Consider the following 72089-nt stretch of genomic DNA (forward strand, 5'->3'; position numbering starts at 1 on the left):
TCATTGGTTATTCAAGTGAATCGTAAGTTCAAATTCGATGTGAGAATAATACTATGATATTACTTCTAGTTGAGAAGTTGATTATTATTGGCAAGATAAAGATTTGACGATAAAATATTATTCCAGGATGGATTAAGAAAATTTTTTTATGATGCTTGATTGGAATATTTATCGTAATTGAATTTGGTACGTGGATTATATATAAAGTGGCATATTAGGATGAATGCATATTTGAAGATATTGCAAAGAAATCTATTTCTTATTGATGAAATCGATTATGAGATTATAGAATATTCATCGTAATGGAATCTTTAATCATCATCCTTAGATCTAAATAATGGATCTTATTATGTCTCTTGGAGACTACATGATGTGTATGAAATTTTAATTTAAAGATTTCGTATCTAAGTTGATCAAGAGATTTTCTTATATTATTGTTGAGGTTGTTAATGAAAAATTGATATCTTTAGATTAAGATAAAAGATCTAATTTATATTTATTTCAGATTAAGGGATCCATGTGAATTTATAATTTAAAAATTTTGGATTTAAGAATTGATATGGAGTTTTCCTTGCTTTTGTTAACGAGATCCCTAATTAAATCTACTATTAAATAGAGATTTGATTTTTTTGAAGCTTGTATGATTGTTATGAAAGGATATTTGATAGATATTGAAGATCCTGATGATAAAAATTTTAGAAAAAAAAATAATGATTTGAAATTCTTATATATTCTGATTATGTCCAAATTTGGTGGAGCATCAAAAAATTTTTTTCTTCATTAATTTGACTTATAAGGATTTTTGTTTGAAAATTATCGAATTGAATTGATATGAGAATTAAGATTTGATTCATATTGATTATAGTAAATCTATATGATGGTTTAAATATGATATTGGACTCAAGGGTTAATCAAGATTATTGTACATCAGTAAAGGTATGAATGAGAATCGAAAGTTAATCTTTGATTTCAATTGAAATTTGAAATTTTAGGATAAAAAAATAATTTGATCAAATTTTTTTTGGTGAACCTAAGAAATTTTGATTGTTAGATCATAGTGCGCAGCGGAAGCATGGTAATCTAGACTACTTTGAGTAAGTCAGGAATGTTGACCCTTTGAGTTAAAGAATTATGATAGATGATATGGTTTGATACAAAAAATTTATTGATATTAGAAAGAATAATATTTTAAAATTTTGAATTATTTTTGGATATCCCTAATGTGATTTTCAAAAGTAGAGCTTCCACCTACTATGCTACAAAAATAATTAGCATCCTAATTCTAGGATGAGTGGACCTTTAATTTTTGATTTTAGATTTAGAATATTTAGAGATAAATTTTTTCTATCCTAGAATTAAATTTTATAATTCTCTATTTATTAGAAAGAATTTGAGATTGTTTATCGAATAATGATTTCGATCTTAGATTATTATACTCAAATATTTATCTCCAGGGTATAATAAAATTTGAAGTTTGGACTCTTTTGATTATTATTATTTCTCTGACTAAATAGAAAAGATTGAGGTTATCTATTGATATTGATAATTATTCTACAAAAGATGGATTGGAGTTATTTATAATTTAATTTGATAATGAATCGATTAATTAAGAGTTGTTAATGTTTAGATAAAGAAAATTGATGTACTTACTTAGAATAGAGACATTGATTTTGATTATAAGAAAAATATAGTTTTGATTTAGATCAATTTTTGAGTTATTAATTTTTATTATGGAATGACTTAATGATAAAATTTGCTTCAAGAATTAGAATATTTAAGAGTTTGAGTAAAAAAATTTCGATAACTAAAAATAGTAATATTGATTTAATCAACAATGGTGATATTGATCTTTATGAAATGACTTAATGATGAAGTTGTATCGAGAATAAAATATCAAAAGTTCGAGAATGAGATTGAAATGATAAATCTTCAACCTTTGAAAGTACGGATAAGAGAAAATATTTTTGAATTTTGATTGATTGGGATGTCATCATATGATTCATAGAAGTATATTTTCCTATCTTATGATGGGTTGAAATTAAGAGTGGTTAATATTTTAAAATAAATAAATAAATAAATGAATGATGATGAATGAAGTTCTTATGCAAGAATAGAGACATTGACCTTCTTCTATTTACAAGAGATAGATTTGACTTGAGTCATGAGATATTGAACATTATTTTACAGAAAATGAGATCATAATTTTGAAATCTTAAAATATTGAAAATCTTTGAGATGTTGATCTTGATAAATAAGAAAATGAATGGTTCCGTTTCAGATCGAAATTAATGTATTGACTTTTTCCTTATGAAATAATTTAAGAATGAATTTATATCAAGAATTAGAATATTAAAATATTTATGGATGAGATTCAAGTAAGAAACTATGAAGACTCAAGCAAGAAAATTTTGAGGACGAAATTTCTTTTAGAGGGGAAGAATGTGATGGCCCAACCCGAGTGAGAATCCCAGCCCACGTAACAAAGCCCACAAAAAAAAAAAAAAAAATAGAGGAGAAGACTCCCAAAGGGAGTCTTCTTCCTCCTCTCGTCAGCTCCCAATCGGAGTCGGAGATGAGCTCCCTCCAGCTCTATTTAAGGAGGAGAACCCTCCTCTCTCCTCTCATCGAGAAATCTCGGGGCAAAACGACGGCAATCGTCGAAAATTCCTCACGGAGATCTGTCACTGTGCCATCTAATTTCTCATCGGAAAAGCTTCGCCGGCAACGGAGGTAAGCCTCCTCCCCTTCCTCTCTTCTCCCCCTTCTTTCCCGTGCTGATGTGCATGCTCGTCGACGACCGGAGTCGCCAGATTTTGTTGCGGAAGTAACCTTCATTTTTTGACCGTTTTCCTTTGATTCCGATGCCGGTGGTCACCGTCGACCACCGGTTTGATCTCCTCTTGCCGTCGGATCATCTCTCCTTCGGCCGCCGACCATCCCCGTGCCGGCTGCGCCGTCGGCCGGCCAACCAATGAGGGGATCAAAGATCCCCTGTTTCGACCAAAAACAAGCCCATGGGAAAAGAAAAGAAGAAGAAAGAAGAAGAAGAAGGAAAAGAAAAGAAAAAGAAGGAAAAGAAAAGAAAAAGAAAAAAAATAATATAATAATAATATAATAATAATAAATAGGATTTTTTCTCCTCTCTCTTTCGTGAAAAAAAAAGAGAAAGAAAGAGAGAAAGAAAAGAAGAAAGGAAAAAAAAATTATGAAATTAATTAATAAATAATGATATAAATAATAAAATATGAAAAAGAGAGTTTCTCTCTCTTCAGCCTGAATTAGTATTTTCTCTCTCTAGAATTGGACTTTCTCTCTCTACTTTCTCTCTCTAAAATTCTTCCTCTAGATTATTTCTCTCTCCTAAGATTTCTAAAATTTTGAGAAGAATGATGATGAATTTAAATGATCCTAGTGATGGATTTTTGATCTGTGATCGTCGGACGGTACACCGATATCCACTTTGATCAGATTAGGTATTTTTAAGATTTTAATTTTTATAATTTTATTAAATTATCTACATGATAATCTTAGCATGATTTGATCTGATCGATCGAATTTATTGAATCATATCGTCTGAGGAGTTCAAGATGAGTTTTCTCTCTCTAAAATTTTCTCTCTCTAAAATATTCTCTCTCTTGATTGATTCTCTCTCTAAAAAGATTAGTGAATGAAGAAATTTCTTTTAATAGTCCTGTTCTGATTCTAATGAAGAATCCTGATCCATGATTGTCAGACAGCATACTGGCACCCACCTTAATCAGACCATGAATCTTTAGATTTGATCATCCATAATTCCGATCTAGCCATGACTTGATTTGATCACGTTGATTTCACCAATCGAGATATTGGACCCATCGTAATGTTGGATTGTGTCACCTGATCAATTCGAATTGTACCTCATGAATTCTCTCTCATCTGATTTTCTCTCTCCACTTGATTTTATGAAATCGATGAAGAAACCTTGGTCCTATCACTTCGAATTTGACTTGATCTGATAGTCAAACTTTGGATCGTTTAGGTCCTAATTAGATTTTAATTAGATAAAATTAGATGATCGGACCCAATCTAAACCATTAAAATATAGTATTCGTATTCTTTCTAATTATTGAAATTGATTCTGTATAGGATTGTGGATGTTTGATCATGGGATATCGCGATATGATCTATGAACAAAATTTTTGGAAAAAAATTTATAAAATTATGTGGATTTATTGGAATGCGTTCGAAGTAAGTAATGTTTCATTTTTTTTAGATTTATCAATAAATTATAATATATTTTTCTGACATGATTTGTGAAACGATGCATAAATTGAATGAATGATATTTTGTTATGAAAATATCTTATTTGAAATGTTATGATGAAGCATGATTGAACATATTGATTTTATGATGCATTATATTGATTGATTTCGCTACTACATATTTATATATTTTATTATCGAAATTAGAATATAAATTATGATTTATGAAGAATTATAATATAAGAAACATGATGAATTGACAACCTGACTATGTAAAGGACCCTGCCAATGGGGGCATATACGTTGGCAATTCATTATCCTGAGGGTTTATGTCGCCAGCGAGACCAGCGACATGTCGCCAGAGAGACCAGCGACAAACTGCCAGAGAGACCAATGGTTTCGAAGGACTTTGCTGCCAGATGATTTGCAGCTTACCGCAAGCAGATATGCAGTATTATGACCCTGCCACAAGAAAAATATGGTCATAGCTCATGGTTGACGAAAAGAATTTAAGAACGAAAAGAAATTGAAATCTCGAAAGAAACTTGAATTTTCGAAAAAGAAATAAATTTGATATGAATTATATTGCATAATTGAAAATTGATTTCGAATCGATGAACTCTATATGCTTATTTTCTATAAATGATTATTTACTTAAATACCTGATGAAATCTGTTGAAAAGTGATCATTGCTTACTGGGCTGTCTAGCTCATTACCTCTTATTTTACTATATTTATAGATGTTGAAGAATTAAAATGATACAAGATATGAAAGGAAGAGAGATCAGAAGCAGAATCTTCATACTTTTATTTTAGGTTGAAAGGCTTATTGAATTAGATGTAAAGCCTATGAATCATTGTTGAATTTATTGAGATATTAAAGAAGAAATTTAGGTCGTTATATTTTGGATTTAAATTATTGACTAATTATTTCACTGTTGTTTTAAGATAACATGATAAGATGCCTTGCATGCTTATAGGAAGAGTTTTCTATGAGTATGTGGCGGTTGCCATGACCCTCGATTCACAATCTCGGGTTGGGGGCATGACAACTCTGCTTCAACAGAAATGGAGTGCTCGAGTGAGAATTTTAGCAGAGTTTTGAGATAGAATTTTTGAGCTTAGAGAAGAACGTATCTGGGGGTCCCTTTTTATAGACGGAGTGCATAACTAATTGACAACGACGTCTGTAACCGCCTGGTAGTGGGCTGTTCAGAGCCGCTAGGAGTTTGTTACGGAGAGTAGTGGCGTCAGGGGTTGTTCAGGGCCACGTGGAGTTTGCTACGGAGAGTAGAGTGGTGTCCGTTGTCGTGACTTGCCAGAGAGTAATGGAACCCAGAGAGTAGAGTGGTGTCCATTGTCGCGATTTGCCAGAGAGTAGTGGAGCCACGTGGAATCCACTGCAGAGAGTAGATCAGGGTAGTGGCCATTGTCGTGACTTGCCAGAGAGTTCGGATCTGTCGGCTGAAGTTCGGTTGGGACATCTGATGGAGCGGAATGGCTCTCTATCCCGTCGATCTGGAAGAAGCTCGGATGTCTCCGAAGCTGCTGACGAGTTTACTGCTGTCGGATACTTTAGGTGCTGATACTACAGGTCGGAGTCATCTGCTGTAGAAGCTCGGATGGAGACTTTATTGGGAATAGTGTCCCAAAGTCAATCATCAGCCTATTGACGGTTGTGCTCATTTTTATATTTATACATGAATTATGAATTAATAAAAATTATTTTGATATTTTTCATCACAAAATGTTTCATCTTCTAATGAACTCCTATATTGTGGTGAAGTCCTTAGGACTATTTAGACTCGACAAAGGAGGATTTGTCATTTAGTCCTTAAATCTGTAAGCGACCAAATGATACGTTGTTACCAAGGATGACAACGTTTATCAAGCATAGGTCATTGTGTGCCATATAGGTTGGTTGTCCTCTTAACCAATGAGTGTGGAGACACTAGTATGGCATACAGGTGAGATGTAAGGGTACATCTGCACTGAACGTGACCGACTCCAGAGCTATTTCTGCTGTCAAGATTTGCTCCGATGGAATATGGGTATAAATATCCCTCCGACCTGAGACCGCTACGGTGACTTGCAAGCAATTCACTACACTTAGGCACTGGACTACCTGAATTTTTAATTCAGTGACGGAAGGCTGCTGAATGTAGTCAAGTACTTGACTTGTCGGTGTGTGTGTCAAGATGGGATTGACCACTCCAGTTTAGGAGCTGTGTACAGTCATGTTTCAATTTAGCAAAACTTTGACCAGGATAGTCCTTGTGAGGAGTCACAGGACTATTTGAGTTGAGCACGATTCGGATGATCTGATCAGGGTTGACAGTTTAATCCTGAGTCGTCCTAAACATAGGGGTCAAAAGGATGAATTATACAGTAACCATATTCATGTAGGTTCTGAGTGTTGTGATTGCGACTCTTCGACCTATCCGGACGTCGGGTACCATTGCTAGATGGTCACTTCGATTAGTACAGGAATTGATTCCTGTGCTACCGGCTTAGGTTCGAACCTGCGAGGTCACACACATTAGAGGTTCCTATCTGATCTGATGGCTGATGTAGAATCCTACATGTTTGAGACTCGATGATTGAGAATCAGAATTCTCTGATCACGAGTTCCACACATTATGGGTACCGGGGTCAAGAGTCCCACTGGTTGGGACTTTTCGATCAGGATTACATATCGATGAATTCTGATGCCCGATTGCCCATCGAATTTGGACTCAGTATTTATGAGAGATTTAATTAGTGATTTAATCATTAATTAACTCAATTTTATTGAGTAATTATTTTTGGATCAAATCCAATTGAATTGGATTCAGTTGGGTTTGACCCGATTAGGTTAAGAGTTGACCTAATCGTCAAGATGGTTTGGTCCTTGATTTGATCAGGGGTTGGGCTTAGTCAATTTCTGATTTGATTAAGATTTTATTGAGCCTAATTAAGCCTAATTAAGTTATATTTAAATTAGTCTAATTGGACCTAACTTATTTGGTTCAATTAGGTTGGTTTAAATAATTAAACCACCTTGACCCAATCTCCATGCGCCACCTCACTTCCATTGCACCCATTTGAATTCATGAGAAGGAACTTCTCATGAATTTTTTCCTCATGCCAAGCCCTCTCCACGTCCCACTTTAATGTGCCATATGAATGGATAAGGTTGATTGGTTGGCCATTCAAATTCAAAATAAAATTTGAATTTGAATGGGCAATCAATCTTTGCGCCTTATCCCTTTTTTTACACCCCATTTATTACATGAGAAAAGATTTCTCATAAAATTACTCCATGCATAATTTAAGCCATGCCTCACACCTTTAGTGGATAAGGGATGAGTTGGTGTCCATTTGAATTGAAATGTGCAATTACTCATCTTTATCTTTTCTTTTGGATAAGACGTTTGACGTTGTTATAAAAGGAGGAGAAGAGTGGGGCGTGCAAAAAAAAAATTTTTGGAGAAAAATTCTGGGGCGTGAGAAATCTTGTGCATGAGAAGAAAGTCCATATCCTTCCAAGAAAAAAAAAAGAAAAGAAAGAAAAGTGGGTGCAAGGTTTCCAGTGAGTTCCCTAGAGTTTTAGCCTGGGGTTCGAGAAGTGAGAAAGTGAGCTACGAGTGTCGTGAGCCCACAAAATCTCAGAAAGATCTTCAACATCCTCTCAAGCATGTCTGTTGATGATCCGGAGAGTCTGAAGAATCGACAGACATCGATCGAAGGAGTTCGATCAGCATCGACCGTCAAAAAGGCTCTACAATGAGCTAGCATTCGTGAGGAGTCGATCAGATCGAAAGCTTCATGTGGACGATCCGCAGAGGTCAGACATACTGTGTGGCTGTGTCACGATGATCAGATTCTCCCGACAGTGATCAGATTGCGGCGATCTACTACCCGCACAAAGGTATTGTGTTCTGAACACATTACAATAAAGTGTTTATTATTCAAATTTGAATTTTAAATTTAAATGCATGCATGCTATATATCATATTTAGATCCTAGTAGAGGATAAATTTATGTTAATTAATTATATTAATTAATATTTTTTCACTGTAAAATCATGATTTTGAAAAAGTTTTAAAATTACTATTTTACCCCTGCACTAAATTTCTCCACAAATGGTATCAGAGCGGGTTCTTAGATATGATATATATATTTGCATGCGTAGATTAAGTTGTAATCTAAAAGTTTAAATTTAAAATTTAAAATTCAAAAATTTGAAATTTGAAATTTGAAAGTTGTTCGAAATTCAAAATTTAAAAATTTGAAATTCAAAATTTAAAATTTGAATTTTGAAATTTGAAATTCAAAATTTAAAATTTGATTAAAATTTCAAATTTGAAATTCAAAATTTAAAATTCAAAATTTGAAATTCAAAATTTAAAATTCAAAAATTTGAAATTTGAAATTTGTTTGAAATTTGAAATTCAAAATTTAAAATTTAAAATTTGAAAATTAAAATTTAAATTTTGAAATTGATATATTTAGATATACTTGATCTAAGTAGCAAGTAATCGAATTGGGTTGGTTGCCATGGCTGTCCGATCATAGGAGAAAAGTAGGGTTTAAAGGCCCTCTCCTCCCATTCGATGGGATCTCCTATGGCGGTAGAGATGCCGCTGCAATTATATCCCATGCAGATGAAGTAGTGAAAAAAATTAATTGTAAAGGTTCAATTGTGAAATTTATCATGAATGTGTTAGATTAGATCTAAAGAAATATTCATGATTTATTTTGATTGAGTTATTTTCTGTTATGTAATTAGCAATAGGATTGCTATTTATGAAATGTGCTGATCTATTTGTGAAATGAGTCAACATATTTGGTGAAAAAAAAATAAAACCTTTCAAATTTGAAAATTATTTTTGAAATGCCAAACCCTGACCCATCAGCCCAAATACTTAATTAAAAGAATTGTGTTGTCTAGTAGGTCTAGAATTATGAATTAAGACCTAAGACAATTGCATAAACTTATGGGTCAATGGGTTAGATGGATTAGGTCCATAATTGGGTTAGACCTAAGGTTAGCTTAAAGAAATGGACTAAATTAGAGTAATTGATCAAATCTAATCAAAAGTTGAATTAGATTAGGTCAAGGATACTCTAGACTCAACTCCAATAGTTGTAGTTGAATGGGTCCATGTCTTTAACTAGACCAAGATGGACTTAATTCATGGCTATGCGGTAGAACCCTATTTACTAAATTGATCAAATTAAAACTAATGAACCGATTGGTGTCTAAGGTAAGTTTGGCAGTTTGACCAGTGGTTTTTAAGCAGGAGCTACTCGCAGTAATTTGATCTCTGACGAGTTAATGGCTTATCCCCACCACTGATCTCACTTACCTGGCCAACCTGGTGAATTAGGTTTTGATTAGATCACTTGGTGATTAGGGCTCACCCATGTCATTAGATAAATTAGTTTGACTGATTTAGGTGCTCCTAATGCCAGCTTTAATTAATTTCTTTTTAATCTGACTTGGTGAAGTCAGTGGGAGGATTGAAATTGGTTGGATATTTTTTTCTCATCTATCCTTTAATAAAATCCTTCAAAAAAATTATTAGGTCCCTAAAAATGATTAAGTTATATTGATAACTAGGTCATAGCCTCTCATTAATTGAGTGATAATGAGTCCATTAGTTTAATAATCATTGGAGGCCCAAAGACCTGGTGCTTATTGACTAATAGAATTATCATTCATAATATGATAATTTGGTTTGAGTCTTTCTGATGGTGATCAGGTTGGCCGGCCAAAATCGGGCCTGATCATTTATTGATCCGATTCACCAAATCAAATCATGTTAATGGTTGGACCTAACCAGATCTTTTCAGTGGAGGCCAAAGCCTACTGATTAGGTTCTGGGGCAAAATCAATTACTAGAAGTTGTTTAGAGAAACAACTGGTTATGAACCTACCCATAGATGCACATGGGTTGACCAACCAAAGTTGGGCTTGTGTATAGTCGGTGTGGATTCTAGTACCCACTAAGAAATTAAAGTAATTCCTCGAATTGGAGGTTAAGGCTACCAGTTCGTAAAAATATTGGGAGAAACTTTAGACTAAAGTCTAAGTCTTTAATATTTATAATTTATGTACTAATAGAGTCTAGTTTTTCTTTATGCAGCTATGGCCACTACCCTATCCCTCTGATCATTATTAGATAATGACAAGCTCATGGGACCTAATTTCGATAGCTGGTATCGAAAATTAAAAATCATCCTTGAGCATGAGCGGACCTTTATGTAGTAACGGATCCGGCACCTGAGGAGCCAGCTTCGAACGTTAGAGGGACGGTCCGAGACACTTATCAGAAGTGGCTCAACGACCGCATCACCTTTCGGTGCATTATGCTGGCGGCAATGAATGATGAGTTCAGTCGCAGGTTCGAGAACGTCCAGCCATAAGAGATGCTTCAAATGTTGAACGACTCCTTTGGCATGCCTGACGATGTTGAAAGGCACAAAACTAGTTGTGCCATTTTCAATGCTCGGATGAGGGATGGAGCCTTAGTCACTGATCATGTACAGTACATGATCGAAATGATTGAGTGCCTAAGTAAACTGGGCTTTTCTCTGCACGAGCAGCTCGGTAAGGATGCGATCCTTAATTCATTGCCCAAGTCCTTCCTCCCCTTCCTTACTCATTTTCGGATGACAAAGCTTGCAGTGAACTACCACGGCTTGTTAGGGTTGCTGCAGAACTTTGAGAAGGATCACCAGCTCCATAAGGAGTCGGTGAATGTTGTGGGAGGGTCTTCTTCTGGTCATCGACCCTTTAAGAAAGAGAAGAAGAAGAACAAGAAGAAGAAGAATAAGAAGGTGCAGCTGCATGCTGGGATGTCTGCACAGGGTCAGACCAAGAAATGCAAGCCCGACCAGAGCCAGGCGGAGTGCTTCTTTTGCAAGAAGTAGGGGCACTGGAAGAGGAACTGTTTTCTATACATTGCCTCCCTGGATCCGAACAGGCCGAAGAAGAAGCAAGGTACTTATATGATAACACCTTGCAACTTTTTCTTTTATGATACTACTGCTTGGGTATTGGATACCGGAAGCCCTTATCATATTTACAATTCGATGCAGGGTCTGCAGGTCAGTAAGAGATTTGATGAAGGCGATAGATTCCTGAACGTTGAAAATGGAAGCAAAGTTTCAGTTCTAGCATTAGGAATCATGAACCTTGTAATCCATTCTCGAAATATAATTCTGAGTGAATGTCACTATTGTCCAGCTTTTTATTAAATATTATTTCTGTAGGCCTTTTGGCCATGAACGGTTATCAATTTTTAATAAAAGAAAATGTTTGCATTATCATTTTGAATGGTATTACAATATTTGTTGGACAACTTAATAATAGAATTTACTTTCTATCACAACCTGTTAATGTGATTCAAACCTCCAGTAAATGCCCTAGAATAGATGTGTTAGAAGTCTACCTTTGGTACTGTAGGCTAGGTCATATCAATAAGAACAGGATAAACTGGTTGGCTCAAGAAGAAATTCTTGAAGTAGGTGATTATGAATCACTTCCAACCTGTGAGTCCTGTCTTCTTGGTAAAATGACCAAATCACCTTTTACTGGAAAAGGTGAGCGAGCCAGTGAACTCTTGAGTTTGGTACATTTTGATGTATGTGGACCCATGAGCTCAAGTGCAAGAGGTGGATATTTCTACTTCATAACCTTCATAGATGACCTATCAAGGTATGGGTATGTCTATTTAATGAAGCATAAATCGGAGTCGTTTGAAATATTCAAACTATTTTGAAATGAGGTAGAAAAATAAACTGGAAAGTGTATTAAAACTCTTCGATCTGATCGAGGAGGTGAATACCTTTCCAATGATTTTCTGACATATCTTGGGGAGAATGGGATTCTCTCTCAGTAGACTCCTCCTAGAACACCACAACATAATGGTGTATCTGAAAGGAGAAATCGGACCTTGTTGGACATGGTTCGATCCATGATGGGGTTTGTTGGTCTGTCGATCTTCCTCTGGGGATATGCGCTCGAATCGGCTTGTTACCTTCTAAATAGAGTTTCGAGTAAGTCTGTAACCAAAACGCCATATGAGATATGGATAGGACGTAAGCCAGTACTCTCGCACCTTAGGCTTTGGGGGTGTCCGGCTTATGTTAAACGTTTAATTACAGACAAGCTTGGACCTAGGTCTGACAAGTATAATTTTATAGGATACCCAAAAGAGACCAAAGGGTATTACTTCTACCTAGCTGATGAGCAAAAAGTGTTTGTCAGCCTTAAGGCAATCTTTTTGAAAAAGGAGTTCCTTGGTGAAGGGACTGTTGCCTCTAAGATCGAACTTGACGAAGTTCGACAGGTGGAAAAATCGACACAAGTTGTTGAACCTAAACTAGATTTGGTTAGATCAGATTCGGAGCCCATTGTTCAAGCACCCTTAAGGCGATCTGATCGAGTACCACGTCAACCGGACAGATACTATGGTTTCTTGATTCGGGACGGCGATCCTGTCGAACTTGATGAAAACGATGAGGATCCGATCACCTACATGGATGCAATGCAGAGATCCGACTCTGAGAAATGGCTGGAGGCCATGAAATCTGAATTGGAGTCCATGAAGGTCAATGATGTGTGGACATTGGTTGACCCACCCGAAGGAGTAAAATTCATAGGGTGTAAGTGGGTCTTCAAGAGGAAGAGAGGCGCAGACGGAAAGGTGGAAACCTATAAATCCCATCTGGTTGTCAAGGGATATCGTCAACGTTATGGTATAGACTATGACGAGATATTTTCTCCTGTGGCAATGCTCAAATCCATTCGGATTATGCTTGTGATAGCTGTCGATCTGGACTATGAAATCTGGCAGATGGATGTGAAGACATCTTTTCTAAATGGAGAGCTAGATGAAGAGATGAATATGATACAACCTAAAGGGTTCACATCCACAGATGAGTCTAAGGTGTGCAGGCTACAGAGGTCCATTTATGGACTTAAACAGGCATCACGGAGTTGGAACATACGTTTTGATAAGACGATCAAGACGTTTGACTTCGTTAAGAATGGAGAAGAGCCATGCATTTATAAGTGGGCTAATGGTCCAGTAGTAGTATTTCTTGTATTGTATGTGGATGATATTCTCTTAATCGAGAATGATGTCCCTGCATTACATGGAATAAAGATTTGGCTGTCGTCACAGTTCTCCATGAAGGATCTGGGAGAAGCTTCCTACATCCTAGGGATGAGGATCTATAAGGATAGATCTAAAAGGTTGCTTGGTTTTATCTCAGTCCACGTACATTGATACTATGCTGAAGAGGTTCAGCATGGAGAATTCCAAGAAAGGCTATCTTCCGATAGGTCATGAAATTTCTCTCTCAAAGAGGGATTATCCGACAACATCTCAAGAGAGAGAGCGTATGGGTAGGATTCTATATGCTTCGACAGTGGGATCTATCATGTACACCATGACATGTACACGATCAGATGTGGCATACTCACTAGGGATAGTGAGTAGATACCAATCTGATTCAGGGGAGAATCACTGGAAGGTTGTTAAAACCATCCTGAAGTATTTAAGAAATACTAAGGACCAGTGGCTTGTTTATGGTGAATCGGACTTGAGACTTATAGGGTTTATAGACTCTAGTTTCCAGTCTGATCACGATGATAGTAAAAGTATGTCGGGATTTATTTTTACCCTTAATGGTGGGGCTATCTGCTAGAAAAGTTCCAAGCAGCACACAGTGGCTGATTCAGTTTGCGAGGTGGAGTATGTCGCTGCATCAGATACTGCCAAAGAAGCGGTGTGGCTGAGAAAATTCATCATCGAGCTCGGAGTAGCACTCTCCCTTGTTGGTCCAGTTCTGCTCTATTGTGACAGCTCTGGAGCCATTGCTCAGACGAAGGAACCAAAGGCACACCAGCGGACGAAGCATATTCTGCGCCGCTACCATCTCATTCGGAAAATTATGGATCGAGGTGACATCGATCTTCAGAAGATCAACGGGAAGGAAAACTTGACTGACCCATTCACTAAAGCCATTGCGGTGAAGGAGTTCGACAACTACAAGTCGAAGATGGGTATTAGATACTGCACCGATTGGCTTTAGGCCAAGTGGAAGATTGTTGGGAATAGTGTCCCAAAGCCAATCGTCAGCCTATTGATGGTTGTGCTCATTTTTATATTTGTACATGAATTATGAATTAATAAAAATTATTTTGATATTTTTCATCACAAAATATTTCATCTTCTAATGAACTCGTATGTTGTAGTGAAGTCCTTAGAACTATTTAGACTCGACAAAAGAGGATTTATCGTTTAGTCCTTAAATCTGTTCGCGATCAAATGATACGTTGTTACCAAGGACGACAATATTTGTCAAGCATAGGTCGTTGTGTGCCATATAGGTTGGTTGTCTTCTTAACCAATGAGTGTGGAGACACTGGTATGGCATACAGGTGAGATGTAAGGGTACATCTGCACTGAACGTGACCGACTCCGAAACTATTTCTGCTGTCAAGATTTGCTCTGATGGAATATGGGTATAAATATCTCTCCGACCTGAGACTGCCAAGGTGACTTGCAAGCAACTCACTGCACTTAGGCACTGGACTATCTAAATTTTTAATTCAGTGATGGAAGGCTGCTGTGTGTAGTCACATACTTGACTTGTCGGTGCATGTGTCAAGATGGGATTGACCACTCCAGTTTAGGAGCTGTGTACAGTCATGTTTCAATTTAGTAAAATCTTGGCCAGGGTAGTCCTTGTGAGGAGCCACAGGACTGTTTGAGTTGAGCACGATTCGGATGATCTGATCAGGGTTGACAGTTTAACCCTGAGTCATCCTAAACACAAGGGTTAAAAGGATGAATTATACAGTAACCATATTCATATAGGTTTTGAGTGTTGCGATTGTGACTCTTCGACCTATCTAGATGTCGGGTACCATTGCTAGATGGTCACTTCGATTAGTACAGGAATTGGTTCCTGTGCTACCAGCTTAGGTTTGAACCTGCGGGGTCACACACATTAGAAGTTCCTATCTGATATGATGGCTGATGTAGAATCCTACATGTTTGAGACTCAGTGATCGAGAATCAGGAATCTCTGATCATGAGTTCCACACATTATGGGTACCGGGGTCAAGAGTCCCACTGGTTGGGCTTTTCGATCAGGGTTACATATCGATGAATTCTGATGCTCGATTGCCCATCGAATTTGGACTCAATATTTATGAGAGGTTTAATTAGTGATTTGATCGCTAATTAACTCAATTTGATTGAGTAATTATTTTTGGATCAAGTCCAATTGAATTGGATTCAGTTGGGTTTGACCCGATTAGGTTAAGAGTTGACCTAATCGTCAAGATGGTTTGATCCCTGATTTGATCAGGGGTTGGGCTTAGTCAATTCCTGATTTGATTAGAATTTTATTGAGCCTAATTAAGCCTAATTAAGTTGGATTTAAATTAATCTAATTGGACCTAACTTATTTGGTTCAATTAGGTTGGTTTAAATAATTAAACCACCTTGACCCAATCTCCATGCGCCACCTCATTTTCATTGCACCCATTTGAATTCATGAGAAGGAACTTTTCATGAATTTTTTCCTCATGCCAAGCCCTCTCCACGCTCCACTTTAATGTGCCATATGAATGGATAAGGTTGATTGGTTGGCCATTCAAATTCAAAATAAAATTTAAATTTGAATGGGCAATCAATCTTTGCACCTTATCCCTTTTTTTATGCTCCATTTATTACATGAGAAAAGGTTTCTCATGAAATCACTCCATGCACAATTTAAGCCATGCCTCACTCCTTTAGTGGATAAGGGATGAGTTGGTGTCCATTTGAATTCAAAATTTGATTTGAATTCAAATGTGCAATTACTCATCTTTATCCTTTCTTTTGGATAAGATGTTTGACGTTGTTATAAAAGGAGGAGAAGAGTGGGGCGTGCAAAAAAAAGATTTTTGGAGAAAAATTTTGGGACGTGAGAAGTCTTGTGCGTGAGAAGGAAGTCCATATCCTTCCAAGAGAAAAAGAAAGAAAAGAAAGAAAAGTGGGTGCAAGGTTTCCGGTGAGTTCCCTAGAGTTTTAGCCTGGGGTTCAGGAAGTGAGAAAATGAGCTACGAGTGTCGTGAGCCCACAAAATCTCAGAGAGATCTTCAACATCCTCTCAAGCATGTCTGTTGATGATCTAGAGTGTCTGAAAAATCGACAGACATCGATCGAAGGAGTTCGATCAGCGTCGGTCGTTAAAAGGGCTCTACAACGAGCTAGCACTCGTGAGGAGTCGATTAGATCAGGAGCTTCGTGTGGATGATCCACAGAGGCCAGACATGCTGTGTGACTGCGTCACAATAATCAGACTCTCCCGACAGTGATCAGATTGCGGCGATCTACTACCCGCACAAAGGTATTGTGTTCTGAACACATGACAATAAAGTGTTTATTGTTCAAATTTGAATTTCAAATTTAAATGCATACATGCTATATATCATATTTAGATCCTAGTGTATGGTAAATTTATGCTAATTAATTAGATTAATTAATATTTTTTTACTATAAAATTATGATTTTAAAAAAATTTTAAAATTACTATTTTACCCCTGCACTGAATTTTCCCACAGACTTTTCGTTGGTGAAGCCCGGTAGGAGTCTGATTGCTAGAGAAGTCCATCTGAGATTCATCTGATGTGGAAGCTCGTCTGAAGATGATCCATCGGAGAAGTTCGATTTCATGAAGGATCTGACGGAGGGTCGGCCGGCAATGGACTTCGGATGGCGCTGGGGAGGTTCGGCAGACGTCAGAGGTGATCGATCGTTGTAAGAATCCAGTTGTTGGAGTTAGTTCATCGTAGAAGCTTGTCCGATATCCATCCGCTATGGAAGTTCGGTCGAGGTCTGGTTCTTGCAAAAGGCTGAAAGGAGACCACTTATTGTAGAAGCTTGATCAAGGATCGGTTGTCGTGGGAGCTCAGAGTAGTGATCTGGCCGGTGGGTCCTGTCCCACTGTAGAAGCTCGTTTGGGATCCGGCTACGAAGAAGCTTGGCTGAAGTCTACCTGTAATGAAAGTTCGGAAGAGACGTGTTCACAGTAGGGGCTCGAATGGAATTTGCTTACAATAGAGATCTGGAGTAGACCGTCCACTGTAGGAGTTCGAAGTAGACCGCCCGCTATAGGAGTTCGGAGTAGATCGCTCGTAGTAGAAGTTCGGCTCTCACAGGAGCCTGGTTAGAATCTTGAAGGCAGTCGATCGTCGTAGAAACTCGGATGGAGTTCGATTTCTGTAGAAACCTCGTTATCGAAGAAGCTCAGATATTGACGGAGTTTGGAAGGAGTTCGGAGAATAGTTGGTCACTGTAGAAGGTCGGCTGACAGTGAGGCCTAGAGAGCCTTCAGAGCGGCACGGTAGATGGATGGAGAAGCTTATTGTCGAAGAAGTCCAGAAGCTCGGATGGTCGGGGGGGTTTAGAGAGACGCCACACAAGGTCGGAAGCTAGAGAAGCCCTGGAAGGGTCGGTCTTTTACAAACTTCGATGGGGGGGTATTTTATACCCAACACCAGTCTCCCTACTTTTGAGTTCGAGTTTCGAATGAAGGAAGTACAGAGAAATTTTCATGATCGAAGTTGCTTCCCTCGATTTTCACGTTCAGTGGTTGCCAGATATTTTGACGTTCGACATGCTGGTACTAGAGGCTTTTCGAAAAAGATTTCTTCTTTTTGGAATTTTCATCGGAGCATGGCTCTAGGTACGGTGCAATAATGACTTTGTCAGCTGCTAGCCATTTTTAACAGTCTGTTAAGGTGAGTGGGACACGCGGCGAGTGCAGGCCGGCCAGAGGAGATCCATAATCATTATTGCATCGGATCCCAGGGTCTATTTAAACACGTTCTCCTCCTTCAGGGGTCTCACTTTGCCTGAGAGAATCCCTTGGTTCCCCTCCTCTTCCCCGAGAGCTCCAGCTTCCTCTAGCATCCTTCTCGACCTTAGGCATCCTCTGGATCGACTTCCATCATCCTTGCCATCTTCCTGCACTCCTGGGGCCGATCTAGGTTAGTTTCGGAACTCCTTATCATTTTCCTATCCTTTCTTCTACATATTCTGTTCGTTTAGCTTCCTTGAGGGCTTGTTTGCTATTTTTCCTAATTTTTTTGAGATTTTGTGGCTTCCATTTGATCCAAAATATCTTCTGATATCTCCTCTTCTAGCAGTTCTAGGAGTTCGCCAGTCCCAGTTTTTCAAAGTTCTGGTACCGTAGACGAATCCGTAGCTCGGACCGAACCTTATCTGGCCTTTGCGTCGGACACCATCCCCGGCTCCTTGACTCCGAATGAACTCTCACTGATAAGGATTCAGTATGGAGTTCCTCCGGAGTACGAGCTAGAGCTTCCTGGGCCAACCGATCGGGCTAGCACCCCTCCTCTCGATCGCTTCTGTCTGTACCAGGAGGCCTTCCGTGCCGGACTTCGGCTTCCACTGCCATCCTTTGTCGTTGCTCTCTTTCATTTTCTGAACATTTCTCTAGTTTTCATTGTGCCGAACTTCTTTAGGTTTTTGATAGGATTTCTTTCTCTTTATAGTTTAGCTGAAGTTCGGCCGACGCTTTTTTTGTTTAAAAATTTCTACACCTTCAAGCGTCATCCCTCGATAAAGGACTGGTGGTACTTCTCCCCTCAGTTCGGTAGAAAGGGGTTGCTGAAAGGCACCCCTTCTTCTATCCACAACTGGTAGGAGAGGTACTTCTATATCCGATGCCCGACCTTGGAGCTAGGATTACCCTCTTGGGGCTCTCTGAGGGATTCTGTCCATCGGGCTTCTAGCCTGGAAAGGGACGACCTCGAAGCCTCCAAAAAGCTCTAGGCCTATCGAGCCCCCCTCCTCCCTGAACTTTTGAAAGAACAACTTTTGTTCAACGTCAGTCTGGATCCTCTTAACCCTGTCGGTACCATTATTATATATATATATATATTTTCTTTCCCTTTCTCTTATTCCATCTTTAAGCCGTGTTGATTTTCTTTTATCGCAGACATGGACGCAAGCATGGCTCAGAGGTAGCCCAGGGTCTCAAGACCCACAAGAGGAAAGATGCCTCGACTTCGGGGTCGGTGAAGAAAGCCAGGATAGAAGGGACAAGCTCGGCCGTGCCTGCTCTGGTGGCCGTCACCGTCGAAGTCCCTTCCGACATCGAACCCAAAGTCCCCCGAGTCCTTTCAAGGAGCCCCTCGGTCGAGGATCCCGCTCCAGAGGCTCATCCCGAGGGGGCACCTAGGGCTGAAGGGAGGAGGAGAAAGAAGACCCTGGCTCGGAGGAGCCGCAGTCGCAAGGTTGCCATCGAGGGGGCCGACAGCTCCGAGGAAGACCTGGGGGAAAATCCCTTCAACAACAGGGACTTAATAAAGAGGTTGGTCGAAGGGTGCATTTGGCCCGAGGTCGTCGAGAGGATCGTCCTAGCCGATCCTGAGCTGTGGGTCTGGGACTCTCTGGGATCTTTCCTCGAAGTAGGTTAACTCATCTTTTTCCTCCTTCTTGCTTCTTAATTTATTCTTCAGCCTTTATATTGACTCCCCGACCTTTCTTACAGATTGGGCACCAGCTTGTCGCCAACGTAGAGGTGGTGAAGATTGCCAAAAGGGAGGCAGCTCGTGCAGAGGAAGGTCGCCTGACTGGGGCCGCCCGCCTCGAGGAGAAGATCATCGAGGTCCTAAGTCTCCGGGGGGCGCTGGAAAAAGAGGGACAAACCTCGTCCGATCTGAGGACCGTCTTGGAGGAGAAAAGAGAGAAGGCTGAGGCCAAGGTCTCCGTATTGAAGGTGCAGGTTTTTGAGTTGAAGGCGCAGGTTTTTGAGCTGAAAGTGCGGATCCCGTCCCTGGTCTCGGAGGCAAGGGCCCGAGCAGTGGAGGAGTTCAAAGCCTCCTCCGAGATGGAGGATCTAAAGGTCCAGTTCGGCCAGGATGCCTTCATCAAAGATTTCGAACTCTACCAAGAGAAGGTGGCTGGGAGGTTTCCCGAATTGGATCTCAATTTCCTGAACGAGATGTTCGATGATGAAGCCGGACCATCCGAAGCCGCTGCCGGTCCTCCCCCAGTCGGGACCTCATCGACCACCGCGGCTGCCGCTGACAATCTTCTGGGGATGCCGAGCCCCTCTACTTCTGCCCCAGAGGTCCGGAACCTCTAGCTTTATATTTTTCCTTGGTGGTGATTTTTCTTCGTTTTCTTGTACTTGAAAATTATTTAATCAATGAAATCGGATTCTTCTTTACAGAGGGCCTCCTCTTTTTTTTTTTCTTCTATATTCTTTTCCTTCTCTTTTATCTTCTTGTACTAATCTGAGTTATGACACTCTTGTCTCCTAACGACAGTGCCCTGTCGAAGCTCTCCCCCTGTCACAAGGGATTCCTCTGAAGTCGACGATCCGAGACCTCAGAAGGGAAGTTCGTCAGTTGACGAAGAAATCCAAGAAGCTGGAAGATGAACTTCACCGACTGAGGAAGAGCCATTCGAAAGTCACTGCAGAGGCTGTTCATCTTTAGGACCTCCACAAAAAGAGGCTCATGGAATTCACTCGAAAGAAGGCCGACTTCGTTACGGAGCTCGAGGAACTTTGAAAACATGCCAGCGACCGATCTTGGGCTCAGGCTTCCAAGATCAGCTCCCTTGAAGTTGAACTGGCGGCCGCACGGGAGAAGATCGACCAATTGGAAGGGAGCTCGTCCTGGCTCATAGTCCAAGTTGACCGCGATCGAGACTAGTCGCAGAAGCTGTCCGACCTTCAAAAGCAGCTACAGGACGCTGAGGCAAACTATGATGCATACCGAATCGGCTGGAGCGGGCAAGTAGAGGACTACTGAAGGAAGCTCCAGACGGCGATCGATGAAGTTGCCCGCCTTCGGAGGCAGCTATCTGAGAGAGCCCAGCTCGCCTCTGCACAAGGCTTTGACGAGCTCCACTCCTGGAGGGGGACCATGATAGAATTGTCCGTGGCCCTTGGGCGGGAGGAGGCTGAACTGCAGCGGCTGAGGATTCAGCTGGTCCACGAGCAGCAAGTGGTCAAAGATGCCGAGGCAGAGTTCGAGGTCCTGAGGAAGAGGCTTCAAGAGTCAGAGGGCAAGAGCCGGTGGTTCCACCAGATGTATCGGGATATGCTGCTGAGAAAGATGGAACTAGAGGAAAAAATTAAAAACTTACGGCAATCCCTAATAAGGACTGAGATCGAGAGCTCGAAGTCGGAAGAAGCCGGGCTTCCTTAGAGCTCCTTTCTTCTCTTTTTTATGTATTCCCTTTTTTTTCTCTGGTCGTTTTCCTTTTTGTTTTGGCCTTCAAGGCTTTGTAATGTGTACTTCACCAATGAAATGAAAATGAAGTTATCTATTATCTTGTCCATTTTGGTGTTGAGTTATCGTTTACCGAACTTCTTTTGTCCTTCATCCTGTTCGACATCGACGTTGTTTGAAGATTCCTAGTCATCGCTGTGCTGATTCGCCCTTTGGGATCGAAGATTTTCTACAAGGGTCTTCTTCCTTGTTGAGGCGAGGTCCCCTGAGTCTCGACCTTCAAAGGCTTCGTAACGCACGCTTTACTAATGAAATGAAATGGGATTTTTCTCATTACCTCGTCTATTCTTGCTTTGAGTCATTATTTACTGAGCTTCTTTTATCTTTCATCTTGTTGGATATCGACGTTGTTTGAAGATTCTTGGTCGTCGCTATATTGATTCATCCTTAGGGATTGAAGAGTTTCGACAAGGGTTTTCTTCCTCATTGAGACGAGGTCCCTTGTGCCTTTGATGTAGTTCGTTTTTCACTTATCGCTGGCGTAGTTCATCATTTTCTCTTTTCATCTCTCCTTTTCTTCTGTGTTTGAGTGAGGGTCTTTCCTCTGCTCTTGACGGGGTCGTGAGAGTGTAGAAGGGCCGTTGAGGAGGCTTTCCTCCTTGTCCGATCTTGATCGATCGAGCCTTTGTTTGTGTCAGGATGAGGTTCTCCTTCTGTTCCTAACAGGGTTGTGGGGGTACGCAAGGGCTGCTGCTAGGGCCTCTCCTCCCATCCAGTCATCTTTAAGTAACCGGACCTTCGACTTTGCTCATGTTAGGATGAGGTTCTCCTCCTGTTCCTAACAAAGCTGTGGGGGCACATAAGGGCCGTTGCAAGGGTCTCTCCCCCAATCCGATCTTTAAGAGACTGGGTCTTCATCTTTGCTCATGTTAGGATGAGGTTCTCCTCCTATTCCTAACAAGGCTGTGGGGGCATATAAGGGCCGTTGCAAGGGCCTCTCCCCCCATCCGATCTTTAAGAAATCGGGCCTTCATCTTTGCTCATGCTAGGATGAGGTTCTCCTCCTGTTCCTAACAAGACTGTGGGGGCACATAAGGGTTGTTGCAAGGGCCTTTCCCCCCATCCGATCTTTAAGAAATCGGACCTTCATCTTTGCTCATGTAGGATGAGGTTCTCCTCCTGTTCCTAACAAGGCTGTGGGGGCACATAAGGGCCGTTGCAAGGGCCTCTCCCCCCATTCGGTCTTCAAGAAACCGGGTCTATTTTTTTGCTCATGTTAGGATGAGGTTCTCCTCCTGTTCCTAACATGCTTAATTTCGTTTGTATGGGAGAGTTATTTCCTGTCGTTATAAACTTATGCCAAAAGAAAAAATACGCGAATATGAAAGAAATTTTTATTTAGGGCAAAGTTGTTAGTAATACATTCGTAGATTTTTCGAACCTTATAGCTGTGGAAGGTCTGTCCCCATCGGGGTCCTCCTGAGATGGAGTTGATAATCCCAATCGGGTGCCGATCTTCAGGTTGCTCTTCCCTCCTTGGCGGCTTCGACTACGGCAGGGTCCTAGGCCGGTCTTCCTTACCTTCAGGTCGGCGTCGAATGAATCTGTTGAGCCGACCTCGCCTGATGAGCTCCTCGATTTCATCTCGGAGCTGAATGCATTCTTCTGTGTCATGGCCATGGTCACGGTGATAGAGGCAGAATTTGTTCGGATTGCACTTTTCGGGGTGCGAGCGCATCTTTTCCAGCCTTGGCAGCTGCTCCCTAACCTCCATCAGTACTTGAGTTTTTGATGTGTTGAGAGGGGCGTAACTGTGGAATCTTCTGGGAGGAGAGCTCCGCCAAACTCTGCGGTCTGGGCTTCTCTGCTTACGAGCTCGGAGAGGAGTCCGAACACGCCTGTGTCTGGGAGGAGTTCGAGAATGCGATCGAGCTTCACTCGGCCCTTGTTGCCCAGCTATGCAACCCAAGAGGGGGGGGGGGTGAATTGGGTTTCCAAAAATTTTAAGCTTAACTAATGACTTATGAGAAATGTTTGACAAGGCTAAATAGATAGAGTGATTAGAATTAATTCAAAGCTAATAGCAAGAGCAAGAATGCAAGAAAATAATGAAGAGATAAAGAAGAGCAATTAGACACACATCAAACACAAGAATTTATAGTGGTTCGGTGCCAACTTTGCACCTACATCCACTCCCCAAGCTCCTACTTGGAAATTTCAATCCACTAATCTTGTATTCAACCCGAATACAAATGTCGAAAACTCCGACTCTAGCTATCCCAAGCTAGACCACTTATTTTTCGGATACAAGCCGATCCAATACACTCCGATTCTAGGTTCGGATTAACCTTCCCTTATTTTGGAACCCCTCCAAAACAAAACCAATCACTCAAACTGAGTATAACAATTTATAGTACAATTAAGCAGAAAGAAAGCTCCTTCAATGAGCGAATATAACTTTAAATACACTTTACTTAAGAGAAGAAGACCTTTTTTGGATTTCCTCAAGGTGGATGGAGACTTGAATGTGCACTTGAGGAGTTGGTGAGCTTGGATTTAAGGCTTCTTGAAAGCTTTGAATGAGCTCTTGCTTAGGGATGAAAAGTTGGCTTGAAATTTCTTTTTCAAAATCTCTCTACTTGGATGCTCTTTTGATTCCCACCTTTTTGTTCCTTTTTATAGCTTTAAGAGATAGAGGAAATCATTCTAGACTGAAAAAGAGCCGTTAGACTGCATTAAATGAGCATTAAAAGTATTTAAAATGGGTTAAAAACTAACCATTGCGGAAGAATCCCGTCACAGGGGTCGACTCATGAGTCGACTCATGCCTTGGGGTCGACTCATGGGTCGACCTCTGTGGAAAAATGACACAGAAGGGAACGGGATCCATGGTTCTGTAAAACTGGCAAAAAGACCCGCAGAGGTCGACTCATGAGTCGACTCATGCCTTGGGGGTCGACTCACAGGTTTTACCAAGTCTGTGCCGGCTAGAAAAATCAGCATGCCAGTCATCTCATGTGCTATGAGTCGACTCATGAGTCGACTCATGATTTTCAATCATGCATATCTTTCAAAATACAAATCCAAAATCAATAAAATTTTCACCATTGGATCACAAATCTTTTGTTCTATCATTTGATACTATCAAATCAGAATTTTGGTAAAATTATAATTTTGCCCCTGAAGAGCAATAAGTCTTTTTCAAATGAAAATCATTGGTACCCCTTCAACTGCTTTGTAATCATCAAAATCAATCTAAGGAGCAACAATCTCCTCCTTTTTGATGATGACAAAATATTTGAACAAAAGCATTTATATGAATCAATGATCATGAATTTCAAAAGAATGAAATGCATTATAGGTAGTTTTGAAGATAAATAGGAAATTTACTACCAACTTATAAGTGCATTTGCTTGAAAAGAAGATTGATTCTTTTGGCATGTGATACATGTGCCCATTTGCATAAATAATTTGCCCATTGCTTAATGATTTGAAAATTTGCTCATTTGATTATGTGATTTTGGTATTAGAGTAGAAAATTTATTTTTGTTATCAGGGCAAAGCAGAATTTACCTTATGATTTGAAAAATGCGTGTTTGAAAATAGCTCATTTGCTTGTTTTTCAAATTTCTTAGCATCTTGAAAATTTGCTCATTCTCATTTGATTATTTAGTTTTAGTATCAGAGCAAGTTGTATCTTGAAAATTTACTCATTCTCATTTGATTATTTAGTTTTAGTATCAGAGCAAGTTTAACAATTAAGTGTATCAATGCATGTCTAAGAATTAATTGTAAAGTATATCAGAGTATGTCAAATTTTAAGATGTATCAGAGCATGTTTAATTTTAAGATGTATTAGAGCATGTCTAATTTTAAGATGTATTAGAGCATGTCTAATTTTAAAGCATATCAGAGCATGTTTAAGAAGTAATTTTAAAGGTTGCTCATTTGCTTTGCTTAGCAATTGGTATCAGAGCAATTCATTCATTTTGTTAACAATCTTGTTAATTTCTCCCAATTCACTCATTTTATTATTAAGTTTTGTATTTATCTCTCTTTTGATACTTTTGCTTAGCAATTTACTCATTGTATTTTTAAGTCATTTAATAATCTTGCTTTTGATATTTTTCATTAATTTCTCCCCCTTTTTGCCATCATCAAATATTGTTAACTCCCCCTCTTTTTTTGAATACATTCTATCTTTAGTGTTTCTTCAAACTTCTTGTGCTAATCATTAATGTTTACTCCCCCTGAATACAGCAATCATAAAACAAAATATGCCATTGAGTACCATAGATATGAATTAGCAACAAAGAGAAGATATAATCAAAAGATGATTGATATCATTACAAAGAGTAGATATATATTTAAAAGATGATTAATACCATTAGCTGTTCCAATACATATTTCATAATATAAAAGTCAACTAGTTAACATCATTACATGGCCCAAAAGATAGATCCTAGAAAGAACAACAGACATGACTAACAACAAGGATCTAGTAGAACACATGACTCTATGGATCAGAATCAGATGTATCAGAGATGGGGTGGGGAGATGATGGATCACGACCAAGAGCTCGTCCTCTACCCCGTCTGCCTCTGCCACGAGTGGAGGTGCTGGCACGAGTAGGTGGGCGAGATGATCCTGAAGGCTGAGAACGTTCAGAGGTCAAAGACTGGACTGCAAGAGAGAGCCTGATGGAATCAAGAACGTTCAGAGCTCTCGAAACAGACTGAAGCAGTGTAGTGAACTGTGTAGAAGCATGCTCACAAGAGCCTCTGATTTCTCTCCTCAAGAACTCATAACCACCCTCCAATGCACCTCTGAGTCTGCCAGCCTCCGCAGTAAGGTCTGTGACCTCAATAGTGGACTCCTGTGGCTGAGGATGGGCCAAAGCTAAGACTTGCACCTGCAAGTCAAGTACTCTCCCAGTCAATCTCAAAATGCAATCCTCGAGCTGCTGAATCCAAACTGACTGATCTGTGATCATCTGAAATATAGTGGAGATATGGGGGATCAAGGTCTGATCAGATATATCCAATGATGTGGATCCCGGTGCAAATATAGAAGTGCTCCACTGACGAGAAAGCAAGGAAGCCACACGCTGAGAAATCAGCTCAATCTGATCATCAGCCAATCTGTACTCTAAGAAAGGTGCTCTGCTGTCTGGCTGCTGAACTGGTGTGTGCCTCCTGGTGAACTCTGAAGGGCTAGCCTCTGGGTCTGAAACAAACTGGATATCTGGAGATGCTGCCCTGAAGTCATGGAGAGGAGATGAGGGACCTTCTTCCTCAGCTCTGTCCTCAACTCTATCCTTAGCCCTCTCCTCAGCTCTTTCTTCTGTACCCTTGATCCAACCACCATCAATCCTAGTGAATCCCATACGGTGCAGAGTGTGTTGGTTGATGGTGTCTGCATGAGAAAGCTTAGCAGATGTCTCCCCCTCAAAACTGACTCCAAACCTCCTGAAAACCAATGGAGGGCCATACCAAAAGGCAGATGTGCCTTGGATCTGTTCAGTGTCTCTCTCATGGCCTCAATCATTAAAGCAGGGAGGTTTAAGGGGGTTTGAGTGATCACATGAAACATTATACAAATATCTCGGCCAGAAAGGAGGTCATGCCTACCACTCCTTGAGAAGAAAAGCTTTGTCACTAATTGATGTAGGATTCTCATTTCAATTGACAAGATTTTGGCTTCTAATTTATTCAGACTTTTCGAGTAGGTTCCTCCTAAAATTACATTGATCCCCTCTTCCTTCACTGGGAGTTCCATGTAAGAATATCCCTCATAGGGCAAATGTAGAATCTCTCCCAAAATAATAGGATCTAAGCATATATCAATTCCCTTAACAGTAGAAGTTACTGTTCCATTGCTATAGTGCAGATTTTGATAAAACTCTCTAACCAAGTCTACATATGTAACTTCCTTGAGAGAACAATAAAAACCCCAACCCTAGTTTTTTATCTTTGAACCAAAGGAGAAACCCTCTTTTTCAAAAAATCCGAAGTCCACATTCTTGCCGGTTTCTACCTTTCTGTCAGAGAGAGGGATTTTGCTAGGGCTAAGAGGAGACTGAGAGGGACCTTGTGCAGACGCTGAAGCTGGAATGGGTGCAGAGTAAGTCTGAGAAGCTTGCCTTTTTCTGCAGACGCCTTCTTCCAGTGCACGGACTGATTTCCTTCTTTGAGAGAGTTTCATCTTTGGGACCATTCTCACCACAAGAGCAGGTAGGGAGACTCGGAAGATCAAATGGGTGAGGAGAAGGAAGGTTACTAGAGGATGGAAAGAGATTTTGGCGGAGAGAAATGATGATTTTGAGAAGAACGGTGGAAGCTAGGGCACGCTCCAACTGCTTTAATCAAGGGAGAAAGATGCGAGAAGCTCCTTTCCCAAGGGGGATTTGAGGTGGAGATGTGAAGGGAGAATGATCTTTGGGCTAAATCCTTGATTTTGGAGAGAACGAAGATGAGGACAAAGAGTCTTGGAGGGAGGAAGACGAAGAAGAAGAATGAGTCGGCTCATGAACGGGCTTTAAGTTAAAAAGAAAAGAACCCGTGGGAAGTTGGCAAAGAATTTCAAGTATGCCATTGGGTCGACCCTAGGGGGTCGACTCATGAATCACAAAAATTCAAAAAAAATATGAATAAATTTTGAAAACATTTAAAATTTTGGGAGAAAAAATTTTGCTCAATGACAAGTTGTGAGAATGATAATCTTGAGCTTTTAGGTCCAAGAGAGATGATGAAAATTGAGCTCAAAGATATTTTGACATCGATTTCTTGAAATTGAAGAAACATTTAGGCAAAAGGATCAAGAATTCCTAGATTTCTCCTAATTTTACAGAATCTATCCTCACTAAGGGCCTTTGTAAAGATATCAGCTAATTGATTTTCAGTGCAAACATATTCAAGAATTATGTTTTTATTTTGAACATGTTCTCTTATAAAATGATGTCTTATTTCAATATGTTTAGATCTTGAATGTTGAATTGGATTTTTAGTTAGATTTATGGCGCTAGTGTTGTCACATCTTATGGGTGTTTCATTAAGTTTGATACCAAAGTCTTTAAGTTGTTGCTTAATCCACAAGATTTGAGCACAACAACTTCCGACTGCAATGTATTCGGCTTCAGCCGTAGACAGTGCTACCGAATTTTGTTTCTTGCTAAACCAGGAGATTAGGTTAACTCCAAAAATTGGCAAGTTCCACTAGTGCTCTTTCTATCTAATCTACATCCAGCAAAATCAGCATCTGAATATCCTAATAAATCAATTAGTGAGTCCTTAGAGTACCATAATCCTAGAGTTTGAGTACCATTTAAATATCTAAGGATTCTTTTAACAGCATTCAAGTGAGACTCTTTAGGATTAGATTGATATCTAACACATAAACAAACACTAAACATGATATCAGGCCTACTTACAGTTAAATATAATAGAGAGCCAATCATACCTCTATAATATTTTAAGTCTACATATTTACCTTCATCATCCTTGTCAAGCTTACATGAGGGGCTCATGGGTGTGCCAATTGGTTTGGAGTTCTCCATTCCAAATCTTTTAAGTAATTCCTTGGTGTACTTGCTTTGGGTGATAGAGATTTCCTCTTTTGTTTGTTTGATTTGGAGTCCGAGGAAGAAAGTAAGTTCTCCCATCATGCTCATCTCGAACTCCCCCTGCATGAGCTTAGCAAAGTCTTGACACAGAGATTCATTAGTAGACCCAAAAATTATATCATCAACATAAATTTGTATAACTAACATATCATTTTGATTTCTTTTAATAAAGAGGGTTGTGTCTACATTACCTCTTAAAAAATTATTATTTAGTAAGAATTTGCTTAGCCTATCATACCAAGCCCTAGGTGCTTGTTTTAATCCATATAGAGCTTTATTTAATTTAAAAACATGATTAGGAAAAGCATGATTTTCAAATCCTGAGGGTTGTTCTACATAGACTTCTTCAGCAATATATCCATTCAAAAATATACTTTTGACATCTATTTGAAATGATTTAAATTTCATAAAGCAAGCATATGCAAGTAGAAGTCTAATGGCCTCTAATCTAGCAACAGGTGCAAAGGTCTCATCAAAATCAATTCCTTCTTCTTGATTATAACCTTTCGCAACCAATCTTGCTTTATTTCTTATTACATTTTCATGTTCATCTAATTTGTTCCTAAAGACCCATTTTGTGCCAATTATTGAATAATTTTTAGGTCTTGATACTAAAGTTCATACATTATTTCTTTCAAATTGATTAAGTTCCTCTTGCATTGCATTAATCCAATTATAATCATTTTTAGCTTCTTCAATAGTTTTTGGTTCAAGATGAGATACAAAAGCACAATGATTAAATACATCTCTAAGTAAAGAACGAGTTTTTACCCCATGCATAGGATCACCAATAATTAGCTCCTTGGGATGATTGTGAACATACCTCCATTCTTTGGATAGGTCATTTGTACCTTGAGGTTGTTCTTGATGATCTTCACCTCCCTCATTCTGTTTATCTTCATGTTCCTTGTCCTCTTGAATTGTTGAATCTTTCAGAGTGATCTCCTTCATTCCTTCTATAAGAGAATCTGCATCATCAACACCTTCATTCTTCTTTGAAGGAAGATCGTTAGATTCATCAAAGATAACATGTATGGACTCCTCTACTACTAAAGTTCTTTTGTTAAAAACTCTAAAAGCTTTACTAGTGGAGGAGTAACCAAGAAAGATTGCTTCATCTGATTTTGCATCAATTTTTTCAAGTCTTTCTTTACCATTATTTAACACAAAACATCGGCAACCAAAAATATGAAAATAAGCAATATTAGGTTTTCTTTCTTTCCCAAGCTCATAGGGGGTTTTCTTTAAAATTTGTCTAATCAAAGCACGATTTAAAATGTAACATGCTGTGTTGATTGCTTCCGTCCAAAAATATCTTGGAAGGTTGCTTTCACAAAGCATGGTACGGGCCATTTCTTCTAAGATTCTGTTTTTCCTTTCTACTACCCCATTTTGTTGGGGTGTCCTAGGAGCAGAGAAGTTATGGCCAATTCCCTTTTCATCACAAAAGTTTTCAAAGTCTTGATTTTCAAATTCAGTTCCATGATCGCTTCGAATATTTTGAATTGAAAATCCTTTCTCATTAGTGACTTTTCGGTAAAATTTAGTGAAAACATGAAAAGTTTCATCTTTTTGTGCTAAAAAGAAAATTCAAGTAAAACGAGAGTAATCATCTATAATTATAAAACCATATCATTTTCCTCCTAGACTAGTGGTTCTAGTAGGTCCAAATAAGTCCATATGCAAAAGCTCCAAAGGTCTAGAGGTTGAAACAATATTTTTGGATTTAAATGAAACTCTTGTTTGTTTACCCAGTTGGCATGCATCACAAATTCTATCTTTTTCAAAATTTAGTTTTGGCAAACTAAGAACTAATTCTTTCTTAATTAATTTTGAAAGAGAATGCATGCTAATGTGTGCAAGTCTGCGATGCCAAAGCCAACTAGTCTCATTAACTTTAGCATTCAAGGATACTAGGCATTGCATGTTTATTTTGGATAAATCATTCAAATCTACCATATAAACATTACCATGTCTATGTCCAATAAATTTAATGCCATCATTAATAGGACTAGTTACGATGCAAACAGATGATTCAAAAACAACCTTATATCCTTTATCACAAAATTGACTAATGCTTAGTAAATTATGCTTTAAACCATCAACTAACAAAATATTTTCAATGTATTTGGAGGGAGTGATACCAATGTTACTTATACCGATGACCTTCCCTTTGCCATTGTCTCTAAAGGTGACCATCCCTCCATTCTTAGCATCAAGAGTGATGAATTGGGATTCATCACCAGTCATGTGTCTCGAGCATCCACTGTCAAGATACCATTTTCTGTTTCCTCTTTGGGATGCTAGACACACCTGCAAGCAAAAGTCAAGTTTTTATTTTAGGTACCCAAGCTTTCTTGGGTCCTTTTTGGTTAGTCATAATGGTTCCTTTTGGAACCCATATTTTCTTTATAGTTGAGTTTGCAAACTTGTTAGAGAAGCAAGTGTATGACTTATGTCTTACTCTACCACATTTGAAGCAAGTAATATTAGAAGACTTGTTACTTAAAGAGTTTACATAAATATTTTTTAGATATTTTTGTTTCTTCAAGGGGTTATAGCCAAGTCCGGCCTTATCATACATGGCTTTTTGATTATCAAGAATCATATTGAGTTTATTTGAACTCAAGGTAAACTTTTCTACTATTGGTTTTAGCTTGGCAATTTCATTCTTTAAGCTTTGATTTTCTTGAAGTAGGGTGGATTTCTCAATTGAAATGTTTTCAGTTTGTTTCAATAAAGATTGATTTTTCAATTTCAGCTTTTTATTCTTCATTCCTAGTTTCTTTAATTCATCAACTAAATAATAGAAAGCTTCATGTAATTCTTCAAATGTAAAGTCACTAGGAGTTTCAGAAATTACCTCATTTTCGTGTGCCATAAGGCACAGGTTGGCTTGTTCGGTTGAGTTCTCCTCATCGGAGCTTGAGTCATTACTTGCACTCCAAGTGGCCATCATGGCCTTCTTCTTGTACTTCTTGGGACCTTTCTTCAGTTGTGGGCATTCGGATTTGAAGTGTCCCGGCTTCTTGCATTCGTAACAGATAAGGGGTTGGTCTTTCTCTTTTTCTTTGCTCTGTTCCCCTTTTGTGAATGGCCTCTTCCTCATCCCCTGTTTTCTTTTTCTCAAAAATTTCTTGAATCTTCGGGTAATGAGTGCCATCTCTTCATCCTGTTCTTCATCTTCAGTGTCATCAGTTTCTTTATCTGGTGGAGCTGTGGATTTGAGGGCAATGGTTCTTTTCTTTTTGACTTCTTCCTCTTGATGTTGCTTCATGCTCAGCTCATGAGTCATCAATGATCCTAGAAGCTCTTCCAAGGGTAGAATGTTCAAGTCCTTAGCTTCTTGAATGGCAGTCACTTTGGCTTCCCAAGTTCTTGGTAAGGACCTGAGAATCTTTCTTACAAGCTCACTGTTAGTATAGGACTTGCCAAGACTCTTTAAACCATTAATAATATCAGTAAAGCGAGTAAACATTCCAGTTATAGACTCATCATGCTCTATTTTAAACAATTCATATTTATGCACAAGCATGTTGATTTTAGACTCCTTTACTTGATTGGTTCCCTCATGGGTTACTTCTAACCTATCCCATATTTCTTTAGTAGATGAGTAAGTAGAAATGCGATTAAATTTGTTAGCATCAAGAGCACAATAAAGAACATTCATTGCTTTAGCATTTAATTGGGCCATCTTTTTATCAACCTCATCCCATTCTTTCTCAGGTTTGGTTGATTCCTCACCATCTATAATTTTAGTGGGTGTGTGAGGATCGTTCACTATGATACTTCACATATCATAGTCGAGTGCTTGAATGAATATTTTCATCCGAGCTTTCCAATAGGTGTAATTAGACCCATTGAAAAGTGGAGGTCGGTTGGTGGATTGCCCCTCGGCTAGAGAAGTGCCGACATGGGTTGCCATAGATCTTTGGCTCTTTGATTGTTTAGATCAAAGAAGGGCTAGAGCACCGGGCTCTGATACCACTTGTTGCCCAGCTATGCAACCCAAGAGGGGGGGGGGGGTGAATTGGGTTTCTAAAAATTTTAAGCTTAACTAATGACTTATGAAAAATGTTTGACAAGGCTAAATAGATAGAGTGATTAGAATTAATTCAAGGCTAATAGCAAGAGCAAGAATGTAAGAAAATAATGAAGAGATAAAGAAGAGCAATTAGACACACACCAAACACAAGAATTTATAGTGGTTCGGTGCCAACCTTGCACCTACATCCACTCCCCAAGCTCCTACTTGGGAATTTCAATCCACTAATCTTGTATTCAACCCAAATACAAACGTTGAAAACTCTGACTCTAGCTATCCCAAGCTATACCACTTATTTTTTGGGTACAAGCCGACCCAATACACTCCGATTCTAGGTTCGGATCAACCTTCCCTTGTTTTGAAACCCCTCCAAAATAAAACCAATCACTCAAACTGAGTATAACAATTTATAGTATAATTAAGCACAAAGAAAGCTCCTTCAATGAGCGAATATAACTTTGAATATACTTTACTTAAGAGAAGAAGACCCTTTTTGAATTTTCTCAAGGTGGATGGAGACTTGAATGTGCACTTGAGGAGTTGGTGAGCTTGGATTTAAGGCTTCTTGAAAGCTTTGAATGAGCTCTTGCTTAGGGCTGAAAAGTTGGCTTGAAATTTCTTTTTCAAAATCTCTCTACTTGGATGCTCTTTTGATTCCCACCTTTTTGTTCCTTTTTATAGCTTTAAGAGATAGAGAAAATCATTCTAGACTGAAAAAGAGCCGTTAGATTGCATTAAATGAGCATTAAAAGTATTTAAAATGGGTTAAAAACTAGCCGTTGCGGAAGAATCCCATCACAGGGGTCGACTCATGAGTCGACTCATGCCTGGGGGTCGACTCATAGGTCGACCTCTGTGAAAAAATGACACAGAAGGGAACGGGATCCATGGTTATGTAAAACTGGCAAAAAAACCTGCAGCGGTCGACTCATGAGTCGACTTATGCCTTGGGGGTCGACTCATGGGTCGACTCACAGGTTTTATCAAGTCTATACCGGCCAGAAAAATCAGCGTGCCAGTCATCTCATGTGCTATGAGTCGACTCATGATTTTCAATCATGCATATCTTTCAAAATACAAGTCCAAAATCAATAAAATTTTCACCATTGGATCACAAATCTTTTGTTCTATCATTTGATACTATCAAATCGGGGTTTTGGTAAAATTACAATTTTGCCCCTGAAGAGCAATAAGTCTTTTTCAAGTAAAAATCATTGGTACCCCTTCAACTGCTTTGTAATCATCAAAATCAATCTAAGGAGCAACAGCCCTTTTTCAACTGCGGGCTTGCTTGAGTCTCCCATCCGTCGCTCCTTTGTGGTCTCCTCGTCCTTCATCTTAAAGGCTTCTTCTACTCGGATATATCCTTCGGTCCGAGCCAGCAAATCAGCAAAGTTCTTGGGATACTTCTTTTTCAGAAAAAACAAAAGATCGTTCTTCTGAAGACCGCCCTTTAGGGTGGCCATCGCGATCGATTGGTCCAAGTTTCGAACCTCCAACGCGGCGATGTTGAAACGGTTGACGTAAGCTCGGATGGATTCCCTCTCCCTTTGCTTGATGTTGACGAGGGACTCCGAGCCTCTCCGGGGATGCCGGCTGCTAACAAAATGAGCCGCAAACTGGTGGCTCATTTGATCAAAGGAGAAGATGGTACCCGACTTCAACACTGAGTACCAGTTTCTTGCTGCTCCTTTCAGAGTGGATGGGAAAGCTCGACACAGGATGGCGTCTGGCGTGCCATGGAGCAGCATCATTGTCCGGAAGGCCTCCAGGTGGTCAACCAGATCTGAGGTCCCATCGTAGCTTTTGAATTGGGGGAGCTTGTGTGGGAAAAATTCAGTGCAGGGGTAAAATGATAATTTTAAAACTTTTTCAAAATCACTATTTTACAGTAAAAATTATTAATTAATCTAATTAATTAATAAAAATTTATCCTACACTAAGATCTAAATATGATATATAGCATGCATGCATTTAAATTTGAAATTCAAATTTGAACAGTAAACACTTTACTGTAATGTGTTCAGAACACAATACCTTTGTGCGAGTAGTAGATCACCGTAATCTGATCACCATCGAAAGAGTCTGATCATCGCAATGCAGCCACACAGTATGTCTGGCCTCTGTAGATCGTCCACATGAAGCTTCCGATCTGATCGACTCCTCATGAGTGCTAGCTCGTTGTAGAGCCCTTTCGATGGTCGATGCTGATCGAACTCCTTCGATCGATATTTGCTGATTCTTCGGATACTCCAGATCATCAGCAGATGTGCTTGAGAGGATGTTGAAGATCTTCCTAAAATTTGGTGGGCTCACGACACTCGTAGCTCACCTTCTCACTTCCCGAACTCCAGGCTGAAATCCTGAAGAACTCACTGAAACCCTGCGCACACTTTTTCTTTCTTTTCTTTCTTTTTCTCTCGAAAGGATATAGACCTTCACCTTACACCATTAAGGATAAAAATAAATCCCAACACACTTTTGCTATCATCGTGATCAGACTGGAAACTAGAGTCTGTAAACCCTATAAGTCTCAAGTCTGATTCACCATAAATAAGCCATTGGTCCTTAGTATTTCTTAAATACTTCAGGATAGTTTTAACAACCTTCCAGTGATTCTCCCCTGGATCAGATTGGTATCTACTCACTACCTCTAGTGAGTATGCCACATCTGATCGTGTACATGTCATGGCGTACATGATAGATCCCACTGCCGAAGCATATGGAATCCTACCCATACGCTCTCTCTCTTGAGGTGTTGTTAGACAATCCCTCTTTGAGAGAAAAATTCAATGGCCTATCAGTAGATAGCCCTTCTTGAAATTCTCCATGTTGAACCTCTTCAGCATAGTATCTATGTACGTAGATTGGGATAAACCAAGCAATCTTTTAGATCTATCCTTATAGATCCTCATCCCTAGAATGTAGGAAAATTCTCCCAGATCCTTCATGGAGAACTGTGACGACAGCCAAATCTTTATTCCCTGTAATGCAGGGACATCATTCCCGATTAAGAGAATATCATCCACATACAATATAAGAATATCATTACTGGACCATTAGCCCACTTATAAATACAGGGCTCTTCTCCATTCTTAACAAACCCATACGTCTTGATCGTCCTATCAAAACGTATGTTCCAACTCCGGGATGCCTGCTTAAGTCCATAAATGGACCTCTGTAGTTTGCACACCTTAGACTCATCAGTGGATGTGAATCTTTCAGGTTGTATCATATACATCTCTTCATCCAGCTCTCCATTTAGGAAAGCTCTCTTCACATCAATCTGCCAGATTTCATAGTCCAGATGGGCAGCTATCGCAAGCATAATCCGAATGGATTTGAGCACTGCCACAGGAGAAAATATCTCGTCATAGTCTATACCATAATGTTGACGATATCCCTTGGCAACCAGACAGGCTTTATAGGTTTCCACCTTTCCATCTGCACCCCTCTTCCTCTTGAAGACCCACTTACACCCTATGGATTTTACTCCTTTGGGTGGGTCAACCAATGTCCACACATCGTTGACCTTCATGGACTCCATTTCGGATTTCATGACCTCTAGCCATTTCTCAGAGTCAGATCTCTGCATTGCATCAATGTAGGTGATTGGATCCTCATCATTTTCATCAAGTTCGATAGGATCGCCGTCCCTATATATAGCATGCATGTATTTAAATTTGAAATTCGAATTTGAACAGTAAACACTTTACTGTAATGTGTTCAGAACACAATACCTTTGTGCGGATAGTAGATCGTCGCAATTTGATCACCGTCAGGAGAGTCTGATCATCATGATGTAGCCACACAGTGTGTCTGGCCTCTACAGATCATCCACACGAAGCTTCCGATCTGATCGACTCCTCACGAGTGCTAGCTCGTTGTAGAGCCCTTTCGACGGTCGATGCTGATCGAACTCCTTCGATTGATGTTTGTCAATTCTTCAGACACTCCAGATCATCAGTAGATGTGCTTGAGAGGATGTTGAAGATCTTTCTAAAATTTGGTGGGCTCACGACACTCGTAGCTCACCTTCTCACTTCCCAAACTCCAGGCTGAAATCCTGAAGAACTCACTGAAACCCTGCGCACACTTTTTCTTTCTTTTCTTTCTTTTTCTCTCGGAAGGATATAGACCTTCACCTTGCACACAAGGATTCCTCACGCCCAGATTTTCTCTCCAAAATTTTTTTTGCACACGCCCCACTCTTCTCCTCCTTTTAAAACAATGTCAAACATCTTATCCATGTGAGAGGATAAAGATGAGTAATTGCACATTTGAATTCAAATCAAATTTTGAATTCAAATGAAAACCAATTTATCCCTATCCACTAAGGGCATGAGAAGAGGAGGGCATGGCTTAATTTGTGCGAGAGTGATTTCATAAAAAATATTTTCTCGTGTAGTAAATGGGGCGCTAAAAGAGGATAAGGTCAAGGCGCTAAGATTGGTTGCTCATTCAAATTCAAACTTTGTTTTGAATTTGAATGGCCAACCAATCATCCTTATCCACTCATTTGGTGCATTAAAGTAGGGTGTGAGGAGGGCTTGGCGTGAGAAAAAATTCATGAGAACTTCCTTCTCGTGAATTCAAATGGGCGCAGTGGAAGTGAGGTGGCACAGGGAGAATGGGTCAAGGTGGTTTCATTATTTAAACCAACCTAATTGAACCAAATAAGTTAGGCCCAATTAGACTAAATTAAATCTAAGTTAATTAGACTTAATTAGGCTCAATTAAATCCTAATCAAATCAAGAATTGATTAAGCCCAACTCCTGATCAAATCAGGGACCAAACCATCTCGACGATTAGGTCAACTCTTAACCTAATCGGGTCAAACCCAACTGAATCCAATTCAATTGGACTTGATCCAAAAATAATTAATCAATCAAATTGAGTTAATTAGCGATCAAATCACTAATTAAACCTCTCATAAATATTGAGTCCAAGTTCGATGGGTAATCGGGCATCAGAATTCATCGATATGTAATCCTGATCGAAGAGTCCCAAACCAGTGGGACTCTTGACCTCAGTACCCAAAATGTGTGGGACTCATGATCAGAGAATCTTGATTCTCGATCACAGAGTCCCAGACATATAGGACTCATAGTCCATGAGCATTAGGACTCTTCATCAGCCATCAGATTATATAGGAACCTCTAATGTGTGTGACCCCACAGGTTCGAACCTAAGCCGGTAGCACAGGAACCAATTCCTGTACTAATCGAAGTGACCATCTAGCAATGGTACCCGATGATCGGATAGGTCAAATAGTCGCAATCGCAACACTCAGAACCTACGTGAATATGGTTACTGTATAATTCATCCTTTTGACCTCTGTGTTTAGGATGACTCAGGGTTAAACAGTCAACCCTGATTAGATCATCCGAATCGTGCTCAACTCAAATAGTCCTGTGACTCCTCACAAAGACTACCCTGGCCAAGATTTTGCTAAATTGAAATATGACTGTACACAGCTCCTGAATTGGAGTGGTCAATCCCATCTTGACACACGCACCGACAAGTTAAGTACTTGACTACACCCAGCAGCCTTTCGTCACTGAATTAGAAATTCAGGTAGTCCAGTGCCTAAGTGCAGTGAGTTGCTTGCAAGTCACCATGGCGGTCTCAGGTCGGAGGGGCATTTATACCCATATTCCATCGGAGCAAATCTTGACAGCAGAAATAGCTCTGGAGTCGGTCACGTTCAGTGTAGATGTACCCTTACATCTCACCTGTATGCCATACCAGTGTCTCCATACTTATTGGTTAAGAGGATAACCAACCTATATGACACACAACAACCTATGCTTGATAAACGTTGTCGTCCTTGGTAACAACGTATCATTTGGTCGCGAACAGATTTAAGGACTAAACAACAAATCATCCTTTGTCGAGTCTAAATAGTCCTAAGGACTTCACCACAACTTAGGAGTTCATTAGAAGATGAAATATTTTGTGATGAAAAATACCAAAATAATTTTTATTTATTTATGATTTATGTACTAATATAATAAAGAGCACAACCGTCAACAGGCTGACGATTGGCTTTGGGATACTATTCCCAACAGCTTGAAGTTTGGCAGGATCAGTTCCTGCATGATCATTTGAGAGAAAGGAGGGTCAGTGCAGATGTCCTCACCATAAGTAGGGGGAGCGTAGCGGAGCTCTTCGATCCGTCGGTTCATCTCCTGGAGCCTTCGATCCAGGAGGTCCTCTCGACTATGAGTCTCGAGGATCTTCTGGTAGAGTGGAGGTAGGGATCCTCTGGGAGTGAAATCGTGATCAGACTGGGGGCTCTCCACCCTCGGATTCTCCTTACCGGGGAAGACAGGATGACTAGCCCAAGTGGCCCGCCCCACTACTGAATCTTGGAGCTCCGGTGATGCTCTTTCCAACCGCATTGACACCTGCGGCTGTTGCTGCTGCTGCTGCATGGCCTGCATTGGTTTAGTGAGGCCTCTGACATGCTGAACCAGCAGGTCGAACTGCTCCATACTGACCACCGTTGCTGGAGGAGGAGCCTGAAAAATTGGAGGCGAGGCCGGAGCCTGAGATCTGGCCGCGGAGGCCGTGGATCGTCTGGTGGATGCCTTTCGGAGAGGCATCAGGTGGAGATCTAATAGGAGAAGGAGAGGAGGACGTCGGAGGAGATGACTGGAGGCAGTCTCGTTGAGCACTCCTTCAAGAATAAGAGTACTGCGAAGACACAGGCCCTTCCTCTAGCACCAATTCTGTTGGTGTAGAATTTTGTCGAAGCTGGAGTTGCTGGAGTCGAGATGACCGTGGCCACCGTCGGGACCTGCAAGGAAAGTCTAAATCAGAGTTGGGGGTGCTTCGGCAAGACCCTCCGACGCTCAAGTCAGTACTCTGCTTCAATAGAAATGGAGTGCTCGAGTGAAAATTTTAGCAGAGTTTTGAGATAGAGTTTTTGAGCTTGGAGAAGAACGTATCTGGGGATCCCTTTTTATAGATGGAGTGCGTAACTAATTGACAGCGACGTCTGTAACCGCCTGGTAGTGGGCTATTCAAAGCCGCCCGAAGTTTGTTACGGAGAGTAGTGGCATCAGGGGTCGTTCAGGGCCACGTGGAGTTTGCTACGGAGAGTAGAGTGGTGTCCGTTGTCGCGACTTGCCAGAGAGTAGTGGAGCTCGAAGAGTAGAGTGGTGTCCATTGTCACAACTTGCCAGAGAGTAATGGAGCCACGCAAAATCTGTTGCAGAGAGTGGAGCAGGATAGTGGCCATTGTCGTGACTTGCTTGAGAGTTTGGATCTGTCGACTGAAGTTCGGCTGGGACATCTGATGGAGCAGAATGGCTCTCTATCCCATCGATCTGGGAGAAGCTCGGATGTCTCCAAAGCTGCTGACGAGTCTACTGCTGTTGGATACCTTAGGCGCTGATACTACAGGTGGGAGTCATCTGCTGTAGAAGCTTGGATGGAGACTTTCCATTGGTGAAGTCCAGTAGGAGTCTGATTGTTAGAGAAGTTCGTCTGGGATTCGTCTGATGTGGAAGCTCGTCTGAAGATGATCCACCAGAGAAGTTCGATTTCATGAAGGATCTGGCGGAGGGTCGGTCGGTGATGGACTTCGGATGGTGTTGGGGAGGTTCGACAGACGTCGGAGGCGATCGATCGTTGTAAGAATCCAGCTGTCAGAGTCCGTTCGTCGTAGAAGCTTGTCCGATATCCATCCGCTATGGAAGTTCGGTCGAGTTCTGATTCTTGCAGAAGGCTGAAAAGAGACCGCTTATTGTAGAAGCTCGATCGAGGATCGATTGTCGTGGGAGCTCAGAGTAGTGATCTGGCCGGTAGGTCCTGTCCCACTGTAGAAGCTCATCTGAGATCCGGCTACGAAGAAGCTCGACTGAAGTCTACCTGTAATGGAAGTTCGGAAGAGACGTGTTCACAGTAGGGGCTCGAATGAAATTTGCTTACAGTAGAGATCCGGAGTAGACCGCCCGCTGTAGGAGTTTGGAGTAGACCACCCGCTGTAGGAGTTTGGAGTAGACCGCTCGTAGTAGAAGTTCGGCTCTCACAGGAGCTCGATTAGAATCTTGAAGGTGGTCGACCATAGTAAAAACTCGGATGGAGTTTGATTTCTGTAGAAACCTCATTGTTGAAGAAGCTCGGATATTGACGGAGTCCGAAAGGACTTTGGAGAATAGTTGGTCACTGTAGAAGGTCGACTGACAGTGAGGCCTAAAGAGCATTCAGAGCGGCACGGTAGATGGATGGAGAAGCTCATTGTCGGAGAAGTCTGGAAGCTCGGACGGTCGGAGGGGTTCAGAGAGATGCCACACAAGGTTGGAAGCCGGAGAAGCCCTGGATGGGTTGGTCTTTTACAAACTTCAGCCGGAGGGATATTTTATACCCAACAAGCTCGATGACCGATCAACTGAGTAACCAACCTCAGCCAAGTAGGACCTCCTCAGGGTAGGAGCAACTTGACCCCTCTGTTCAAATACACATGAGGTTTTAGCAATTCCATCATGTGGGAGGCTGTTACAACATGCCTTGTGTTGTTACGCTATGTCAGTAGGTTGTTATGACATGTTCTCAAGTTGTTAAGTGTAATATCCCAATCCAAAATAGGTTTAAAATTGATATGGCCTGATCTACTTAATCGGCCCAGCCACCAGGAGAAAGCAGCCCAAAAGGCCTATGCACAACTTTTAAAGTAGAGGGAAAAAAAGTTGGAAAGAAGACTCCAATGTCTTGTTCCTCCTGATTCTATTGGATGAGGTAGATAATTTCGGACTTCGACACCTCCCCTCCCTACAGTAGCAAGCAAGGAACCTCCTCGCCTCATTGTTGGCTGGTTTTGCCGATCATCACTACCTGTCCTGTTGGGAATAGTATCCCAAAGCCAATCGTCAGCCTGTTGACGGTTGTGCTCCTTTTTGTATTAGTACATAAATTATAAATAAATAAAAGTTATTTTGATATTTTTTCATCACAAATGTTTCATCTTCTAATGAACTCCTGTGTTGTGGTGAAGTCCTTAGGACTATTTAGACTCGACAAAGGAGGATTTGTCGCTTAGTCCTTAAACATGTTCGCGATCAAATGATACGTTGTTACCAAGGATGACAATGTTTATCGAGCATAGGTCGTTGTGTGCCATATGGGTTGGTTGTCCTCATAACCAAAGAGTGTAGAGACACTGGTATGGCATACAGGTGAGATGTAATGGTACATCTGCACTGAACGTGACCAACTCCGGAGCTATTTCTGCTGTCAAGATTTGCTCCGATGGGATATGGGTATAAATGTCCCTTCGACCTGAGACCGTCACGGTGACTTGCAAGCAACTCACTGCACTTAGGCACTGGACTACCTGAATTTCTAATTCAGTGACGGAAGGTTGCTGGGTGTAGTCAAGTACTTGACTTGTCGGTGCGTGTATCAAGATGGGATTGACCACTCCAGTTTAGGAGCTGTGTACAGTCGTGTTTCAATTTAGCAAAACCTTGGCCAGGGTAGTCTTAGTGAGGAGTCACAGGACTAATTGAGTTGAGCACGATTCGGATGATATCATCAGGGTTGACAGTTTAACCCTGAGTCATTCTAAACACAGGGGTCAAAAGGGATGAATTATATGATAACCATATTCATGTAGGTTCTGAATGTTGTGATTATGATTATTCGACCTATCCGATCATCGGGTACCATTGCTAGATGGTCACTTCGATTAGTACAAGAATTGGTTCCTGTGCTACCGGTTTAGGTTCGAACCTGCGGGGTCACACACATTAGAGGTTCCTTTCTGATCTGATGGCTGATTATGAGTCTTATCTATCTGGGACTCTATGATTGAGAATTAGGATTCTCTAATCATGAGTTCCACATATTTTGGGTACCGAGGTCAAAATTTTGAATTTCAAATTTTGAATTTGAAATTTGAACTCTTTGATCAGGGTTTCATATCGATGGTCTCTGATGCCTGATTGCCCATCGAATTTGGACTCAATATTTATAAGAGATTTAATTAGTAATTTAATCACTAATTAACTCAATTTGATTGAGTAATTATTTTTGGATCAAGTCCAATTGAATTGGATTCAGTTTGGATTGACCCGATTAGGTTAAATGTTGACCTAATCGCTAAGGTGGTTTAGTCCCTGATTTGATCAGGGGTTAGGTTTAGTTAATTCCTGATTTGATTAAGATTTTATTGATCCTAATTAAGCTTAATTATGTTGGGTTTAATCTGGTCTAATTGTGCTTGACCTATTTTAAACTAGGTTGGCTCAATTTGAATCAAACCACCTTGTTTTAAATTCCCTGCGACACCCAACTTCCTTGCACCCATTTGAATTCACGAGAAGAAACTTCTCGTGAAATTTTTCTCATGCAAAACCCTTCCCCACACCCTCATTTGTGCTCCATATGGATGGATAAAATAATTAGTTAGCCATTCAAATTCAAAGCATGTTTGAATTTGAATGGATAACTTATCACTTGCCCTTTCATCCTTATCCATTTTGTGTGCCACATTACTTACACGAGAAAAGATTTCTCATGAAACATTTTCCATGCACAAAGAGCCACGCCCATTCTCTTCTCACGCCCAAAAGGATAGGGATAAGTTGGTTTTCGTTTGAATTCAAATTTGATTTGAATTCAAATGTGTAACCTCTTGTCTTTATCCTCTCACGCGGATAAGACACGTTCGACGTTGTTTTAAAAAGAGGAGAAATGTGGGACGTGCGTAAAAAATTTTAGGAGAGAAATTTTGAGGTGTGAGGAAGGCTTCTGCACAAGGTGAAGGTCCAAAACCTTCCGAGAGAAAAAGAAAGAAAGAGAGAAAATTGGGTGCAGGGTTTTTGGTGTGTACCCTAGGTTTTCTACCTAGGGTTCAGGAAGTGAGATTGGTGTGCCACGAGTGTCGTGAGTCCACCAAATTTTAGATAGAGATCCATCAGCCTCTCAAGCAACTGTGCAGATGATTCAGAGCATCCGAGAAGTCGGCACACATCGATCGAAGGAGTTCGATCAATATCTACCATCAAAAGGGTGAAATCACGAACTAGCATTCGTGAGGAGCTGATCAGACGGGAGCTTCGTGTGGATGATCCACAGAGGCCAGACATTTGTGTGGCTATGATGTGATGATCAAAACCCCCCGACGGTGATCAGATTGTGGTGATCGACTACCCGCAAAAAGTGATGTGTTCTGAACACAGCATTGTAAAATGTTTACTGATTCAAATTTGAATTTCAAATTTAAATGCATGCTGTTGTATCATATTTAGATCCTAGTGTAGGGTTAATTAGTATTAATTAATGAGATTAATTAATAATTTCACTGTAAAATAGTAATTTTGAAAAAGTTTTAAAATTACCATTTTGCCCCTGCACTAAATTTTTGCTTCAAATGGTATCAGAGCATGGTTCTAGAATATGATATACATATGCATGCGTAGATTAAGGTGTAATCTATAAGTTTAAATTTAAAATTCAAAATTCAAAATTCAAAATTCAAAAAGATTTGAAATTTGAAATTTAAAATTTGTTAGAAGTTTCAAATTTGAAATTCAAAATTTGAAATTTGAAATTTGGTTGAAATCTCAAATTTGAAATTTGAAATTTGAAATTTGGTTGAAATCTCAAATTTGAAATTTGAAATTTGAAATTCAAAATTTGAAATTTAAAATTCAAAATTCAAAATTTGAAATTTGAAATTTGGTTGAAATCTCAAATTTGAAATTTGAAATTTGAAATTTTAAATTTGAAATTCAAAATTCAAAATTTAAAATTCAAAGATTGGAAATTTAAAATTTGAAATTTGGTTGAAATCTCAAATTTAAAATTTAAAATTTAAAATTTGAAATTTGAAATTTGAAATTCGAAATTCAAAATTTAAATTTTAAAATTGGTATATTTAGATATACTTGATCCAAGTAGCAAGTAATCTAATTGGGTTGGTTGCCATGGCCGTCCGGTCATAGGAGAAAAGTAGGGTTTAAAGGCCCTCTCTTCCCATTCGATGGGGTCTCCTATGGCGGTAGGGGTGCCGATGCATTTATATCCCATGCCGATGAAGCAGCGAAAGGACTTAATTAAGAAATTTATCATGAATATGTTAAATCTAAAAGAAAATTTATGATTTATTTTGAGTTATTTTCTATTATGAAATGAGCAATAGAATTGCTGTTTATGAAATGTGCTGACCCGTTTGTGAAATGAGTTAACACATTTGGTGAACAGAAAATAAAATCTTTCAAATTTGAAAATTATTTTCGAAATGCCAAACCCTGACCCATCAGCCCAAGTACTTAATTAAAAGAATTAAGTGTTGTCTAGTAGGTCTAGAATTATGAATTAAGACCTAAGACAATTGCATAAACTTGTGGGTCAATGGGTTAGATGAATTAGGTCCATAATTGGGTTAGACCTAAGGTTAGTTTAAAAAATGGATTAAATGGAGTAATTGGTCAAATCTAATCAAAAGTTGAATTAGATTAGGTCAAGGATACTCTAGACTCAACTTCAATAGTTGTAGTTGAATGGGTCCATGTCTTTAACTAGACCAAGATGGACTTAATTCATGGCTACGCGGTGGAGCCCTATTTACTAAGTTGATCAAAATTAAAACTAATGAACCGGTTGGTGTCTAAGGTAAGTTCGGCAGTTTTGACCAGTGGTTCTTAAGCGGGAGCTACTCGCATTGATTCGATCATTGACGAGTTAATGGCAAATCCCCACCACTGATCTCATTTACCTGGCCAATCTGGTAAGTTAGATTTTGATTAGATCACTTGGTGATTAGAGCTCACCCATATCATTAGGTAAATCAGTGTGACTGATTTAGGTGCTCCTAATTTCAGCTTTAATTAAATCCTTTTTTTTAATCTGACTAGGTGAAGTCAGTGGGAGGATTGAAATTGGCTGGATGATTTCTTCTCTACTATTCTTTAATAAAATCCTCAAAATTATTAGGTCCCTAAAATGATTAAGTTATAATGATAACTAAGTCATAGCCTCCCATTAAGTGAGTGATAATGAGTCCATTAGTTCAATGATCATTGGAGGCCCAAAGGCCTGGTGCTCATTGGCTAATGGAATTATTATTCATAATATGATAATTTGATTGAGTCTTTCTGATGGTGGTTAGGTTGGCCGGCCAAAGTCGAGCCTGATCATTTATTGGTCTGATTCACTAAATTAAGTCATGTTAATGGTTGAACCTAACCAGATCTTTTCAGTGGAGGCCAAAGCCTACTGATTAGGTTCTGGGGCAAAATTAATTACTAGAAGTTGTTTAGAGAAACAACTGGTTAAGAACCTACCCATAGATGCACATGGGTTGACCAACCAAAGGTGGGCTCGTGTGTAGTCTGTGTGGATTCTAGTACCCATTAAGGAATTAAAGTAATTCTTCGAATTGGAGGATGAGGCTACCAGTTCGTAAAAATATTGAGAAAAACTTTAGACTAAAATCCAAGTCTTTAGTATTAATTTATGTACTAATAGAGGTCTCGTTTTCCTTTAAGCAGCTATGGCCACTACCCTGTCGCTCCGGTCATTATTAGATAATGACAAGCTCATGGGATCCAATTTCGATAGCTGGTATCGAAAATTGAAAATCATCCTTGAGCATGAGCGGATCCTTTATGTAGTAACGGATCCAGCACCTGAGGAGCCAGCTCCGAACGCTAGTAAGGCGATCCGAGACACTTATTTGAAGTGGCTCAATGACCGCACCACCGTTCGATGTATTATGCTGGCAGCAATGAATGACGAGTTCAGCCGAAGGTTTGAGAACGCCCAGCCACAGGAGATGCTTCAAATGTTGAACGACTCCTTTGGCATGCCTGACGACGTTGAAAGGCACAAAACTAGTTGTGCCATTTTCAATGCTCGGATGAGGGATGAGGCCTCAGTCACTGATCATGTACTGTACATGATCGAGATGATTGAGCGCCTAAGCAAATTGGGCTTTCCTCTGCACGAGCAGCTCGGTAAGGATGCGATCCTGAATTCCTTGCCCAAGTCCTTCCTCCCATTCCTTACTCATTTTTGAATGACAAAGCCTGCAGTAAACTACCACGGATTGTTAGGGTTGCTGCAGAACTTTGAGAAGGATCACCAACTCCATAAGGAGTCGGTGAATGTAGTGGGAGGGTCTTCTTCTCGTCGTCAACCCTTTGGGAAGGGGAAGAAGAACAAGAAGAAGAAAAATAAGAAGGTGCAATCTCATGCTGGGACAGTAGCATGGGGTCAGACCAAGAAGCGCAAGCACGACCAGAGCCAGGCGGAGTGCTTCTTTTGCAAGAAGCACGGGCATTGGAAGAGGAACTGTCCTCAATACATTGCCTCCCTGGACCCGAATAGGCCAAAGAAGAAGCAAGGTAATTATATGATAACTCCTTGCAACTTTTCGATTTGTGATACTACTGCCTGGGTATTGGATACCGGAAGCCCTTATCATATTTGTAATTCGATGCAGGGTCTGCAGGTCAGTAGGAGATTTGATGAAGGCGAGAGGTTCCTGAATGTTGGAGATGGAAGCAAATTTCCAGTTCTAGCTTTAGGAATCATGAGTCTTATAATCAATTCTCGTAATGTAATTCTGAGTGAATGTCACTATTATCCAAGTTTTTTATTAAATATTATTTTTGTAGGCCTTTTGGCCATGTACGGTTATGATTTTTTAATAAAAAAAAATATTTACAATATCATTTTGAATGATGTTACAATATTTGTTTGACAATTAAATAATGGAATTTACTTACTATCACAGCCTGTTAATGTGGTTTAAAAATTCGGTAAACGCTCTAGAATAGATAATGTGTCAGAAGTCTACCTTTGGCACTGTAGGCTAGGTCATATCAATAAGAACAGGATAAATAGGTTGGCTCAAGAAGGAATTCTTGAAGTTAGTGATTGTGAATCACTTCCAACCTGTGAGTCATGTCTTCTTGGGAAGATGACCAAGTCACATTTTACTGGAAAAGGTGAGCGAGCCAGTGAACTCTTAGGTCTGGTACATTCTGATGTATGTGGACCCATGAGCTCAAGTGCAAGAGGTGGATTTTTCTACTTCATAACCTTCACAGATGACCTATCTAGGTATGGGTATGTCTATTTAATGAAGCATAAGTCAGAATCATTTGAAATATTCAAACTATTCCGAAATGAGGTAGAAAAATAAACTGGGAAGTGTATTAAAACTCTTCGATCTGATCGAGGAGGTGAATACCTTTCCAATGAGTTTCTGACGTATCTAGGAGAGAATGGGATTCTCTCTCAGTGGACTCCTCCTGGAACACCACAGCATAATGGTGTGTCTGAAAGGAGGAATCAGATCCTGTTAGACATGGTTTGATCCATGATGGGGTTTGCTGGTCTGCCGATCTCCCTCTGGGGATATGCGCTCGAATCGGCTTGTTACCTTCTAAATAGAGTTTCGAGTAAGTCTGTAGCCAAAACGCCATATGAGATATGGATAGGACGTAAGCCAGTACTCTCGCACCTTAGGGTTTGGGGGTGTCCGGCTTATGTTAAACGTTTAATTACAGACAAGCTTGGACCTAGGTCTGACAAGTGTAATTTTATAGGGTACCCAAAAGAGACCAAAGGATATTATTTCTATCTTGTTGATGAGCAAAAGGTGTTTGTCAGCCTTAAGGCAATCTTTTTAGAAAAAGAGTTCCTTAGTGAAGGAACTGTTGCCTCTAAAGTCGAACTTGACGAAGTTCGACAGGTGGAAAAACCAACATATATTACTGAACCTGAACCGAATTTGATTAGATCAGATCCGGAGCCCATTGATTATGCACCCTTAAGGCGGTCTGGTAGAGTATCACATCAACCGGACAGATACTATGATTTCTTGGTCCGGGATGGTGATCCTGTCGAACTTGATGAAAACGATGAGGATCTGATCACCTACATGGATGCAATGCAGAGATCTGACTCTGAGAAATGGCTAGAGGCCATGAAATCCAAAATGGAGTCCATGAAGGTCAACGATGTGTGGACATTGGTTGACCCACCCGAAAGAGTAAAACCCATAGGGTGTAAGTGGGTCTTCAAAAGAAAGAGGGGCGCAGACGGAAAGGTGGAGACCTATAAAGCCCGTCTGGTTGCCAAAGTGTTTGAATTCTTTTCTCTCTCTATTATTGCATAAAACCCTACCACCAACCAAGAGGTTTATTGAAATTGGTGCAAAAGAAATCCTGTTTCGAACCCTCTTATTGACCCTATTTTTTCTGGCCATCTTCACTGTCGGTGTTTGTCATTGAGAGCCCCGGCCTCTCCTCTACAATGGCCTTTGGTCATAGTCAGAACCTCAGCCATCAATGAGCATATTAGGACCCAACATTGACTAGGCAAAAGGGGCCCTTTTTCGGCCCTATATTTTGTTTAATTTTCATGCCTTCTCTCTCTGATTGTCATTGCCAGTGTTGCTGTTCACAGCAAACCAGTCATTGGTCCTCTAAGTGATAGCCACCATCGGGCTATAAGCCCTCTCTTGTTCTAGGAATAGAAGGGGAGGATATCCCCTATTTTCCCATGAGGCTAAGGAAAGGGAAAGAAGAAAAGTAAGAAAAAGAAGAAAGAAAAACAAAAGAAAAGAAAAGAAAAGAGGACTTTCTCCATCCTTCATCTCTCTTATCTTTACCCTCTATTTTTTTCTCTAGAAAATTTTTCTCTCTACTTTTTTTCTATAGATTATTTTTATCTCTCTAGTATTATTTGATTTAGTAATGGCCTTCTTTAATGGTTTGATTGATCCTAGTGAAAAGGGGTCTCGAATATGACCACCAGACAATATGTCAGCCTCCACCTTAGTTATTATTGGACACTGTTAGATTTGATCATCCTCGATTTCTATTGAATCATTTATACTCTAACCAGACCTTTGATTAGATATAGTGTTGGGTTCCAGTGGCACAGTGAAAGATTTAGATATTTAAAAATTTTCATTCAAACACCTAGATGCACTGAAGCCCTAGAACCCAGAATCCCTTGACAATAGTAATTAAAGCATAATTAAAATAAACATGGACAAGAGGAATACCTGTAATATTTATTTCAATTTTTACTGGACGTTTAAGTGTTTGCCCTCTAATGGTGATCCACACGAAAATTATACTAAGGATAGTGTTCCTATACCTTTGCTTCAAGAGTTCTAGCCCCTAGACTCAACTAGCCTTATGCCGATCAGGTTTCTCCAAGAACCTGACTCTTCCCTCTTAGAACCTTCTTTGGACTTCTTATTTCTTTTTTTTAGGACCTTCCTCACCCTTGTTTGGACCTGATTAGGTTAAATACCAAAGTTTGGTCCTAAGACTAAGAGAGTATGTAAGAAAGATAGGAGAGACTAGGAGACAAAATTTGGAAAGCAATCTAAATTGTGTCGGACACCTAGTGTGCATGGCTTTTTATAGATGTTAGATGGATGCCAGAAAGAAAGCACATGCCTCTTTTTAAATGCCATATATCATCTGCATATTAGGTTATTCAGAGTCTTCAAACAGGACTTCTGCCTGATATGTCGGTCAGCCTTCCCCCCTGCGCGTGCATTAATGAAGAGGCATTTTGGCATCCAAACACATTCAAAAAATTCCAGATGTTCCTATGTGGAAAAGGGGATTTAAATCTAAATTCAAATCATCTGATAAGGAAAGAGGAGATGCCTCCTTCTGCTTAAAGCAGGACTTCTTATTGCATCGCTTCACTCCCTTCTCTTATCTCCACATGCGCGCATGCAAGGGATGGTTCAGGCATCCTTCAACCATCAGATAAATCTGAAAAAATTTCAAATAAATATCCATTTAAAGATGTAACTAGTAAGAAATAATATCTGATAGGTGGCACCCCATTTAAATCAAATTTGATTGGCAAAAGGACTCTCTAATGCGAGGAGTCGTGTGAGTCCTCGCACTCGCCATGATTTCTTTCCACTTTTTCACGTCTCATAAAATCTAGATAAATACCATCTCAACCTTTGAGATATATGCTAGAGAATGGAGGGCGATGTGGGCTGCCACACGCATTTGAATCCCAAAGCAGAAGGACTCTTCTGCTTCTCCTCATGCCAAGACACGCAGCCCACCTCTTTGCACGCCAAGAGTCCAACCAAGCTTGGACTCTTGGTTATAGCACCCCACAAGGCTATGTGGCACCATCTAATAGCTGCCACACTCAGATCCAAACCCAAATTAGCCTATGACTCATTTTGGTTCGATCAAGAAGCAAGATTTGAATCAATTTCGAATCCGATTTAAGGAGCTAGGGTTTTCACACATGTTAGCATGCTTACCGAAAATCTTGATTGGATCCAAAACTCCAATCGACCTTATCAAAAAGGATCCTTCACCAATTTTCTTATATGTGTGACCCATTAGGTTTCACATCTAGCTAGTAGTAGGTCTGGATGCAAGTTGACCTAATTTGATTAGATTCCTTCTAATCGATTAAGGTTTAAAATGAGCTAACCCGAGTTCAGCAATTAAAATCCTTTCTGATTGATGATCAAATTAAACTCTTTAATTCAATCAAATTTATAAGTCAAGATTGACATCTAGCAATATATCATGACTACTCAGAAGATGTAAAATTTAATAAAAATATCAAATGTACTTTTCAGTGATAAGTTATTATGCAATTCAATCCTTCGATCATCTCTGCATTCTGAATATGTTCATGAGTATGGAATTATGTTAAACTCAACTATATATTCATATCGATTCTCTATCAACCAATGATGACTCCAATGATGAAGTATTAGAAATTCTTTCTAATCTTCATCTTGCTTTTGATCAAAAAACTTTTTTAAGTCATCTAAAGATGAGAATTCGTAGGATGCCATCTCCTCTTACTAGAAATAATCGATTCTATGTTGACCGACTCACAACCTTCGTACACACTCCATAATATTTAGAACATCTTGTATATGTCTTAATGTCATATCTGGCTATGAATCAAAATATGAGTTCATGTGCACAAGATTTCATGGTGATCTCAGGTCTAAGGATCACTTGCACAACTCCTACTTAGAGAACCATCTTTTGACATATAAGTAAGGTTCCTCAAGATGTTCTCTATCAGTGAGTCAATTCAGTGAACTCATTCTCAAATAAGTACCCACATTCTTGTATTAGTGTCTCACACAAGTGGCCTAGGAAATCTACCACCCTGACCATCGAGTATACATAAGATGTGCTAGTCTATCTGGAATATTGATCTCCAACTCAATATTTCTATGACTAGAAATTTTTATGATTAAGAGAGTTTTAGATTTTCCAAGCAGGATCTCTTTATGATCCTAAAACCATAGTCCTAATCCATGAGATTCATCATAATCTTAAATAATGTAGCTAATATGATGAATCAATATCTCATTTTATTATCAAATAAAAAATATCATTACATAAGTTGAAAGTTTACAAAGAAAAATCCCATCGCATCACTCATGCGATTGGGTTATAGGGCACTCTTCTTTCAATCTCCCACTTGTACTAAAGCTAATCGCCTTTGTATTTCAATCCCATATAATCAAGATAGCAATCAAATAGCTACTATGATATGACCTTAGTGAATGGGTCTGCTATATTCTTCTTAGTGTTAACTCATTCTAGGACAACATCTTATCTCTTTATAATTTTTTGAACGAGATGGAAGCATCTGAGGATATGCTTGTATCTTTGATAAGATCTAGGTTCCTTAGCTTGAATAACGGTCTCAGTGTTATCATAATAGAGTGGTACTGATCTTTCAATCTTAAAAATGACTCCTAATTTTATGATAAATTTTTTCATCCAGACAGCTTTCTTAGCGGCTTCACTAGCAGCGATGTATTCTTCCTTAGTGGTTGGGTCAGCTACTGTCTGCTGCTTAGAACTCTTCCAATTCACTACTCTATCATTTAGGATAAATACATATCTTGAAATTGACTTGCTATCATCAGGATCAGATTATAAATTAGAATCTGTATATCTCACTAGTTTCAACTCTGATCCACCTTTATATATAAGAAAAATATCTTTAGTCCTCCTTAAGTACTTAAGAATATTTTTTATAGTTTTTCAATGATCCTTATTTAGATCAGCTTGAAATCTGCTAGCTACACCTAAAGTATAAGCTACATCAGGCCAGTATATAGTATAGCATACATTATTGATCCCACAGTCGAAGCACAAGAAATTTCACTCATTCTCTTTCTTTCCTCTGGTGTCTTAGGATATATTTTTTGGAGAGATGTATGTCATGACTTACAGGCATGCATGTGTACCTCTTTTACTTACCTCCATGTTGAACCTCTTCAACATGAGATCTATGTACGGAGACTAGGACAAGTCTAGCATCCTCTTAGAACTATCTCTATAAATCTTTATGTTAGAATTTGGGGTTTGAAGCATGCATGTGTGTTTCAAAACTTAATTTTCTAAATACCACAGTGGAAAATAAGATTAAAATAATTTTAATCAAAATTTTGCATGCATAAAAATATAAAATCACATGGATCTATTTCATATGCCGAAATTAATATATGCTAAAATTTAGATTGTGATCAAATCACATACCTGTTTCACAATCTCTTTCTTCAAATCTGGATTTGGAAGAGATGAGACTATCTGTTAGCTGCACAAGTATCTGATCTCTACGAATATCTACTTAAGATCAGCCTAGAACAGTCTTCTATAATTTGAATTTTGAATCTCCAAAATTCAGTCTGCTGAATCTGAATAAAGCCTGGATCACGACCAACACTTGATCTTTCTCTTTGATCTTTTTCTTCTCCTCTTCTCTAGAGTTTCTTCTTTCTATGTGCTGCTACCAGATGCTAGAAACTAGTAAGGAAGAGGCACCCAAATTTCTTTGGGTATGGAACACCTTGGGATGCGCATCCCAAGGGAAGGGCATGTAGGATGCCCAAGAGAAAAGAAAAGGGGAGGAAGAGAGGGCGTGGGGAGAGCCTTTGGGTGTGAGGGACTGCTAGTTTGGATACTCTAAGGACCTTAGGAGAGGTCCCTTTAAATAGGCATAAAGATTGAATCCTATTCAATCTCATAATACAAGTCTTACTTGCATTAGGATTTCTATTAACTTAAGTTATCCTACTTGCATTAGGATTCCTATTAACTTAAGTTATCCAACTTACATTAGGAAGCCCATTAGATGCCAATTATTGGAGCCCTTGTATCCATAATTAGACATCCTATTTTGCACCTAAGAAACATCTCATATGAAAATCAAAGGTCCTCTAATTAATGGACACATCCAAATTGATCAAATCAAGGTGGCACCCCATAATAACTATCAAGGAGATTTATAAGGGACTTGCACCCTTAATTTATGTGACCCATAATCTTAGATACCTAATAATTGAAGTCTCATGAATCTTATTCATGTAGGTTATTAGCAAGTAATTAAGTTAGAATTAACTTATCAAATAATTAATCCCAATGGAAAGAGAAATTGGGTCCAACCATGTGCTAGCAAGGTTACCATGAATCCAATAGATTTCTCTAAACCCAATTGATATTTCATAAGCTTAATTACTTATTCCAGGCCTAATCCCTTTGTTGTGTGACCTCATAGGTTCAATTCTATTTGATAGTGAGACATACAATGATCTCTATCATCGTATCATTGAAACTCTTTTCAATGGATCAGAATAATTTCACTCTAACTCAATAAAGATTATCGATCCAGAATAATCCTAGTGAGCTCTCATAATATACTAGTGACACCTAACAGTATGTAGTGGCAACTCAGTAGAATTGAAATGAACCTTTAGGTGTAGTTAACGTGTGATTCAGTCTTTCTATCATGAGTCTCGACTAGATGGTAGGTTATGGATAAATCGTCAAATCTCAACATCGATCATATGATAGATTCAATCAGTTTAAGTCCATATGTGATGAAAGAACCAGATCTAGAGTTTTAGGGTTAGATCTTGAAATTTTTTCAAGATCAGGCAGCGAAAGACTAAAATAAATCAAAATTTATCTTATAAAATTAGAGAATTCCTAGATCTAAGATCCTATTACATGATTATTACATGATATTTAAATTAAAAATTAAAATATAAAGAGCAAGAACTACATGTTGATCATATCAACATGTTTCTATACTACATCTAATGTATGTAAAATATAATAGATTAGATCTATTACCTTGCAAGTTAGATGTTATAATTTTGCTGATCCGGACTTGAGGATGATGTTGCAAGCCGCACATATGTCTGACCTCTAGGAGTCATCCACACGAGCCCACGAATCACGATCAGAAGTTCTGATCTAAGAAATCAGCACAGTATACTAGTACTGCGCTGATCCTTCTTCGATGGTCGATCAGATGCCTACTTCTTCTTGATTTGGACTCTTCCAAAGATGAGAAGTAGGAGAAAGAGTTTTAGATGAAACACTCTCAGAAAACTTACATATGGAGAAAGGAAAGAGATGAACCCAGCAACTCTAGAAGAAGACCCTCTTCTTCTTCTCTTTGCTCTAACCCAGACACCTAGTTTTGTGTCTATTAGATCTCCACGCCCCAAGACTCTTTCTCCTTTATTTTTGGATGCCTCAAAGGTATCTCAATGCTCTATATTTCATAAAAATTTTATGAAGAAATTTATTTTAAATAGAGAGATATGAAGAGTCCTTGTCTAGGTCAAATACCTAGTCAAGGATTATCCAAATAAGGCAAGACAAGGGGCACCCAACTCTTGGGCGTCCCCTCCTTCTTTTTCTGCCATGGACCACCAGCAAAGGGTGCATATTATGTGCCATAAAAGTCATAAAAATTACAAAAAAAATTTGGATAAAATTAGTGCCATAAGGAAAGAGTTTTGGTTTCCTAAAACTCTATCTCATAGAATTTGAAATCCAAACTAATTCCTACTTTGACTTGGTCCACAACTACATTCCATGTAAGAGAGAAAAAGAGGAAAGTTTTGAGTATGCGTGAAGACTTGGGAGAGAGAGTTTTGTCGCACAAAATAAGAGAGAGTGGGTGTGGGATAAGAGAGAGTGGGCAGGGGGGGCTAAGATAGCGCAAGGTGGAATCTTAGTCTTACTAGGATTCAATCTATGACTTGTTCAAATTTGATTTCTCAAACCAAATCAAATCAAAACTAAATTAATATAATTAAAATAGATCTTAACTTAATTAAGAATCTAATTTAATCAGATTAAATAAGATTTAAATCTGATTTAATTTTTTAATCAAATTAGAAATTAGGTTGACCCAAGTCCTATTTGAACTAGGACTAATTTTTCCTTGCACTTGGCTTATCCAATAAACCAATTGGACTTGATCCAATCAAGCCCAAACTAAATCTAATTAAATTATATTCAATTAAACTTAATCTCAGCCCATTGGCTTAATCAAATTAAGCCAATTAGCAATCGAATTGCTAATCGATCCTCCTGCAATACTTGCACTAGGTTAAATGTCAAGCGTATTGATCGTTTAATCCTAGAATGATTCTTAATCGTTGATCAACCATCTGATTGGATCGTGAACTCTAATGTGTGTGACCTTATAGGGCCGAATCTAAGTTGGTAACACAAGAATAAATTTTTGTACAAATCAAAATGACCATCTAGCAATGGTACCCGACGGTCGGATAGGTTGAATATGTAGAACAACATCTTTAGAACCCATGCGGATATAGTTTCCATATAATTCATCCCCTTAACCAAAATGATCATAGGACACCTCAGAGTTCAACTGTCAACTTTGATCAGGTTATCCATATTATATTTTAAAATATCAAATCTATCTGATGGATTATCCTGGCCAAGGTTTTGCTAAATTGAAATACAACGACTCATTCTTCTCCAACTCTTGGAGTGGTCAATCTCATCTTGATCATACTCCAACTTCGTAAGTACTTGACTGTGCCCAGAAGCCTTCCATCACTGAATTAGAAATTCAGTTAGTCCAGTACCAAAGCACAGTGAGTTGCTTGCAAGTCACTGAGGCGATCTCAGGTCTAAGGGACACTTATACCTATATCCCATCAGAGACATTCTCGACAGTAGAATACTCTGGGATTGGTCACGTTCAATAATGATGTACCTTTACATCTCACCTGTATGCCATACCAGTATCTCCACACTCTTTGGTTAAGAGGACAACCAACCCATATGGCCTACAGTGACCTTTGCTTGATCAAAACTGTCATCCTTATTAACAGCCCATCATTTGATCGTGAACAGTTTTAAGGACTAATCGATAAATCCTCTCTTTATCGAACCTAAATAGTCCTGAAGATTTCATCACAATAATGGAGTTCATTAGAAGATGAAAACTTATGATGAAAATATCAAAAATATACTTTATTTATTAACAAATCAATTACAATACAAGGTTGCTCAACTGTCAATAGGTTGACGATTGACTTTTGAAACATATTTTCCAACAGCTCCCACTTGTCCTAAAGCCACTCGACACAGTATCTAATACCCATATTTGACTTGTGGTTGTTGAACTCCTTTATCACCAGGGCTTTAGTAAAGGAGTCGGCCAGGTTCTCCTTTTCGTCGATCTTTTGAAGATCGACGTCACCTCGATCCACGATCTCTCGGATCAGATGGAAGCGGCGTGTAATGTGCTTCATCCTCTGATGTGCTTTAGGTTCCTTCACCTGAGCTATGTCACCAGTGCTGTCACAGTAGAGCAGGACCGGACCATCGAAGGAGGGTGCTACTCCGAGCTCGGTGATGAATTTTCTCAGCCACACAGCTTCCTTCGTGGCATCCGATGCTGTGAGGTACTCCACCTCACAAACAGAGTCTGCCACGGTATGCTGCTTGGAACTCTTCCAGTAGATGGCTCTACCATTCAGAATAAAGATATAACCCGACACGCTTCTACTGTCATCATGGTCAAATTGAAAGCTGTTGCTCCTAGATTGATTTTGATGATTACAAAGCAGATTGAAGGGATACAAATAATTTTAAATTGATAAAGTCCTTATGCTCTTCAAGGGCAAAATTGTAATTTCACTAAAATCCTGATTTGATAGTATCACTTGGTAGAACAAAAGATTTGTGATCCAATGGTGAAAATTTTATTGATTTTGGACTTGTATTTTGAAAGTTATGCATGTTTGAAAATCATGAGTCAACTCGTGAGTCAACTCATGGCACAATGAGCTGATTGGCACCCAGATTTTTTGTTGGCACACCCTGTGAGTCGACCCTCATGAGTCAACCCCCAGGCATGAGTCGACCCTCATGAGTTGACCTCTGCTGATTTGGGCCAAAAAATCTAGAAATTCATGTTTCTGGTCTTTGCAACAGAAGTCGACTCATGAGTCGACTCCTGAAGCATGAGTCGACTCATGAGTCGACCCCTGCGACGGAAAATATCAGCAACGGCTATTTTTTTGCCCATTTTAATTACCTTTTATGCTTCCTAAAATTGCTCTAACGGCTCTTTTTCTGCCTAATATGTTTTCTCTTGCTTCTAATGCTATAAAATATTTCAAATGGTGAAAGAAATTGCAGATCAATCGGCAGATCAAACGAGAGATCAAATTCATTGAGAGGATCCAAAAGATATATGCGAAGTGATCAAAGAAATATTTGAGAGAAAAAGAAAAGAGGATCCAAAATCCACACGAGAGATTGTGAAAGAGATTCAAGAGCATTCAAAGAGAGGATTTGTCACGCTTATTGTTTCAACCTTGATCTAGAGATCTTTCAAAGCCTTCAAGAGATCTTCAATCAACGATCATCCTCTTCTCAAGCATTCATTCAAGCATTCATCCACCTTGAGAAAATTCAAAAAGGGTTTCTTCATTTGAGTAAAGTATTTTTATTGTTATATTCGCTCATTTAAGGAGCTGTTATTGTATTAATTTGTGCTCTAAATTTTCTTACTCTTGTAAGTAATTGTTCTTATTTTTGGAGGATTTCCAAAACAAGGAAAGATTGATCCGAACCTGAAATCGAAGTGTTTTGAGTTTACTTGTACCCGAAAAATAAGTAGACTAGCTTGGGATAGCTAGTGTCGGAGTTTCCGACGTTTGTATTCGGATTGAATACAAGTATAGTGGATTGAAAATTCCCAAGTAGGAGCTTGGGGAGTGGATGTAGGTGCAAGGTTGGCACCAAACCACTATAAATCCTTGTGTTTGTGGTGTGCTTTATCGCTTCACTTTATTTCTTTATTATATTCTTGCATTCCTGCTTTAGGTAATTAATATTGAATTAAAATCTTTGTCTTGTTCATCATAAGTAATTAATTAAGTCTAAAATTTTTAGAAACCCAATTCACCCCCCCTCTTGGGTTGCATAGCTGGGCAACAAGTGGTATCAGAGCCCGGTGCTCCAGCCCTTCTTTGATCTAACAATCAAAGAGCCAAAGATCTATGGCAACCCATGTCGGTACTTCTCTAGCCGAGGGGCAATCTACAAACCGACCTTCACTTTTCAATGGGTCTAATTACACCTATTGGAAAGCTCGGATGAAGATATTCATACAAGCACTCGACTATGATATATGGAGTATTATAGTGAACGGTCCTCACACACCCACCAAGATTATAGATGGTGAGGAATCAACCAAACCCGAGAAAGAATGGGATGAGGTTGATAAGAAGTTGGCACAATTAAATGCCAAAGCTATGAATGTTCTTTATTGTGCACTAGATGCAAATGAATTTAATCGCATTTCTACTTGTGCATCTGCTAAAGAAATATGGGATAGGTTAGAAGTAACCCATGAGGGAACAAATCAAGTAAAAGAGACTAAAATAAACATGCTAGTGCATAAATATGAATTGTTCAAAATAGAACATGATGAGTCCATAACTGCTATGTTTACACGTTTTACTGATATAATTAATGGTTTGAAGAGTCTTGGCAAATCTTATACTAACAGTGAACTTGTAAGGAAGATTCTCAGGTCACTGCCAAGAACTTGGGAAGCCAAGGTGACTGCCATCCAAGAAGCAAAGGACTTGAACACTCTACCTCTAGAAGAGCTTCTTGGATCCTTGATGACTCATGAACTTAGCATGAAGCAACATCAAGAGGATGAAGTCAAAAAGAAAAGAACCATTGCCCTCAAATCCACAACTTCGTCTGATTATGAAATGGATGATACTGAAGATGAAGAACAGGATGAAGAGATGGCACTCATCACCCGAAAATTTAAGAAGTTTCTAAGAAAAAAGAAACAGGGGATGAGAAAGAAGTTCACAAAAGGGGAACAAAGCAAAGAAAAAGAGAAAGATCAACCCCTTATATGCTATGAGTGCAAGAAGCCAGGACATTTCAGATCCGAATGTCCACAACTGAAGAAAGGTCCCAAAAAGTTCAAAAAGAAAGCAATGATGGCGACTTGGAGTGCAAGTGATGACTCAAGCTCCGACGAGGAAACCTCAACAGAACAAGCCAACCTGTGCCTGATGGCACACGAAAATGAGGTAACTTCTGAATCCACTGGTGAATTTACTTTTGAAGAATTGCATGAAGCATTCTATGATTCAATTGATGAATTAAAGAAACTAGGGAAGAAAAACAAAGAACTGAAATTGGAAAATCAGTCCTTAGTGAAACAAGCTGAAAACCTTTCAATTGAAAAATTCACCTTGATTCAAGAAAATCAAAACTTAAAGAATGAAATTAACAAACTGAAACCTATAGTAGATAAGTTCACCTTAAGTTCAAACAAACTAAATATGATCCTTGATAATCAGAAAGCTATATATGATAAGGCTGGACTTGGCTATAAACCTCTGAAGAAACAAAAATTTCTGAAGGATATCTATGTAAATTATTCAAGTAACAAGTCTACAAATATTACTTGTTTCAAATATGGAAGAATAGGACATAAATCATACACATGTCTTATTAACAAATATGCAAACACAAAGAAAATATGGGTTCCAAAAGGAACCATTTTGACTAACCTAAAAGGACCCAAGAAAGCTTGGGTACCTAAGACAAAAACTTGACCTTTGCTTGCAGGTGTGTCTAGCATCCCAAGAAGGGAACAAGAAATAGTATCTTGACAGTGGATGCTCGAGACACATGACTGGTGATGAATCACAATTCATCACGCTTGATGCTAAGGATGGAGGGATGGTTACCTTTGGAGATAATGGCAAAGAAAAGATCATCGGGATAGGTAACATTGGTATCACTCCCTCCAAATACATTGAGAATGTTTTATTAGTTAAAGGTTTAAAGCATAACTTACTTAGCATTAGTCAATTCTGTGATAAAGGGTATAAAGTAGTTTTTGAATCATCTGTTTGCATTGTGACTAGTCCTATTAACGATGGCATTAAATTTATAGGACATAGGCATGGCAATATTTATATGGTAGATTTGAATGACTTAGCCAAATTAGACATACAATGCCTAGTATCCTTGAATGCTAAAATTAATGAAACTAGTTGGTTGTGGCATCGTAGACTTGCACATATTAGCATGCATTCTCTTTCAAAATTAATTAAAAAGGATTTAGTTCTTGGTTTGCCAAAACTGAATTTTGAAAAGGATAGAATTTGTGATGCATGCCAATTAGAAAAACAAACTAGAGTTTCATTTAAATCCAAAAGTACTGTTTCAACTTCTAGACCTTTAGAGCTCTTGCATATGGACTTATTTGGACCAACCAGAACCACTAGTCTAGGAGGAAAATGATATGGCTTTGTAATTATAGATGATTACTCTCGTTTTACTTGGGTTTTCTTTTTAGCTCACAAAAATAAAACCTTTCATATTTTCACTAAATTTCATCGAAAAGTCTCTAATGAAAAAGGGTTTTCAATTCAAAATATTAGAAGTGATCATGGAACTGAATTTAAAAATCAAAATTTTGAAAATTTTTGTGATGAAAATGGAATTGGCCAAAACTTCTCTGCTCCTAGGACACCCCAACAAAATGGGGTAGTTGAAAGGAAAAACAGAATCTTAGAAGAAATGGCCCGTACCATGCTTTGTGAAAGCAACCTTCCAAGATATTTTTGGGCGGAAGCAATTAACACAGCATGTTACATTTTAAATCGTGCTTTAATTAGACAATTTTTAAAGAAAACCCCTATGAACTTTGGAAAGGAAGAAAACCAAATATTGCATATTTTCATATTTTTGGTTGCCGATGTTTTGTATTAAATAATGGCAAAGAAAAACTTGATAAATTTGATGCAAAATTAGATGAAGCAATCTTTCTAGGTTACTCCTCCACTAGTAAAGCATTTAGAGTTTTCAACAAAAGAACTTTAGTAGTTGAGGAGTCCATACATGTTGTTTTTGATGAATCTAACGATCTTCCTTCAAGGAAGAATGAGGGTGTTGATGATGCAGATCCACTAATAGAAGGTATGAAGGAGATCACTCTGAAAGATTCAGCAACTCCAGAAGACAAGGATCAAGAAGACGAACAAAATGAGAGAGGTGAAGAAACTCAAGAACAACCTCAAGGTACAAATAACCTACCCAAGGAATGGAGGTATGTTCACAACCACCCTAAGGAGTTAATTATTGGTGATCCTATGCATGGGGTAAAAATCCGTTCTTCACTTAGAGATGTAGTTAATCATTGTGCTTTTGTATCTCATCTTGAACCTAAAACTTTTGAAGAAGCTGAAAATGATCATAATTGGATTAATGCTATGCAAGAGGAACTTAATCAATTTGAAAGAAATAATGTTTGGACCTTAGTATCAAGACCTAAAGATTATTCAATAATTGGCACAAAATGGGTCTTTAGAAACAAATTAGATGAGCATGGAAATGTAATTAGAAATAAAGCAAGACTGGTTGCTAAGGGATATAATCAAGAAGAAGGAATTGATTTTGATGAAACTTTTGCACCTGTTGCTAGATTAGAAGCTATTAGACTTCTACTTGCATATGCTTGCTTTATGAAATTCAAGTTATTTCAAATGGATGTTAAAAGTGCATTTTTAAATGGATATATCGCTGAAGAAGTATATGTAGAACAACCCCCTGGATTTGAAAATCATGCATTTCCTAATCATGTCTTTAGATTAAATAAAGCTTTATATGGATTAAAACAAGCACCTAGAGCATGGTATGAAAGGCTAAGCAAATTTCTACTAAATAATGGTTTTTAAGAGGTAATGTAGATACAACCCTATTTATTAAAAGAAATCAAAATGATATGCTAGTTATACAAATTTATGTTGATGACATAATTTTTGGGTCTACTAATGAATCCCTTTGTCAAGACTTTGCTAAGCTTATGCAGGGGGAGTTCGAGATGAGCATGATGGGAGAACTCACCTTCTTCCTCGGACTCCAAATCAAACAATCAAAAGAGGGAATCTCCATCACCCAAAGCAAGTACACCAAGGAACTACTCAAAAGATTTGGAATGGAGAACTGCAAACCAATTGGCACACCAATGAGTCCCTCATGTAAGCTTGACAAGGATGATGAAGGTAAATGTGTAGACTTAAAATACTATAGAGGTATGATTGGCTCATTATTATATTTAACTGCAAGTAGGCCTGATATCATGTTTAGTGTTTGTTTATGTGCTAGATATCAATCTAATCCTAAAGAATCTCATTTGAATGCTGTTAAAAGAATCCTTAGATACTTAAATGGTACTCAAACTCTAGGGTTATGGTACTCTAAGGACTCACAAATTAATTTATTAGGATATTCAGATGCTGATTTTGCTGGATGTAAATTAGATAGAAAAAGCACAAGTGGAACTTGCCAATTTCTTGGAGTTAACCTAATCTCATGGTTTAGCAAGAAATAAAATTCGGTAGCACTGTCTACGGCTGAGGCCGAATACATTGCAGCCGGAAGTTGTTGTGCTCAAATCTTGTGGATTAAGCAACAACTCGAAGACTTTGGAATCAAACTTAATGAAACACCAATAAGATGTGACAACACAAGTGCCATAAATCTATCTAAAAATCCAATTCAACACTCAAGATCCAAACATATTGAAATAAGACATCATTTTATAAGAGAACATGTTCAAAACAAAAATATAATTCTTGAATATGTTTGCACTGAAAATCAATTAGCTGATATCTTTACAAAGGCTCTTAGTGAGGATAGATTCTGTGAAATTAGGAGAAATCTAGGAATTCTAGATCCATATGTCTAAATTTCTCAATTTCCAAAGAATTGATGTCAAAACTCTTAGAGCTCAATTTCCAACATTTATCTCGGTCCCAAAAGCTCAAATTTATTATTCTAAAAATTTATCATTGAGCAAAACTCTTTCTCCCAAAATTTTGAATTTTTCTGAAATTTATTCGTATTTTTTCTGAATTTCTGAACTTCATGAGTCGACCCCCATGAGTCGACTCAATGGCAAACTTGTTATTTCCTCAAACTTCCATCGGGTTCATTGTTTTTATAAGGGACCCTGTTTGTGAGACGACTCATCGTCTTCCTTCCAAAAGCCATCTTCTCCAATTCTTTTTGTTCCAAATCCAAGAATCCAATTCGAAGCAATTCTCCCTCCTTCTCTCCACCAAAAATCGTCACCTTAGAAAGGGATTTTTTGTGCTTTCTCGCATTGCTTGGCGCGGTTGGAACGTGCCCTAGCACTTTACCGAACTTCCAAAATTCACTTCTTTTCTCCACCAAAATCCTTCTTTACTCTCTTGTGATCCCTCCTCCACTCAATTCAAGTCTTCTTGTGTGCTACTTTATTGAATATGGCTCCGAAGATGAAACTTCCCCAAAGAAGAAAGTCAATCCGTGAGCCTGAAGAAATTGTCCGAAAGAAAAGGCATGCTCAGTCTTCAACTGCTCCCACTCCAGTTTCAGTACCTGCTCAAGGTCCCTCTCAATCCCTCCAAAGCCCCTGTAAGAATCCTCTTTCCGATAGAAAAGTCGAAACCGGGAAAAATATAGATTTTCGGTTCTTTGAGAAAGAGGGCTTTACTCTTGCAAGTAAGATTAAAAATCAAGGATGGGAACTCTACTGCTCCCTTAAGGAAGTCACCTATGTTGACCTAGTCAGAGAATTCTACCAGAATCTACTTTATGGAAGTTGGTCAGTGACTTCAACAGTCAAGGGAATTGATATCTGCTTGGATTCTAGGATATTGGGAGAAATACTTCAGTTGCCTAGTGAAGGATACTCATATATGGAACTCCCAGTAAAAGAAGAGGGGATCAGAATTATTCTAGGAGAAACCTATTCAGGAAGTTTAAACAAATTGGAAGCAAAGATTTTGTCCATTGAGATGAGGGTCCTGCATCAGATGGTAACAAAGCTCTTCTTTCCTAGGAGTGGTAGACATGACTTACTTTCCAGCAGAGATGTATGTGTCATGTTTCATGTCATCACTCAGACCCCCCTGAACCTCCCTGCACTTATGATAGAGGCCATGAGAGAAACTTTGAACAGATCCAAGGCACACTTGCCTTATGGTATGGCCCTTACTAGAGTATTTAGGAGGTTTGGAGTTAGCTGTGAGGGGGAGGCTGCTACTAAGCTCTCTCATGTGGACACTTTCAACCAACACACCCTGCACCGAATGGGATTTATAAAGACTGATGGTGGTTGGATCAAGGAAACTGAAGAGAGAACTGAAGAGAGAACTGAAGATAGAGCTGAAGTCAGAACTGAAGAGAGAGTAGAAGAAGAAGGTCCATCATCTCCTGTCCATGACTTCAGGGCAGTATCACCAGTTATCCAGTTCATTCCTGATACAGAGGCTGGCCCTTCAGAGTTTACTAAGATGTCCACACCAGTGTATCAGCCAGAGAGCAGAGCACCTCATTCAGAGTTCAGACTGGCTGACGATCAGATCGAGCATATTTCACAGCGTGTGGCTTCTTTGCTGTCTAGTCAGTGGAGTAGTACTTCTTTTGTACCAGGAGCCACCTCTTCTGATCAGACCATGACTCCCCACATCTCCACTGTATTTCAGATGATATCAGATCAGTCCATCCGGATCCAGCAGCTTGAGGACACAGTCTGGAGACTGACTGACAGAGTTCTTGACTTGCAAGGGCAAGTCCTTGCTTTGGCTCATCCCAAGCCACAGGAGTCAACTATTGAGGTCACAGACCTCACTGCAAAGGCTGGCAGGCTCAGAGGAGCTCTAGAAGGTGGATATGAATTACTGAGGAAAGAGATCCGAGGATCGAGTGAGCATGCTACCACTCAGTTCACTGCTCTACTTCAATCTGTTTCCAGAGCACTGAACATACTTGATTCTATCAGACTCACCCTTTCTGTTCAGTCCTTAGCATCTCAGCGTACTCAGCCTCCCAGTTCATCTCGTTCTCCTGCTCGTGCCAGAGGCAGACGGGGTAGAGGATGCACTTCTGATCCATCAGCTTCTCATACCATATCTGATGACTCCGATCCTTGATTGTCTTGATCATTACTAGATCCTAAGTGTTAGTGTCTTAGGATATGTATTTTGGGGCCATGTATTGACAATTAGCTGGTTGATTATTATAATATGAACTATGTAATGAAACAATTATGGTTTTAATGGAATCATCTTTTACTTATATTTCTACCTTTTGTAATGATGTTGATCATATTTTGGTTATATATATTCTCTTGTTGAAATATTATCTTCTTGTTGTTTGCTGTTGATAATTGCTATATTAAGGGGGAGCAAACATCTGTGATTAACTCTAAAGGGGAGAAATTAAAGAATGTTTCAGAAAAAGGAAGAGTTAACCATATTTGATGATGTCAAAAAGGGGAAGAAATTAAACAAAAATTGAGAAATTAAATAAAAATTTGAGAAATTAAACAAAAATTTGAGAAATTAAACAAAAATTTGAGAAATTAAATAAAAATTTGAGAAATTTGGTATCAGACAGAAATTAAACAAAAAGCCATCCAAAGCAAAACTATAAATTATGAGCAATTAAAGAAAAATTATGAGCAACTAAAGAAAAAGCAATCAAAACTACAAATTATGAAAATTAATGAATGAATTGAAAATTTAAAGAACAATATCAAAAATACAATGCTTTACATATGCTCATCTTGATACATCTTAAGAAATTTAACTCACTCTGATACACCCTAAAATTTCTTTTAACTTGCTCTGATACATTATAAAATTTGCTCTGATACAGTGTGAAATTTTCTCTGATACATTGTAAAATCTTTACTGATAACATTGTAAAAATTATTTTTCTTGCTCTGATACATTGCAAAATTTATTTCTTTTCTCTTGCTCTGATATATCTTAAACTCAAAATGAGCTAATACACTTTCAAAATCAACTCGTAAACATACTTTGGCACACATAATTTTTTTTAGCACATAAGTATTTTTATTTTTTTTTGCTCTGATGCTAAAACTAAAATCAAATGAGAATGGAATTTTCAAAATACAGCTCAATCTGATAACAAAAACAAGTTTTTCACTCTAACACCAAAATCACATAATCAAATGAGCATATCTTCAAATCCTTAAGCAAATGGACAAATTATTTTTGTATATGACCATTTATATTACATGCCAAAAGAATCATACTTTTTCCAAGCATATACACCTATAGTGCATTCTTTTGAAATTAATGCATTCACATAAATGCTTTTGTTCAAGTGTTTTGTCATCATCAAAAAGGGGAGATTGTTGCTCCTAGATTGATTTTGATGATTACAAAGCAGATTGAAGGGATACAAATAATTTTAAATTGATAAAGTCCTTATGCTCTTCAAGGGCAAAATTATAATTTCACTAAAATTCTGATTTGATAGTATCACTTGGTAGAACAAAAGATTTGTAATCCAATGGTGAAAATTTTATTGATTTTAGACTTGTATTTTGAAGTTATGCATGTTTGAAATTATGAGTCAACTCGTGAGTCAACTCATGGCACAATGAGCTGATTGGCATCCAGATTTTTTGTTGGCACACCCTGTGAGTCGACCTCATGAGTCGACCCCCAGGCATGAGTCGACCTCATGAGTCGACCTCTGCTAATTTGGGCCAAAAAATCCAGAAATTTATGTTTCTGGTCTTTGCAACAGAAGTCGACTCATGAGTCGACTCTGAAGCATGAGTCGACTCATGAGTCGACCCCTGCGACGGAAAATGTCAGCAACGGCTATTTTTTTGCCCATTTTAATTGCCTTTTATGCTTCCTAAAATTATTCTAACGGCTCTTTTTCTGCCTAATATATTTTCTCTTGCTTCTAATGCTATAAAATGTTTCAAATGGTGAAAGAAATTGCAGATCAATCGGCAGATCAAACGAGAGATCAAATTCATTGAGAGGATCCAAAAGATATATGCGAAGTGATCAAAGAAATATTTGAGAGAAAAAGAAAAGAGGATCCAAAATCCACACGAGAGATTGTGAAAGAGATTCAAGAGCATTCAAAGAGAGGATTTGTCACGCCTATTGTTTCAACCTTGATCTAGAGATCTTTCAAAGCCTTCAAGAGATCTTCAATCAACGATCATCCTCTTCTCAAGCATTCATTCAAGCGTTCATCCACCTTGAGAAAATTCAAAAAGGGTTTCTTCATTTGAGTAAAGTATTTTTATTGTTATATTCGCTCATTTAAGGAGCTGTTATTGTATTAATTTATGCTCTAAATTTTCTTACTCTTGTAAGTAATTATTCTTATTTTTGGAGGATTTCCAAAACAAGGAAAGGTTGATCCGAACCTGAAATCGGAGTGTTTTGGGTTTACTTGTACCCGGAAAACAAGTAGACTAGCTTGGGATAGCTAGTGTCGGAGTTTTCGACGTTTGTATTCGGATTGAATACAAGTATAGTGGATTGAAAATTCCCAAGTAGGAACTTGGGGAGTGGATGTAGGTGCAATGTTGGCACCGAACCACTATAAATCCTTGTGTTTGTGGTGTGCTTTATCGCTTCACTTTATTTCTTTATTATATTCTTGCATTCCTGCTTTAGGTAATTAATATTGAATTAAAATCTTTGTCTTGTTCATTATAAGTAATTAATTAAGTCTAAAATTTTAGAAACCCAATTCACCCCCCCTCTTGGGTTGCATAGCTGGGCAACAAAAGCTAGAGTTGTGAACCCACAAGTTTTAAATCTAACTTGCCATAAACCAACCATTGTCCTTAGTATTTCTCAAATACTTAAGGATGGCTTTAACCACTTTTCAGTGATTTTCTCCAGATCAGATTGGTATCTACTCACTACTTCTAGTGAGTATGCCACATCTGGCCTTGTACATGTCATGGCGTACATGATAGATCCCACAATCAAAGCATATGGACTCTACTCATACGCTCTCTCTCTTTAGGAGTTGTCGGACAATCCTTCTTAGAGAGAGAAATTTCATGACCTATCGGTAGACGGCCCTTCTTGAAATTCTCCATGCCGAACCTCTTCAGTGCAGTGTCTATGTACGTGGATTGGGATAACCCAAGCATCCTTTTAGATCTATCCCTATAGATCTTCATCCCTAGGATGTAGGATGCTTCACCCAAGTCCTTCATGGAGAACTGCGATGACAACCAAACTTTTATTCCCTGTAGTACGGGAATGTCATTCTCGATTAAGAGAATGTCATCCACATACAAGACAAAGAATACCACAATTGGACCATTTGTCCATTTATAGATACAGGACTCTTCTCCATTCTTAACGAAGCCATACATTTTGATCACCTTATCAAAATGCATGTTCCAACTTCGAGAAGCTTGCTTCAATCCATAAATGGATCTCTGAAGCTTGCACACCTTGGACTCAACTGTAGATGTAAACCCCTCAGGTTGTATCATATACACCTCTTCGGTCAGCTCTCCATTCAGAAAAACTATCTTTACATCCATCTGCCAGATCTCATAATCCAGATGGGTAGCTATTGCAAGCATTATCCGAATGGATTTAAGCATTGCCACAGGAAAAATATCTCGTTATAGTCAATACCATAATGTTGACGATATCCCTTGGCAACCAGACGGATTTTATAGGTCTCCACCTTTCATCTGCACCCCTCTTCCTTTTGAAGACCCATTTACACCCAATGGGTTTAACCCCTTCAGGTGGGTCAACTAATGTCCATACATCGTTGACCTTTATGGACTCCATTTTGGATTTATGGCTTCAAGCCATTTCTCAGAATCAGGTCTCTACATTGCATCCATATAGGTGATCGGATCCTCATCGTTCTCATTGAGTTCGATGGGATCACTGTTTCAGATCAAAAATCATAGTATTTGTCCGGCTGATGCGGTACTCTATCGGATCGCCTTAATGGTGCAAGTACATTGGGCTTCAGATCTGATCTAATCAAATCTGACTCAGGTTCAGCTATTGGTGTCAGTCCTTCTACCTATTGTACTTCATCAAGTTCAACCTTAGAGGCAACGGTTCCTTCACCAAGGAACTCCTTTTCTAAAAAGATTACTTTAAAGCTGACGAACACCTTTTGTTCATCAGCATGGTAGAAAAAATATTTTTTGGTCTCTTTGGGGTACCCTATGAATGTGCATTTGTCAGACCTAGGTCCAAGTTTATCTGTAACTAATCGTTTGACATAGGCCGGGCACCCCCAGATCCTAAGGTGTGAAAGTGCTGGCTTACACCCTGTCCATATCTCATATGGAGTCTTAATTACAGACTTACTTAGAACCCTATTTAACAGATAATAGGTCAATTCGAGTGCATATCCCTAGAAGGATATCGCAAGCTGGCAAAACCCATCATAGATCGGATCATGTCTAACAGAGTCCGATTTCTCCTTTCTGACACACCATTATGCTGTGGTGTTCCTGGAGGAGTCCATTGGGAGAGAATCTCATTCTCTCCTAGATATGTGAGAAACTCATCAGAAAGGTATTCCCCTCCTCGATCAGATCGAAGAGTTTTAATACTTTTCTCAGTTTATTTTTCTACCTCACTTCGGAATCGTTTGAACATTTCAAATAAATCCGACTTATGTTTCATCAGATAGACATATCCATATCTGGATAGATCATCCATGAAAGTGATGAAGTAGAAATATCCACATCTAGCACTTGTGCTTATGGGCTCACATACATCAGTATATACTAGGCCCAAGAGCTCAGTAGGTCTCTCACCTTTTTCGGTAAAAGGTGACTTGATCATTTTACCAAGAAGACAGGACTCACAGGTTGGAAGTGATTTACAATCACTGACTTCGAAGATTTCCTTTGAGTCAACCTGTTTATCCTGTACTTGTTTATATGACCAAGCCTACAGTGTCATAAGTAGATATCTGATACACTATCTAATCTAGGATGCTTGCCTGTAGAATAGACTACGTTAACAGGTTGTGATAACATATCACACCATTGTTCAAATATCCATAAAAAATAGTAACACCATTCATAATGATATTACAAACTTGTTTCTTTATTGAAATTTTATAATCATTTTTGGTCAGAAGGCCTACAGAAATAACATTTAAAAAGAAACTGAGACAGAAATGATAATCATTACTCAAATGCAAGTTTCAAGATTCTTAATGCTAGAACTGGAACTGATCTTTCATCTCCAACATTTAGGAACCTCTCGCCTTGCTCGAATCTCCTACTGACCTGCAACCCCTATAATGAATTGCAAATATGGTAAGGGCTACCGATATCCAATATCCAGTCAGTTTTATCACAAATAGAGAAATTGCAAGGAGTTATCATATAAATATCTTGCCCAGCAATAGCTTGCTTCTTTCTCTACCTGTTCAGGTCCAGGGAGGTAATGTACTGAGGATAGTTCCTCTTTCAGTGCCCCCACTTCTTGCAAAAGAAGCATTCAGCTTGACTCTTATCGGGCTTGATCTTTCTGGTCTGGCCCTGCACTGATGTCCCAGCCTGAACTTGCACCTTTTTTACTTTCTTCTTCTTATTCTTCTTTCCTTTCTTAAAGGGTCGAGAACCAGAAGACGAACCTCCCACTAAGTTCACCGACTCCTTGTGGAGTTGGTGATCCTTTTCAAAGTTCTGAAGCAACCCCAGTAACTCATGGTAGTTTACTTTAGACTTTGTCATTCTATAATGAGTGA

This window comes from Elaeis guineensis, chromosome 5 (assembly GCF_000442705.2).
Source record: "Elaeis guineensis isolate ETL-2024a chromosome 5, EG11, whole genome shotgun sequence".
Classification (NCBI taxonomy): Eukaryota; Viridiplantae; Streptophyta; class Magnoliopsida; order Arecales; family Arecaceae; genus Elaeis; species Elaeis guineensis.